The sequence below is a fragment of the Drosophila virilis genome, chromosome X (assembly GCF_030788295.1).
Source record: "Drosophila virilis strain 15010-1051.87 chromosome X, Dvir_AGI_RSII-ME, whole genome shotgun sequence".
Classification (NCBI taxonomy): domain Eukaryota; kingdom Metazoa; phylum Arthropoda; class Insecta; order Diptera; family Drosophilidae; genus Drosophila; species Drosophila virilis.
Genome location: NC_091543.1, coordinates 13,224,445 through 13,294,111, shown reverse-complemented (window position 1 = coordinate 13,294,111; position 69,667 = coordinate 13,224,445). Strand labels below are relative to the sequence as shown.

The 69,667-nt window shown below is 44.2% G+C and overlaps 7 protein-coding genes and 1 long non-coding RNA gene across 8 annotated transcripts; 5 read left to right on the top strand and 3 right to left on the bottom strand.

The window, feature by feature from the left end:
- The first annotated feature begins 8,736 nt into the window (after nt 1-8,736).
- On the top strand, nt 8,737-9,440 carry LOC116652182 (uncharacterized). Its single transcript, XR_004305182.2, has 2 exons — nt 8,737-8,929; nt 9,010-9,440. It is a non-coding gene; the product is annotated as an uncharacterized lncRNA (long non-coding RNA).
- A 6,663-nt stretch (nt 9,441-16,103) lies between these two features.
- On the top strand, nt 16,104-19,092 carry Karl (lipocalin/cytosolic fatty acid-binding protein Karl). Its single transcript, XM_002059509.4, has 5 exons — nt 16,104-16,402; nt 17,979-18,116; nt 18,489-18,612; nt 18,672-18,828; nt 18,887-19,092. Exons 1-5 carry the CDS (start codon nt 16,244-16,246, stop codon nt 19,047-19,049), a joined length of 741 nt encoding a protein of 246 aa, XP_002059545.1. The 5' UTR covers nt 16,104-16,243; the 3' UTR covers nt 19,050-19,092.
- A 267-nt stretch (nt 19,093-19,359) lies between these two features.
- Nucleotides 19,360-29,340, top strand: wapl (wings apart-like). Its single transcript, XM_002059508.4, has 8 exons — nt 19,360-20,019; nt 20,467-21,675; nt 23,079-25,895; nt 25,994-26,842; nt 26,936-27,108; nt 27,182-27,270; nt 27,742-27,932; nt 28,012-29,340. Exons 2-8 carry the CDS (start codon nt 20,614-20,616, stop codon nt 28,411-28,413), a joined length of 5,583 nt encoding a protein of 1,860 aa, XP_002059544.1. The 5' UTR covers nt 19,360-20,019; nt 20,467-20,613; the 3' UTR covers nt 28,414-29,340.
- Nucleotides 29,341-29,858: 518 nt separating this feature from the next.
- Nucleotides 29,859-59,062, top strand: LOC6636014 (centrosomal protein of 162 kDa). The gene is made up of 7 exons (XM_002059502.4): nt 29,859-30,998; nt 53,698-54,352; nt 54,416-54,629; nt 54,687-55,369; nt 56,523-56,749; nt 56,826-56,978; nt 57,038-59,062. The coding sequence occupies exons 1-7, from the start codon at nt 30,264-30,266 to the stop codon at nt 57,161-57,163; spliced, it is 2,793 nt and encodes a 930-aa protein (XP_002059538.2). The 5' UTR covers nt 29,859-30,263; the 3' UTR covers nt 57,164-59,062.
- On the bottom strand, nt 31,420-36,905 carry LOC6636018 (carboxypeptidase B). The gene is made up of 4 exons (XM_002059506.4): nt 36,473-36,905; nt 32,979-33,430; nt 32,755-32,914; nt 31,420-32,378 (listed from the first exon to the last, which is right to left on the bottom strand). Exons 2-4 carry the CDS (start codon nt 33,391-33,393, stop codon nt 31,616-31,618), a joined length of 1,338 nt encoding a protein of 445 aa, XP_002059542.2. The 5' UTR covers nt 33,394-33,430; nt 36,473-36,905; the 3' UTR covers nt 31,420-31,615.
- On the bottom strand, nt 40,096-44,025 carry LOC6636017 (carboxypeptidase B). The gene is made up of 3 exons (XM_070211273.1): nt 43,406-44,025; nt 41,577-41,937; nt 40,096-41,033 (listed from the first exon to the last, which is right to left on the bottom strand). Exons 1-3 carry the CDS (start codon nt 43,743-43,745, stop codon nt 40,265-40,267), a joined length of 1,470 nt encoding a protein of 489 aa, XP_070067374.1. The 5' UTR covers nt 43,746-44,025; the 3' UTR covers nt 40,096-40,264.
- LOC138911787 (uncharacterized) lies at nt 44,920-49,353 on the bottom strand. Its single transcript, XM_070211272.1, has 5 exons — nt 47,446-49,353; nt 47,185-47,373; nt 45,978-46,119; nt 45,383-45,908; nt 44,920-45,320 (listed from the first exon to the last, which is right to left on the bottom strand). The coding sequence occupies exons 1-5, from the start codon at nt 49,316-49,318 to the stop codon at nt 45,018-45,020; spliced, it is 3,033 nt and encodes a 1,010-aa protein (XP_070067373.1). The 5' UTR covers nt 49,319-49,353; the 3' UTR covers nt 44,920-45,017.
- Nucleotides 59,063-59,584: 522 nt separating the features above from the next.
- On the top strand, nt 59,585-61,491 carry LOC6636143 (meiosis-specific nuclear structural protein 1). Its single transcript, XM_002059501.4, has one exon. The coding sequence runs from the start codon at nt 59,802-59,804 to the stop codon at nt 61,317-61,319; it is 1,518 nt and encodes a 505-aa protein (XP_002059537.1). The 5' UTR covers nt 59,585-59,801; the 3' UTR covers nt 61,320-61,491.
- Nucleotides 61,492-69,667: the final 8,176 nt, after the last annotated feature.

The window sequence follows — 69,667 nt, the reverse complement described above, 5'->3', positions numbered from 1 at the left end:
CAGTTGTTGCTGTTGCTGTTGCTGCTGCTGCTGCCGCCTCATTGTTTTTGCTGTCGTGCCGCATCAATCAAGTGCGCCGCTTGTAGGTGCACCAAATGCCCTTCTGGGTGGGTTTTCGACATTCATATGTGGGTATTTATTGCTCTGTTGGTGCTTGGGCGGCACCGCTCGCTGCCCTAATAACAGCTGCCGCATCTGTGCGCTTGCTTTTCCATTCGTATTGTTGTTGTAATGCTTAATCGATTGTTCCACTTTTCCATAAAATATTTTCGCATTTGGTTCGGTTTTAGCTTTGGCCAGCACAGCGACAATGGCGATGACACTGTCGTCGCCACAACTCCGTCTCCATTCTCTCCATTCCCGTCGCCCAATGTTCTCTGTACTCTGCTGCAGTTGCTCTGGTTGCGTTACAGCCAGAGCAGGCGCATTCAAATATTGCACAGTGTAACCAAACGCATTGAATTGCAACGAAATTGTCATGCCAAAGATATATTAGCCTGCTGCATCTAAAACTCCCAAAGCCACAAGCCTATTCGTACCCAACATCTGCTTTTGCCCCTATCAAATATCTATATGTTTATGCCAGTCGCTAGTCGTGATTTCTTAGAGTCCAATACGGTATATCATTTCCGAATCTTTCCCGATTTACTCGAGTCATTAGCCTTAAGACTAAACATTTCGCAACAAAAAACATAGTCAGAATACATATTTCCCGAGATTTAAAAAAAAAACTTGATATTGGTTAATGCAAAACCGAAATCCTTTTTGGCATCAAAGATTTTTATTGAATGCCAATCGATTGTCGTTATCCGTAAAGGAGTCTATTTAAACGTAATAAAAAAGTAAATAATTATTTTTAATATTATTATTATTATTATTATCATTATAATTATTATTATTACTCATATTATTATTATTATTATTATTATTATTATTATTACTGATATTATTATTATTATTATTATTATTATTATTATTATTATTATTATTATTGATATAATTATTATTATTATTATTAATATTGCTGTGCTAATATTAACTAATAATATATTATCCTCGGCTCCAGTCCAAGTTTTAGATTCGAACCCGGAGCCTCGTTGACAGTTACTTAAACACTTGGTCAACTCATCCGAGGACGACAAGATCCATTATATTGCATGTGTATACACACATGTATGACGTATGTGTGTGTGTGTGTGTGTGTGTGTGTGTATCGCCTGAACCAGTGCGCTTGGGTGAGCAGCGATTTCATCGCCATTTCAAGTCGAGCTGGCAGCTTTAGGAACTGCGATGCTCGCAGCTCGCAGCTCGATTCCTGTTTGCTAAATATGACCAAAAATACTTGTCTCGAAATTGGAGTAATTTCATCGCAACCTGCTAGCTGCTAGCTGGTCAACTGGTCAACTGGCCAACTGGGGGGACGGCCAGAAGCCAGTTGGTTCCGCCTGAGATTGGCAATTGGAGCCAGTCGCCAGTTGCCAGTTGCGAGTTGCCAGTTGCGAGCATCTGCGTCGTCTTCGTCTATCGGGGCACATTAAGTAACACGCGGACGCGACTGTTGCCTGGGTGAGTCCCGCCACAAAGTCTGCCAAATGGTGGCTGCTCAATTATTATTTTGCTAGCTTTGCATGCGCCGGCGACAAGCTGCAATCGCTGAGGCCACAACACAACAAAATTTGTGGCTCATCATCAAAGCGGCTCTGCCGCCATTTGGGCCAGGGGCAAGGGGCAAGGGCTACGGGCTACATCTCTGGCTCTGGCCGAGGCCAAAGCCGAAGCTGAGGCTGAGGCAACTCTGGCTGTGGCAGGTTCCCATTGCCCGGTTGGCTGCCGCTTAATTGTTGGGCGCACGCCGCACGCATTTTAAGTAAACGCTGCCCGCTGCCCGCTGCCCGCTGCCCGCTTCCCCGCATTTGCCATCAACCCAACCCAATCTCCCCTTCCCCTTCCCTCCACACACACACACACTGCTCAGATGTCTTATTAAAAGTATCTTGTTACTTTCACCAGCCGCAGACTTGAATTGCGCTTCAATTTCACACACATTGACGCTGACTATGTCGGAAAGAAAGAAAGAAAGAGATGCCTGGCCAGCTTATGGGCCGCGGGATTGAAGTGGGGCGCGGGAGGGCATCTGGGGGGCCAGTCGGCCAGTTGACACTGACCAAATTTGGTGGCATGCTGCGCCAGCGAAGGTCTCCCCGTTTGTCCATCAGCCCCAACATCTTTCCGAAAGTAACAGGAAGTCTGGCCGGGATTACTTGGTCCGCCGCCCCCAGTGGCCATGAGTCTTAGCTCAAAATCTGTTGCATCTCTCATCTGAGATAAATGATGTGAAAGCATAAAGCAGCTGTAGGCTGACGACATTCTGTTGATGATCTCGCAGTGCTCATCTAGACCGAGATGAACATAGAGCGAAATCAATAGATCAACTTGAGACCATCAGAGTTTAATGATGTGAGAATGTGGATTTTAAGCATTATTAGTTAGCTATATTTGACACTGGCTTTTCAATTGCTGGGCTATGAGTGTTCTTTCATCAGCCTGTCAAATTTGGCATATGCCTTGAAGCTAACGAGATATGGATTTTAAGTTATATGTCAGTCAAATTTGACATTAGCTTTTAAGTCGTAAGTTTTCTGCCTATAAAATGTTACGCTCGCTTTTAAATTGTTGCGATATGGATGATCTTTCATCTGTCTGTCAAATTTAACACTAGCTTTTAATATGAAAGGATATAGACTTTCTCTCATCTGTCAGATTGGACATCAGCTTTGAAGCTCTAGGGATATGACAATGTTGCCTCTAGCTTTTAAATTGTAGGCATATGCATTTTCTCTGATCTGCCTGTCAAATTTGACACCAGCCTTTAAGCTGTATGGATATGGACTGTCAATTAGTTGTCGTTCATATTTGACATTAGCTTTTAAGCTTTAATTATCTGCTTGTCAAATTTTAATCTTTCTGTTATCTGACTCTCAACTTTCAATCGTTTGGAATTGGGCGTTTCCGTCATCTGCGTATCAAATTTGACACTAACTTTTACTAAACTGTAGGTATTTATATTTCTAGAATAGTTTTCTAGATACTTTACTTCGATTTATTAAAAATATATGTGAAAATAAGAAGTATTTCCAACTGTTCGAAATAGCGAATTGCTAAAACAAGTTTGACATTTTTTCGCTAAGTGTATAATTGGGTAAATTGTGACAAGCCCAGATTTGAATAAAACGCGAGCTCCAAATGCCATGATGCCATGAATGAATAACTTTGGTATGAAATACACATGAAACACATGCATATTTCTGTGCGTGTGTGTGTGTGTGTGTGTGTGTGTGTGTGTGCACCCACAACACAATAAACAATCTCTGGCGGATTTCCATGATAAACGTGATGTTAGTTTTTTTTTTTTTTTTGGTTTTTTTTTTCGTTTTTTTCTCATTTTTGTATTTGTGAAAATTTATGCGGTGGTCAGCGGCTTTCAGGTGGATTCATTTGCATAGCTCAATGTTTTTGGGCTCCCACAGTTGCACAGTTGCACAGTTTGAGCCCCCCCTACCCCCCTCCCCCACACACACTCCCTTGCCCCTTCCCAGCGGCCCTCTGTTGCAGTTAAGCCCATCAACGCCCAGTAAAATCCTCTTTGCCACGCCAGGTTTCTAGCCAGCTATTTGGGTCGCTCTCACAATTTATTAGTTTAGTTTTCATTGCATTGACACTTCATCATCGAGTGGCTGTCGTTTGTCATCTGCCGCATGCAGCTGCAAGTTGCAGTTGTTGTTGTTGTTGTTGTTGTTGTTGTTGCAAGCTATTGCAAGTTGTTGTTGCTGCTGTTGCAATAACCTTTGCGCTGGCTGCAATCGGTCGCATGTGTGTGTCCATTATTGCCGGGTTACAAGGTGGCAACTGCAACTGCAACTGCAACTGCAGCGTTGGCCAAAGTGAAAACGACACAAAACAACAACAACAACAACAACAACAGCTACAAAAAAGCCGAGAAACAGTAGCAACGGCTGCCATTAAGCAATGAGAAGACACTTTTTTACACCATTGCAGCTCGCCAGTTGAGAGTCTGGGTGTCGCCTCCGTCACCTGCCTCTCCTCCAACGTTGCAGTTGCAAGTCAAAGTCGCAGTCAAAGTCTCAGTCGCTGCGGCTGTGGCTGTGGCAGTTGCCGTCGCCAATTGGCCCTTTGGAGTAGTTCACTGGCAATGCGACGGAAATGCAGCCAAAGAATTGGGTTATTGCCGTTGCTAGTCGAGTTGCCACCATTGTTGTCATACCCTGTAATTGGCCAAGTGCTTGAAAAGGGGCATGCTCTGATATTATAGTAAGTAGAAAGCTTTCCTTGTATCAGGTTTTATCCCCCACTCCATATATATGTTAATCAATATAAAGCCTTGATTCTTGATCATTTATTCAAATATCTTTTGCATTTGCTACAACTTTTCTTAATATTACTTTATCAGTAAATATTGTTTTTGGAACTCTTGAAGTCAATGTTTATATATTATATATATTATTAAGAGATTTACAATGTTTTATTAATGTTAAGTTTCGACTGTTTCCGGTTGCCAAAATCGTTTTGAGGTAATGTTGTGCATAGCCTCAGAGCGAAGCGGCTGCGGCATTGCTTGCCAAATTACAGGGTATCTGACGCTGTGCGCATTTTTGCCCAGAGAATTCTTACAGCTTGTTGTTGTTGGTGTTGTTGTTGTTGTTGTTGTTGATATTTGCTCGTTTCGTTTCGTTTCGTTTCGCTTTTAAGTGTCGCCGGCATGCGTGGTAAAAGCTGAAGTTGCAACTCATGCAACTCATCCCAGCAGCCGCATCAGCGCAGCTAAGGCGGCTTAGAAAGCGGCTACTCTTCTTCAGCTTCTGCTGCTCCCTTCCATCTCCCCCCCGCCCCCTCCTAGCCACTACCTACTGCCCCTTTACCGCCCTCCTCTGCTGTTGCAACTTGTTCCTTGCGCCTTTGCCAGCTCCTTAGCATGCCCTGAAAAAAAATCGTTGCAACTCTTAAGTCACCAAAAAGACACTCAAAAGTCGAACAGCACTCTAGAGGCATGCAGCATGTGGCATGTGGCAAGCGGCAAGTGCCACTTGCCGTGCGATCAATTTCACTTTCTCAGTGCCAAAAAGCAGGTCCAAACATTGAAAGTCAATTAGCCGCTGTCCAAAAGATTCTTCTACCGCTCCACTGTCGCGAATGTCCAGAGCGGGCGATAGCGAGGCGAAGGGTGCACCGAAGCGGTCCACCCATCAATTATGGCTATTGTTATTGCTGTCATGCCTCAATTTTGAAATTTTGTTTTTTTTTGTATTTTTACTTTTAAACTTCTTTTATTTTGTTTGTCTCTTCTGCTGCTGCTGCTTTCTGGCAAATTGGGCGTGCGAACAGGCACTCAGAGACTCACGTGTACTCATGCTCATACACCCATACACTCATACGCTCAGCCGCATACTCAACCTCATGCTCACACTCATACAGATTCTCATATCGAGCATTTGAGTTGACCATTGAGCCATTGCCCAGAGGCGCCATTCTCTGTGGTGTTTAACTACACATGTACTACTTATGTTCAGCTCTTTTCTCTTGGTCACTTTTGTGGAACTGTAAATCGTATATGAAAGTTCCCAGCCAGTCGAGGCATATGCTACAGATACCCAAAACAGCGAAACACACTTAGATATCTATCCATCTATCTGTCTATCAATCCATCTATCTATCTATCCATCTATCTATCTATCTATCTATCTGTCTATCAATCCATCTATCTATCTATCTATCTAACTATCTATAGATCTAATCATGTAATTCATTGTGATCTATATGGTATTTAAAACCTCACATACAGAATTTGATTTCCTATTTTTATGATAAGGATCTAAAGTACATATTGCTTAGGCCATACAGTTCTTCAGTAATATCTACATATCAAATCATATAGCTCAATCCGCATTTCAATCTATATTATACACATTTTTCAAATATTCACTATTTGATCATATATTCCCACCACGAAATTATATCCGGAAGACAATTCTATATGTCCTATGGACAGTCTTACACATATAGATACATTTAAATATCTGAAGACCCAAACAGTTCATATCTATTAAGACATTCTATATCTAGAGATCTGATCACAAAGTTCCAACTTTAAACCATGAAATTATAGCCTAAGAGTAGTTCTACAGATCTTTTATACATTATCTCAAATATGTAGGTCTCTCGATTATAATATATAAAAATTATAATTACACTTCTATTAATCAAAGCATATAAATCTTGTTAAACACCAAAAGAGCTATCTACCTGTTCTCACATATCTATCAAAACAAACATGAACTTATAGACCGATTGCTTAAAATATTCAACACACATACTACACCCAAGTCATGGACTCTCAAGTGTTACTTTTTACAGAAAAAAGAAAAAACACACGCACTTTCCAAATGAAAACAAAATCATAGATCAGCAAATAGCATCACGAAGTGCGGCATTCGAAATGCTGTACCAGACCGGGACCAATCCCAGCCGAGACTATTCCATTCCAAGCCAGACGAGACGATGCTTGTGAAATATGCAAAGTGTTTGTGCCACGCATGCGCAAACAAATGAATGAAATCGACTCGTGTGCCGCTAGTTTGTGGCAAGATGGATGATGCAGCCGCAAGGGCACGCACAGGCATCTGTCTGCGCATAATTTAGGCAACCGCACAAAGCGTTGCAAGCCGAATGCATCGAATGGTTCCATAAACAAACTTTTTACTACAATCATTGATCAAAAACAATAATGAACTGACACAGTTCCACACACTTGACTCAAAGTATTGGCACACACACATGAGCAAGCCGCGTAAATAGAAGTGAGTAGACGAGCATTTCAGCTGTGATTTCATGTATGCTGCACTCGTACATCTAGATGTATGCTTGCTGAACTTATGCTCAAAGCAATTGCACATACCTGACAACAGTTTATTTTATGTAGAAACTGTTTCCACTACCTTTTATATATGCACATCTTGATGTATGGCTTTAAAAGTCTGTACACAAGCATGCATACATCTTGATGTATGGCTGTACAAAGACATGTACGCACTTATAAACAGCTTATTTTATGTCGGAACTGTTTCATCTACCTTTTATTCATGCACATCTTGATGTATGGCTTTAAAAGTCTATACACAAGTATGCATACATCTTGATGTATGCTCGGTACAGTTTCTACTAGCTTTTTTATGTGCACTTATTCATACATCTTGATGTAATCACAAGTGAAGCTTAAGAACTTGGTGCAGCTTGTCAGATAGCCTTCATTGGATTTTAGCTGTTCACTCGTTGTCGTACATCTGGATGTACGACCACTTTAAAAGTATATGTACAAATATAGATACTTTAAAATCAATTAAAGTTGTATCCATCAAGCCATGTTCAACCATCATTTGATCATATGGAAACGAATTGTCCGTAAGACCTTTAAGGTCAATCAACGCACTCAAAATTCGTATCTGGGTACTCGAATACCCCACACAGCTTAGTTATTTTCACTTTTTCAATATAGACATGCGCCTGCCCAGCAAATCGAGAAAACGAATTGCAACCACAATGATGATTATTCAAGTAACAATTGTTGTATGCATTGAGAAGCACTTCCAGTTTGGCATTCTTCATCGGTTCAATTGAGCCAAACAAAACTTAATGGGATATGGACAAAAACACACACACACACACACACACACACACACACACACACACACACGCACACACTTGCTGGCCATGTGCAGCTCCACGACATTTGGCTTTGCGTTTGCCTGCCAGCCAAAAGAAAAGAGCATCAATCAATTGCAAATAGAAAACAAAATCTTCCAATCAGACGAATTGATCATTGAATTGCGCTTGGGACTCTCCGCTGCTGTGGAGGGGAAGGCGAAGCGGGGCGTGCATGCAACATACAAAACTGCGCTTGCGGGTGGCCCCACCTGCCGGCCAGAGGCTGTAACTGTGTCTGTCTGCGTCTATCTGTGTGTGTGTGTGTGTGTGTGTGTGTGTGTGTGTGTTGTGTCTGTGGCTTGGGTACGGATTTTGTTTTGGGCTTGGTGTTAGGAACGTGGCCTGGCCAAGAGAAGAAAGTGTTAAGTCCAATTCCAAATATTCGCTGGTGAAATTTAAATCATTTTCAAATTTAATTACCGACAAATAAACGTTTGACATTCCAGACGAGACGCTGCCACCTGCCTTGTCACCTGTGGTTGCTGCTGCTGGGCGTGGCATTTCAGGCATTCAAGTGTAGCGTCTCAGCATCACCAGCATCACCAGCATCATCATCATCATCTGGCAGCAACATCATCATCATGAGCATTGGCTTATTCTACGAATACGCACAGCTTTTTCTCTTTTATTTGTGCAGTCTCTTGTCTTCGTCTTGTTGTTGTTGTTGTTGTAATTGCAGTCTTGGCATGTCCAAAAAATGTTAATGGCCAGCACGGTGCTTCATTGAGAAATCGGGAGCACAGCGCACAGTGGTCAACGGCACGCGGACATTGCATTCATTGAAATCAAATGCTTCGATTTACTATACTATATATAATTTAATTTAATTTCGTAGGACTTTCTCTATCAAATTGAGTTTATCAATTCACAAACATATGTACATATTTATATTTGGAGTGTCAGGCACATGATCGCTAGCTAGCTGTCAAAGTTCATGTTAGTTTGACAAGCAGTTAAATTGCAATTTCGTTTTCACTCTGCGCAATTTACATCGCGCCGAGTTGGCAGCACCGCATTGACAGCCTGGCAGGGCCATTGAAGGAAATTGTTTAATTCACAATTGAGTGTCAAGTGCTTGATGCTGCCAGATGTGCCTTGCCTAGCCAGGTGGCAACACTTGACAGCACAATAAATCCTAAGCGTTTCAACTAAAGTAAATACTTAGATAAGTGTGTATTCTTATTTTTTCTTATACTTAATGAACATTTGGCATTCACTGCAATTTTCGCGCAGTGCATTGCTCATTTGTTGACAAAATATATTCCACAGATTAAACACACAGTCTGCGAGTCTGCTAGCCACCCACTCCTTTGCCCCACCGTTGGCACTGGCACACTTCAGGCAATTGCAAAGTGCAACTGCAACAATGTTGCACGCATTGTGATTTGAGCCAGTGGCAGCTACCATTACGGGTCTCGATATGGGTTGGCTGGCTGGCCGTCTACGCCCTTTGGCGCATGCGCAAATTGCCAGTCATTATACCCTGTACCCCAAAACCATGGGGTAACATCTACCGTTGACAATGTTTGTCACAGACACAAGAGGCCAACATTCTTGTGCATATATTTTATTGATTAAATACTCTTATCACTTATTAATGAATGTGCGCTAGTAGCCCAGAGCTAAAAGAAAATAAAGATGAGAGAGTTCTCAGTTGAGAGTGATTGACGTGTTTTACTTGTGCTCCAAGATTTTTATATATTTTTGCGCTTTTATCTTGCTTTATATTTCAAAATTTTGCATTTTTCGGTGCTTTATTTAAAAAGCTTTTATAAACTGTGCAAAGTGTCATCTGTTGTGCAGCGTGTCTGTTAATTATTACATTTTATAAAACGCGGCGTCAGTTCCGTGTTTGTTGTTATTGGCTGTTTTAAGTCTTTTGCCTTTGTGCTCCCCTGTGCATACACTTGTTTGTGCGTGTGTTCGCTGCATACTTTCTGCTTGTGCATCGCGCTCTCACAAAATTCTTTCTATTGCTTTTCGCACCAAACAATTTGTTTGTGTACGAATAATTGTTTTTTGAGTGTTTACTTGTGCACCGTTTTCGTTTCGTTTTGCTCTGCGCTCTCGCAAGTTGCTTGTGCATTTAATAATTATGTCGTGCTGTAAGAAACCGTGCACGTTCAAGCAGGCTGACGATTCTGCACTGCCGCAATTTGTTAATTGCTGGCTGTGTGAGAATATGATGCATGCTAAATGTGCAGGTCTCACTGGGCGTGACTGCGACAAGATCGCTGCTATTGCCAAGAAGGGCTGCGGTGGCTTGCGTTGGTCGTGCCCAGAATGCATCGACAAGCAAATTGATTTCTCCAGAATGTATAATTCTGTGAGAAGTCAATTCTTAAAATTAAATAATGTGGCTAAGCAGCTCTCGAGTAATTTTGTCTCGAGTTTCGATTTGCTAGGCAAATATAAATTTGAGTCTCCAACCAATCGCCGGTTGGAGCCTCAACTTTTGCAATTGCCCTCTACGTCTGTTCAGACTCCTACGACTTTCTTGTCTTTTCCTAGCAACTTGGAGGTATCTCCAATGTTGTCTTTATCGCCTTCTCCAAGCGACTGTCCAATTACCCCGGCTTCAAGCCCTGTACTAGACCCAGTAGAGCCCGTACCTGATTCCGTCCCAATTAATCAAATAGCCTCAGCCCCGTCAGCTCCTGGCCGCAAAGGTAAACCTGCGCGCAATCTTGCGCAGATTGTTAAAAGCAATCATTGTGCCTCGTTAGCTCCTCCAACTCCTGTATTACCTACAGCCCCATCAGCGCCTACTTTAACGGTAGTTGCCCCTCGTAGGCAAGTTTTTGTGTCTCGACTTTCGTCGGACACCACTTCTGAGTCATTGGCAGCCTATATTGCTAGCAAATCTTCTGCTAGCGTGTCAATAACTAAATTTAATTTCTCCACCCCTCGTGAAATATCATCATTCAAAATAAATGTTTCACATGATATGTTCCCAATCATTTGTGATCCCAAATTTTGGCCACCACACATGATTGTTCATGAGTTCAAGCCTAAAAAGCGTAACCAGCCTGTCACCCTTCCAGTCCCTTCAATACAGGGTACCATTTCTGCCCCAAAAAACTAGCTTCAGCTTCTGACCAAATCTTTATTCATTATCAGAATGTCAGAGGTCTCACTTCAAAGCTAAAAAATCTTTTTATTGCCAGCACTTCCTTCGATTCGGACATAATAGCATTTTCAGAAACATGGTTAAACTCAACCATATCTGATTTTGAGATATTACCGAATAACTTTATTTTGTTTAGAAATGATCGGCCGACTCGAGGTGGTGGGGTGTTAATTGCCGTTAAAGCCACTCTCCAGTCTGAACTATTCTGTTTTAGTACGCCTACTGACGCTGAGATTGTCTCAGTTAAGGTGTCTTTTCCTACACGGAATATCTATGTAACATGCTCTTATGTCCCACCTTCTTCTGATATTCAAGTTTATATGAATCATATTACTTGTATTAAAGAAGTTTCTTCACACGTGCGGGATAATGACCTATTATTGGTGTTGGGTGATTTTAATTTGCCGAACATCTCTTGGTCATTATTCACTGCTGAAAATTATCTAGTGCCCTCAGCACAGCACGATTTTTTAGACTGCATGCTTGATCTTTCGTTGTTTCAAATCAATTCAATTTCTAATCATATGAATAGAACACTTGACCTTGTATTTGTTAACGACTACCTTATTTCTAATGTGTCTAGGTCACCTCCTTTATCTCTTCCTGAGGATGTCTATCATCCAACTTTAGAGATTGCAATGCTAAATTGTAATCCTTCCATTTCGTGCTCATCAGCCAATAAGCCCCGCTATTGCTTTCGCAAAGGAAATTATTCCTTGCTGAATCAGCTTATTTATTCAACCGATTGGTCTTTCTTATATGACTCAGTTGATATGAATACAGCTATTAATTCTTTTTATATCACCCTAAACTCCCTCTTAGATGTGTGTATTCCTAAGTCAATTCCTTCGACTACTTTTTCAAAACCACCCTGGTTTACTCCCAGATTATCACATCTAAAAAATGTAAAATCCAAATATTTTAAAAAGTTTAAAAAGTCTGGTTCGTGTACAGACTTGGCTAAATATTCCATAGCCAAGTCGAACTTTTTTCTTCTTAATTCTCAATGCTATGAGAATTATCTAATTCGTTGTAAAAGGCAATTCGCCCGAAATCCGAGACAGTTTTATAATTTTGTAAACTTGAAGCGTAAGTCTTCAACTTTGCCATCTTCTTTTTTTCTTGGGATGGATAAAGCTAGCAATGACATTGATTCTGCTAACCTCTTTGCTAATTTTTTCCAATCAACTTACTCTTCAGTCTGTCCTAATACTAATTCTTACCCTTATACTATTTCCTCCGCTAGTTCTATACCTCCCCCCATTATTTCACACTCCTCTCTCCTATTAGCTATAAACTCTCTAAAATCTTCTTACTCTCCTGGGCCGGACAATATTCATAGTTGTCTACTCAAGGAGTGCAGTTCTTCCCTTTTCTATCCATTGCTAAAGCTTTTTAATCTATCCCTTGAAACTTCTGTCTTTCCATCTCTTTGGAAAGAATCTTATATCATTCCTCTTCACAAGAAAGGTGGGAAGTCTGATATACAAAATTACAGGGGCATTGCAAAACTGTCTGCTATTCCTAAATTATTTGAAAAAATAATCACTTCGAATTTGCAGCATTTCTGCAAATCAGTTGTTTCCCCTGTTCAACATGGATTCGTAAAGAATCGGTCAACTACGACCAATCTGCTTGAGTTTACTTCCTTGGTAAATGATGCTTTCCTTTCGAAAATGCAAACTGATGTCATTTACACTGACTTCAGTAAGGCGTTTGACTCTGTGCACCATGACATCTTACTTTTTAAACTTGACCGAATAGGTTTCCCTCTGTCCCTTTTACTTTGGATTAATTCTTATTTAAAAGGTAGGACCCAAAGAGTAATACTGAGGTTGACTACCTCTAAAAGGGTTCACGTTACTTCTGGTGTTCCTCAAGGTAGTCATCTTGGACCTTTACTCTTTACACTTTTTATAAATGATCTTCCTTCTGTTATATCACATGCCCGTGTACTCATGTATGCGGACGATGTCAAACTTTTTCTATCATACACTAACCCCCTACATCATTCTCGTCTACAAGACGATTTGAACGCTATGCAACTTTGGTGTTCGGCCAATCAATTGCATCTAAATTGTTCAAAGTGTATGTTTATGACTTTTAATCGTACTACACCTTATCTTGTTAGTTATACAATCGACAATATCCCTTTGCAACGTATACTAACAGTTAAGGATCTTGGCGTTATTTTTGATTCTAAACTCTGTTTCAATCTTCATATAGATACCATTGTTAATGAGGCAAAAGGTGTACTTGGATTCATTAAACGATGGTCTAAAGAGTTTAACGATCCTTTTATAACAAAACTTCTGTACATCTCTCTTGTTCGCCCTATCCTTGAATACTGCTCTTGCATCTGGTCTCCACAGTATATCAACAGCCAGGATCGTATTGAATCTGTTCAGAAGCAATTTCTGCTTTTTGCCTTACGAGGTTTAAATTGGGACCCTAATCTTCGGTTGCCGTCCTACTCCAGCAGACTGCTTCTTCTCAACCTTCCGTCGTTAATCAACCGTAGGACAATTCTCGGTGTTGTCCTTCTACATAAGTTGATTATTGGCGACATTGATTCTCCTTTTCTGCTAGGGCGTCTTCAATTCTCTGTTCCGGCTAGACCAACCAGAAATTATCGCCCCTTATTACTATCTACGTGCACAACTGATTACGCTATGCACAATTCTTTTCGCGTGCTATGTAAAAATTATAATAGTTTGCATCACGTTTTCTCTACCGAACTGTCTCTACCCCTAATAAAATCGTTGCTTTCAGGATACCTTCGGGAAGTCGCTGACCATTCCCAGCTATGAGCAGGGGCATAGCTAGCCGGACAGGCTGAAAAATTTTCCCCCACCGTGTCGGTGATTTCCCAATACTTTTCTCTTTGTCCTATCCACTTAACACTCTTTATCTAACTTACATTGCTTTACTTTATTAACAATTTTCTTACTTTCTTTTTTCCTATTTATTGTATTTTCTTTATTAATTTAGCAAATTAAGATTATTTTTAATTTCACTTGAGATCACTTTTTTCCTACTTACAACCTTCTGCTTAGATGTAGGCTCTAATAGCGTCACTGACAAAATTAGCTGTGAAAAGGGGCACAGCTGGCCGGACTGGCAAATAAAACACCTCCATCGGTCGGTGATGCTATTTAGAAAATTGTATCCTTTAACTAGGCTTTTAGAATATACTTATATTGTACAACCTTTTGAATAATGAGGAAGACACTCGTTTTGTCGACCATTAATAAATAAATAAATAAAATAAAAAAAAATAAAATAAAATTGTTATTTTCTGAGCATACAGGGCATTCGCCAGTCGAGCACTCTCGACTGCAGCATTCATTTGACTTGTTTTCATTCATCTTCAGCGCACAGACATATGTAAGTACGCACGCGTGTGTGTCTGTGTGTGTGTGTGTGTGTGTGTGTGTGTGTGTGTGCGAGATCAGGAGACATTTCTCGTTGGTCGTTTTCTCGCCTTTTTCGCGCTGGCCGCTCTTTTCTTTTCTTTTTTCTTTCTTTCTTTTTGGCGCACATAAAAAAAAAAAAAAAAAAACGGCTTTTCGTTTAAGTGCGTCGCGCCTGGATGAGACGTCTGTCCGTTTGGCCGCCGACTGCGTCTCCGTCTGCGTCTGCGTCTGCAGAGAGATGACCGCTAAAGCCGGAACTGGCCATGGCCATGGCCAAGCGATGCAGTCGCCGTCGCGCCGCAGCGGCAGCACGTCGAAAGTTGCGCCGTTTTTGGGCTGGCCAACTGCCCGACAGACTGCCCGACAGACTGACAGACTGACTGACTGACCAACTGAGCAAACCAGACAGAGACGCGGACGCAAGCGCTGGCGGAAGAAGGAAAGTGAAGACGCTGCGCGCAGACGATGCGCAGTCAGCGTCGACGTTCGCGTTGACGCCCCACCTGCAGGCAGAACCCGAACGCGCTGAGGATGTCAACTGTGGATCGGGCTGTGGATGCTGAATGTGTATATGGATGTGGATGTGGATGTGGATGCTGTAGATGTGGATGTCGAATGTCGCGATGGCTGCGTGAAAATGCCGCCCAACGAGTTTCGCAATAAAGAGAAAGTGTCCAAAGGCTGTTCTCGCGATCGTAAAGAATAAATTTGTGTTTCCTGTTTGCTGCATACCTTTTTAACAAAAAACAAAAAAAACACTATAACCGATTTCATCTTTATCATCGACTACCACCACTTCCCCCCTAAGCCACTCCACGCATTAACTCGCGAGGGCCAACAAGTGCCGCGAGAAAGTTATTTATGCAGCCTGTTGCCAGGGTCTTGAGAAAACGTCAAAGGGAACGGACTGAGATCAATGCGCTCCGGCGACAACCTCAAGTGAAAACCGCATAAATTGCCAAAAGGCAACAACAACAATAACAACAACAAAAAAATGTGCTTAAGACGCAACTCGCCAAAACTCCAAATGCAGCCAAAAATACGCGTTCCTGCCTGTGGCAGCCAAAGGGCACAGTGGCACAGTGGCACAGTGGGGCCAGCGCCATGGAAAACGGCACAAATATTAATTGCTCAACACACAGATGGGCAGGCACATAGCTTGCCTATGTTAATGTATGTGTGCATGTGTGGGCGACTGGAAATGATAAGATTGAGAGCGACGGCATTTGCTGGATGCTTACACGCATTCCAATATCAATATTCCATTCAAAAAATATGACGCATTGCCACACTACGACACACACACACGCACGCACACGCATGCACATGCGAGTGTTTCCAACTGATTCGCAATGTACCGCTAGATCACCAAATCAGTGCAGAGCCAGTGCTTGGCTATAGCCAATGTAGCTAGCCAAAAACAAGCTGCATGTTAGGCAAAATGCATGCATTTCAAGCTAAATCAACAACAAACGTTGATTAAGCGAGCTAAGCGCGAGTGCTGGCAATTGCGGCCGCTGAAGCTAGCTAGAAAATGGCTAAACTGCCAACACTAGCCGATGTTGGCATGTGTGTATGTGTGCGCGTTTTATTTTCAGCTACGATAATGAACAAGCCGCAGCGACAAAAACAACGCGCAACATTTTTATATGAAATCTACATGAATACTGTGTAATACGCATGCATACACATATTGTATGTAACTGTATTTATATACTTACTTAGTATATGGCGTCTTATCCGCCAAGAATGGAACCGCTGCGCGGCATCCGTTCGAAACGGCAGCACAGTGCCAGCCACAACGCAGCGGACAGCGCTCGAGTCCAAGCTCCAACGCTAAATTTGCGGATAAGCAACAAGTAAAACCAAATTTATCCTTTATCCCAGTTCCAATTGGCATCGCAACGTTATCCGCTGCAGCATGTTGCTCACGCAGAGGGCAGCGCAGGTGCTGCCGCTGCTACTGCTGCGGCTGCTGCTCGAACTGACGGAGCTGCCCAGCGCCACGGCCTGGCTGAAGTTCAACAGTTACACGGCGCTCGGCCGGAAGCGCACGGATCTGCGCAAGAAGTGTCCAAATGTGAGTGAGAGTTAACTGTATAGGCCTTAGCTCGGATAGCTCGGATAAGCTGGCTGAATTGCTTGGCGGATAATGTAATTGGAAATCTGTTGACATTTTTACAGTGCAAGGGAAACAACAAAATTCCTTTTATCGTACAGTGAAAGTTCTTTTGGGAAGACATCTACGACATTATCCAGTACACTGACAAAAATAATTGACAATTTTTGTAGAAATTCTCTAAGCCATATAGAAATTTAAATCAACAAAGTTATCGATTGTTAACACTTGCTTAAGCTTTGATGCAAGTAGAGTATAGCAAAATTTGTCTCAGTGTACACGAAACATTTGCATGCCAGTGTGTGTGTGTGCGTGTGTGTGTGCTCTCTCATCAATATGCGAGTCAGTCAGGCTCTCATTCAGAATGTGTCTGGGGGCAAAGAAATGGGCGCACACTGATGCCAAAATCAATCACACTTTCTAAGTGCCCGACGTCCGCGTGTCGCTGCCGCTGTCGCCGTCGCAGTCGCTGCTTCCAGCGGCGTCGGCGTCGGTGTCGCCATCGGCATGGCCACAACGTTGACAGGCGCTCAAGTGCAGCGGATTTTGTTGTATATACCCTGTACCTGTGGCTAAATAGATAAAACAGGGTATACTCCAGCTGTGCAAGCGTATGTAACAGCCAGTAGCCATTGTATATATAGATATAGATATAGAGCTAGGTCGAGCGGAATTCCACCCGCCAGCGTGGAAAATTGGTGAATATTTTCTTCTCAAATGTAGACTCACAATACGCTTCGCCTGGCTGGAAATTGAAGGTCGAAGGCCATTTGCACCATCAAATCAATCAAAAGATTTCGAATTTACAATTTAATTTTCTGTTCCCTAAAATCGATAAATATCGATTTGCAAGCGCCGCACTTTGGGCATATCTCCAGATACCGAAAAACTGAAGATATCAAAAGCTGGGCGTAGATTCTTGTACTCTTAATATCTATCCAACTAAATATTAATATATGTATACATAAATCCGTTTTGCACTCAAAATGAAGAGGAGTCTTGATTATGCGGAGCTTTGATAAGAATCGGCACCGAATCCTTTTTTTCTGATAGGAATCGGGAAATGGAAATTGGAGAAATTGATTGCAAATTGATGTTACGGCAACTCGTAGCTGTGCATAGGGTATGTGGCCGTCGAACAGACCCGACTGTGGCACGCTTACACTTGTTTCTGTGCTTGTTGTTTGTTTTTCCTCATCTTTTTTTTTTCTATTTTTTTTTAAAATTTTTTTTTGTGGCAGTTGCAAGACGCACAGCCAAAAGCGAGAAACAAATTGAACAAATGCACAAACTGACATGCAACTAGATTTTTGTACGTGTGTGCGTGTGTGTGTGTGTGTGTGTGCGTGTGTGTGTGTGTGGTTTAATTTCAGCTGGCACGCACATTTGCCTCAATGAAAACTTTTCTGTTGTTATTCTGATTTTTATTTATGTGCTAACTTTCTATAAGAGACCATTCTACCAACTACAACCCCACCCCCCCCCCCCCCTCCCTTACATCACCATTCCCGTCCCCTCTTTACCACCCTCACAACAGGTGCGCGCCATACGCAACTTTGATCTGGAGCTAATGATGGGCAATTGGCATGTGGTCCAATATTATGCCTCCACGGAGGAGCTGCCCGAATATGCGTGCATGCGCAGCAATTTTGCCTTTTCCAGTGAGGATCAGCATGTAAGTACATCATAATCTCATGATTGACTGACTGACTGATTGACTGACTGAATGATTGACGGATTGGTTATGAAGCGCTCAAGCCGTGTGGGACTAGACTTGCCCTTGGCCTATTCGAACACTTTGGCAAATTCCACTCGCAAGTGTGGAAAATGAGTGAAAAAGTTTATTTTTGATCCGATTGGCTTCAAACTCATTTCTAAACACATGTGATGCGAATCTTTGTCGAAAAGTCATCTTCGGGCTTCAAAGCTTATGAAGTTTGAATTTTTTCACGTGGAAAAGTGGAAACACGACAGCACTTGTGCCGGGCAATGCCGGTCAATGCCTGCTATTCTGCTAGTACACACATGTTTTCTATATCCACCTCAGATAACCATGAACTTTAGCTACATCTTTGCCGAAGATCCGCTGCGCGAGAAGCTGCAAGGCAACATCACGTGGCTGATACCGGACTTTGGCACGCCCGGCCACTGGATGCACACCGAGGACATATGTAAGCCCAGGCCTGTCTTGAGTATTGGGCATATATTATTAAATTTTACACAATCACAGACGAGGGCATTTACAACACCTATGTGCTGGACACGGATTATAGGAACTGGGGTCTGATCATGCACTGTGCCGAGAAGAAGAAACATCCGCGATATTTGTCCGCATTGCTGCTGTCGCGGCAGCCCACGCTGGGCGATAATGTGATTACATTTTTGAGGTGAGTCGCACAATAACTCGCACGCATATGGCAAACGTTAATTTGAGCGTTTTATTAGAGAGAAATTGCCACGCTATGATATTGACTTGTCGTTCATGTTTGCCATAAATCAAACATTGTGCGAGCATCTGATGGAGTCGAGCAAAGATGATCCGCTGGCGTATATTGTGAATGGACAGCAGAGCATTACAGATAGCTTTAAGCTGATTAATAAACCATAATTGAATAATAATAATAATAATAAACGCATGCAATTCAAATCTAGCTTTAAATTGAGCGCTCACTTGAAGTTGGCTGCGATTAAACTCAATTTGACAAACGCTTAAAGTTGGCTGTGCGCAAAATGCGCACTAACCTTAAGTGAGCTGCGCGCAAAATTGCGTTCACTTTAAGTTGGCAGCACAACGTACGCCAAATGTGTAGCGTGAACGCAAATTGAGCAGTGTGTAACGCAAAAATGCGCAACGTATAATGAAAAAACACAACACTGAGCGTTCGTGGCGAATGCCAAGCTGAACAACGCAAACAAAATTTGGTCACTCTAAAACGTAGTTGCGAAGAAAAAATTAAATATTTTTGTGTGTTTTTAAAGAGTTTCAAGTGCATTGACAAAACACGGCAAACCAGCATTTTTGAACGTATTCGAATTAGTGTGTTCACAATGTGCAATATTTTCAATATACGCACAAACAGTGATTTGTATGTATATAATCTGTAGCTGTTGTTGTACCTGATTCGTTGCGATTTTCGTATGCTGCTGCGTTAAAAGTGGTGGAAAATGTGTGCAACAAAAAACATGCAATTGCCACTAACTATGCACATTGGGCAGCCAGCGGCAACAGTGCGTTAGCTATTGTTATTAATTTGGTGTGGTGCGGGTGCGTTAAACGTGAAAAGTAGCTGAGAAAATTCGCGCGTGCAACACAAAATTGCGCCAATAAGCGAACGACGAAGACGACGACGACGACGTTTCTGTCTGTTTCTGTTTTATTGCATTCCTGCTCGCACACATACATACATACATACAGAGCAACAGAGATTTTCAAGCATACATATGCATATGTATGCTTGCATGTATATGCATACACATATACATAAACACATGCATTCACGCAATAAACGCAACGCAACCAACAACAACAACAACAAACAACAATCAACATTGGCCGCAACACAAATGTTTTGTTTCAGGTGAGCATGCAGCAAACATGAATACAGTTTGTACAGTTTACGAAACGTGTATACTTTCAATATAAATAGAACAACTCAAAGTGCAACAAATATGTTGATGTGCATTGATTTGTTTCTCTTGTGTTTTTCGTTTTTTGTTTGTAACATTTCTGTTTCTTTTTGTTTTTGGCAACAATTAAAATGGTAAATCGTTTGCGCTCACACACTGTGCGCGCAATTGACAATAGTGTGCGCTCGCTCGCACGCACGCAACGCTTACGGCAACTCGTTTGTTGTGTTTTGTTGTTGTTGCTTCTTGACATTTGCTGCGGGAAGCTCCGCTTGAGAGTGTGTTTTTTTTTTTTTTTTTTTTGTTATAATTTGAATATACATAAGTGTATATATATTTTGAATATTGCAGTAGTTAGTTTTGATAATAATGCTAATGTTTACCGTTTCCACTTGCAGTGTAATTGTTGCAATCGCCATCAACTGGCCACGCGCGCCAACTATCGCATAAACGAATTGTAAACAACAGAAAAATAATCGCAATAAAAGGCGAAACTTGCAGGGAAGGCAGTATTCGCAAAATCAAGTGGAACTCCGCCCGTCAAGATGTCGCGCTGGGGCAAGAACATTGTTGTGCCGCTGGACTCGCTCTGCAAGGAGAAGGAGAACACCAATCGGCCGACGGTGGCTCGCTCGGTCGGCACGGTGGGCAAATGGGGCAAGATGGGCTTCACCTCGACGCGCACCTATACACTATCCGCGCTGCATCCGATGGCCGCTGCGGCGGCTGCTGCTGCGGCCGCCGCCAGTCCCGCCCAGAGTCCGGCCTCCACGCACGATCACGATCCGAACGATATGTCCGTGTCGGTGCCGGAGCCGCCCAAGCCCAAGAAGTTCTTCAAGTCGCGCAACGCGGCGCCGCCCGAGGTGATAGCCCAGATAATACAACAGTTGCCGCACTGTGTTGCCGCTACGTCACCCATGCGGGATCAGGCGGCCATGACGCCCACACGGGAACCCATCAAGCTCAAGCTGGCCAAAGGCAACTCCGCTGAGCGGAAGCGTAAGTCGCCCAAGAAGAAGGCAACGGCGACGACGGCGGCGGCGGCAGCGGCAACGACGGCTGCCTTAACGCCAGGTGCGTTTGGCGCCGCCGAACTAAGCGATGGCCTGGCCCTGGATGCAGCCGATCAAATGGATCTGGGTACGGGCGCATCGCCAACGGCTGAGCCCAAGGGCAAGAAAAAGAAGATCAAGGAGGAGAAGAAACTGAAGCCCGAGGCGCCGCCATCACGTATTCTGGGACGAGCCCGCAAAGCGGTCAACTACTGCGAAGTGGACGAGGACGAACGCTATCCCACGCCCATCAAGGATCTGGTGATGCCCAAAACGCGTGCGCCCGAAACAACAACAGCCGCATCCCAGGATGCTGCCACACCAGCAGCCCCAGACCCAGCCACAGCCACAGCCGCAATCCCTGCAGCAGCAGCAGCAACAGATAGCAATCCAGCGCTTCCTCCGCCAACGACGGCGCCCAGTTCAGCAGCCGTTGGCATCACAGCCGGCTCAGCTTCCACAATGGCCGCATCTTCTGTGCCATCTGCATCCGCCTCATCCAGTGCTTCCCGCACGCCCGAACATCCGCCAATTGTTCTGCGCATTTCCAAAGTGAGTGTTTCGAGCTGACGAGATCACATCTCATCCGGTGCTAAGGCCACAGGGCGTACGACTTCGGGATGCCGAAGATTATATGGCCAGAGGCAGATTAATAACAGACCAGCTGGCATTTTCCGGTCCTGACCGAGTTCCGTCATAGATAGCAATCTTCACATCTCGATCTATATTTAGTTAAGAACCAAAAGTTGTCCCTTCTTGTGAAGCTTTTAGCTGAAGGTAAACTTTTGCATGTACAACCTTTGACCTACATTTTCCATCCAAGAGGGGGTGGATTGTGCAGAGAGTTTAAAACATTTTAAAGTCGCGTTTGTAGTCAATCGCATGGCCTGCAAAATATTTGCCGTATTTCGCCAATTTTCCACAGTTGCGCGTGAAATTACCAAAACGCGCGTTTCTTAATATCCCTGAAGAAAGTTATATGTATATAGTTGATTAGAAATCTATATGGAAATGAGGTTTCTCTATATCCCAGCGATTTGTCCAATTGGATCTTATTGGTAAAATAGCCTGAGCATGATGTGTTAAGAGCATTTGCTTGGTGCTGTTAATATCTCTTTAAGAACAAAAGAAGTTGATTTTATAAAGGAACTCAATTCCCGGCATATCGCACGCATAGTGCTGCGATTTGGAAAACTTATTTTCTGGAAGTTCCAAAATAAGCTGACTATTCTATATAGAAATAATTGCCCTGATATTATTATAATTTCCAAACGAGATCTGCGCAAAAATTTAAGAATTTAAAGTCTAGCGTGTTTTTATCAATATAAATTGATTACAATTTTTTTTTTTCATAAATTAAGAATTATGTTAACTTTTGCAAGAAAAGCAACAGAAAAAAATTGTCCGAATTGCATTTGTGCACAGTTGACATATTTTCATCGTCTGCTTAACCACTGTGCGCACGAGTGACGCGCTCGGCGAGCGACGATCCCTGCCTGCCTCTCGCTCGCTCTCGTACACAAACACATACAGACACACACATATGTTCACGCACCCCATAACATGTCGGCTTGAAGCGCTCTTTAAGCGCTGTGTGGGAAAGAGAAAGCGACAACAATAACAACAAGCAGCAAGCAGCGCGCAGCGCCAGTGTTAAATTACGCGCGCTTTTACATTAAACGGAGTTTTTTTTTTCTTCTTTTTTTTTTGTTCGCCCATTTCTTTGCTTGAGTTTCTGTTTCTGTTTTTTTTTTTTTTTTCAACAACGTTTTCATTTGACTGCCGCCGCCGCTTAGGCCCAGTTGTTGTTTGTGTCTGTTGCGCGACAGTTGTCGCTGCCGTTAGCGGAAAGTGTTAATTACGGCTGAGAAAATACAACGTACCACACAAGTGCACACAGTTAGATCGAATAATGTGCTATAAACAATGGAATCATTTGGCGTTTTCAATTGCAGGGCACCTCACGTTTAGTCAGCACGGACAGCGAGGAGCCGCCAAATAGTTCGCCTGCACAGCAGCAGCAGCCATACGAGACGCCAAGCCAAGATGCGCTGCCCGATCATATAGAAGCCATAGTTCCTGCAAGTACGCCAAAAATAACTGTTAAACCGCTGCGACCGCCGACAGCGGCAGAAGCACAGGACGCAGCCGCAGCCGCAGCTGCAGCAGCTGGCAGTGAAACGTTAACGCAGGCAGCGACGCACGAGAAAATCAACAACGACGACGACGAGGAAGAAGAAGAAGAAGCGGTGGAGGAGGAGGAGGAGGAGGAAGAAGAAGACGACGAAGAGGAAGAGGAAGAACCGCCCGAAATCAATTATTGCACAGTGAAAATCTCACCAGATAAACCGCCCAAGGAGCGCCTGAAGCTGATCATCAAAACGGACGTCATACGGAACGCGATTGCCAAAGCAGCCGCCGCCGCTGCAGCAAAAGCCGCCGGCGAGGAGTCGCGCAGCGAAAAGAAATCCAAAAGTAAAAAGCACAAACATTTAAAGCACGCTCAGCTAGTCGAGCAACTGCAGCCCAGTCTACCAGCAGCAGGAGCAGGAGCAGTTGCAGTTGCTGCTGCCCCTGCCCCTGCCCCAACTGCATCGGTTGCCGAATTGGCAAATACGGAGTTTAAGACACCCTCGCCGCATCTGGCGCTGAGCGAGCCGCAGCAGCAGCAGCAGCAGCAGCCGCATCCGACGCATATACAGCCTTTGCGGGGTTCGGTTATATCGCCAACGACACGCTCCGATCACGACTTCGATTCGCAGTCGTCGGTGCTGGGCAGCATCTCGTCCAAGGGCAACAGCACGCCGCAGCTGCTGGCGCAGGCGGTGCAGGAGGAGAGCTGTGTGATACGCAGCCGGGGGTCCAGTGTCATAACCAGCGATCTAGAGACCAGCCAACACTCCTCACTGGTGGCGCCGCCCTCGGACATTGAGTCGCGACTGGAGTCCATGATGATGACCATCGATGGCAACAATACGGGTGCAGCTGCAGCAACAGCAGCCGGCACAGTTGCTGGCTCAGCAACCGATCTGCATAGTCGTGTGGAGCAGCCGCTGCAGCAGGACATACTCTCTGTGCTGCGCGGCGATGTGGTGCCACGTCTGAATGGCGTCGACGAGCCGGCCGCGGAGTCCAAACAGCCAAAGCGGGCGACGCGCGGACGTGCGCGCAAGTCCAATAGCAATAGCAATAGCAATGCGGAGCCGGCGCCAACGCCTACGGAGACGCGCACCAGAGCGCGCGCCAAGCCAGTGGAGGCATCATCGCCCACGTCCACGTCCACGTCCGTGCCCGCGGTCACGAAGCGTGCCACACGCACGCGCGGCAGCAAGAGAACGGAAACGGAAATGGAGCTGGTCGAGTCGCCCGAAAAGTGCTTGGAGGCAGCTGAGGCGCCGCCGCGACGCGGACGTGCCGCTGCGCGCGCCAACAACAACAATTTGGCCAACAGCAATAATAACAACAACAACAACAATAACAACATCAACAAAATTGCCGCCAACTTGTCCGCCAAAGCGGAAGCCAGTCGCACCACAGACTATGGCGCAGGCAGCACAGCCGCCGGAGCCGGAACACGTAGCTATGGACGCAAGCGGAAAAATCAGCAGGTGACGCAGCTGCTGCCACAGGGCGAAACGGATGCCGCGACGGCGGAGCAACTAAAGCTGAAGCTTCTGGAGCAGCAGCAGCAGCAGGAAGCGCAGCTGAACGATGATAGCCAGCCAACGCCGGCCAAGATGCCGCACACGGAGCTGGATGTGGACCTGGACGCGGAGCCTGATCCGGGCATGGATGAGCTGTCGAATACATCGAACAGCTCCTCGTTACAGCACGATGGCTCCTCATCGTCGCCGCCGCCGCGTGATTACAAATTTAAGGATAAGTTCAAGCGCACGCTCACCCTGGATACGCAGGTGGCGGGCGCTGGAGCTGCTGCTGCAGCCGCCGCCGCTGCCGCTGCGGAGGCAGCAGCAACCAGCAGTGCCGCCAACACTGGCAGCGAGGAGACACAGCGCGGCGCCGTCAAGCTGGTCATCTCCAAGAAGAAGGGCAGCATCTTCAAGAGCCGGGCGCTGGTGCCCTCCGATCAGGCCGAGCAGGCGTCGGTGGCCAAGCGACATCTGTACAAGCACAGCTGGGATGCGGCACTGGAGGCCAACGGCGGCGGCACTGGCAGCGATGCCAGCAATGCCTCCGCCTCGACGACAGCGGGCGGCGGCGCCAAGGCGGACAGCCTGCTTGCCAGCAAAGTGGCCACCATCGATGCCATCTACGGGGACTTTGGTGACAGCAACTCCAACAACAATACCTGCAGCAGTTCCGCGCTGCGCGGCGAAAGTCCCGCCCTGGGCAAACTGACGCGCCAGTCCAAGCCGCAGCACAGTGGACAATCCTCGGCGGCGGCGTCAAGCGATGCCTTCGACCTTGAACTGGAACCGAGTCCAGATGAAGCTGGTTCCGGCGGCGGCGGCACGGCTGGAGCTGCAGCTGGCGCTAGTGCTGGTGCTGGTGAGCGGACGGGTCTGCGCGTGGATCGCAAAACCAAGGAATACTATACGGTGGTGCGGAATGTGAAGACGGCGCATCAAATACAGGAGATTGGCGAGTACCAGGAGATGTATGACGATGTCGAGTACATACTGGATGCACTGCAGCCGCACAATCCACCGCCGACACGCTGCCTATCCGCCTTGCAGCTGGCCACCAAATGTATGACGCCCGCCTTTCGTATGCATGTGCGCGCCCATGGCGTTGTCACCAAGTTCTTTAAGGTGAGTGGACAGGGACGGAGACGGAGACGGAAACGGGGACGGGGTGTGCTTCATCTTCTTAAATATATAATCGAATTATCTGCTATCCAATTGCGTAGGCGCTATCGGATGCCAACAAGGATCTGAGCCTGGGCCTGTGCACCTCGGCCATTATGTATATACTCTCGCAGGAGGGCCTCAACATGGATCTCGATCGGGATTCGCTCGAGCTGATGATCAATTTGCTGGAAGCCGAAGGCGTGGGCGTCGCTGCGCACACAGACCGTCCCAATTATGAGAGGAACAAGCAAAAGGTGCGCGAACTATGCGAGGAGATCAAGGCCCAGGGCAAGGGCACCCATCTGAATGTCGAGTCGATAACGGTGGGCACTTTAGCAATGGAAACGCTGCTCTCGTTAACCTCAAAGCGTGCGGGCGAATGGTTCAAAGAGGATCTACGCAAACTTGGCGGCCTGGAGCATATTATCAAGACAATATCTGATTTCTGTCAGCCGGTAATTGCCACAGCTGCCACGGACATGGCCCTGGTCGCCTGGGAGCCAGCTCTGCTCGATAATATGCAAACGGTGGCGCGCTGTTTGCGCGTCCTCGAGAATGTTACCCAGCACAATGAGGCGAATCAGCGGTATATGCTCACCTATGCCAAGGGACGGGCCGTGGATACGCTGTGCTTCCTTTACCGCCTGTGTGATCGCCAGCTGCTGCTGCATCCCTCGACAGCCGAACAGAATAGCAGCAAAGAGCATCCGGGCGTGGCGATGCGCGAACTCCTCATACCCGTCATGAAGGTGCTCATCAATCTGACGCACACGTTCAACGAGGCTCAGCCCTCGCTGGGCGCCGAGCTGCTCGGCAAGCGCAGCGATGTCATCGAGACATCATTCCATCTGCTGTTGCTTGCGTCCAACTACATTCCGGATCGCTGTGTCTTCGAGCTGAGCATTCTGGTGAGTTGATCGAATTTACTAATGGACATGGCACGTTTCCAATGTGTTATATTGATGATATTTAACGAACATGTTTTGTGCTGACTCCGCCAGGTGCTGACCCTGCTCATCAATCTGTGCATGCACACGCCGCCCAATCGTGCCACACTGATGCAGGCCCATGCGCCGGCCGAATATGTGGCGGACAATCCAACGCCCGGTGATCAGGCGGTCAGTGCGGTTCAGGCGCTGCTCGAGTACTTCTACAAGTGCGAGGAGCTGGCCAGGTGTGTTACTTTCACAGCTTCAATTCTCAGTTCACCAAAAATTAAAACTCTCATTTCATATTTGTGTGTGCAGACTTGTGGAGAAGAACACGGACGCCTTCCTCGAGAGCAACGAGAAGAGCAAAAAGAAGCAGGAGGAGGTCGAGGAGACAGTCAACAATCGTAAGTTATAACAGATCAGGGATTGGGCACGTCCGAAAGTGGTTACCCACTTGGCTAATTGACATTCGTTAATGCTGGCAACAAATATAAATAGCGCGCAAATCGATTCCAAAGAAACGCCAGCCATACGCAACGAAATTCGAGTAACTTTCGCACATTCCATGACGGCGGCCGGGAAAAGGGGGTGATTGTCTGGCAATGAGAGGCAAGCTGAAAAGTTTATTTACAAAGAACTCGCCAATAGACTTTGAATATTTACATTAGAAAAAATGCAATGCAATGGACATATTGATTTTAAATCGATTAAAAGGCATCAGGAGAAGCGACATTTGATATAACTAATGTGAATTTGCATTTAAAACCGGCTGCAAGGCAAATCTTTGCTGGACAAGCTATAAACTGTTGAATATAATTATAAATATAGTATAATATTAATATATATTTACGTATATGGTATTTGAACAATTGCAGTTGTGCAACGCGCCAGCCATCACATGGAGCACACGCTGAAAGGCAGCTATGCGGCGATATTAATTGGTAACCTGATAACCGACAACGACCAGTATGAGACAATCGTGCGGCGGCAGCTGCGTGGCAATAGCTTTAAGGAGATCGTTGGTGTGCTGGAGAAATATCACACCTTTATGAACCTGACTTCCAGTGTGCGTAAACAATTGCTTTATATAAATTGTTTGTTCTATTGAATATCGTATGGTAACATATATTTGTTTGTTGCAACAGTTGGAGGCAGCATTTGTGGCGCACATGAAGTCCACCAAGAAGATAATTGACAACTTCAAGAAGCGTGATTATATCTATGAGCATGCGGATGAGGATCATACGATGCCGATGCCCCTCAATCTAGAGACGACGACGCATCATCATCATCATCATCATCATCATCTTCATCATCATCATCATCATGAGCCAAATGATGCAGCGGCGCACACGCTAGATGCGAATGCTTCCAGCAGCAACACAAGCATTGCAACCAGCAGCAGCAACAACAACGCTAGCAACAGCAGCAGCAGCAACACAACCACCACCACCAACACCGCCAGCAGCAGCAGTGGCAGTGGCAGTGGCAGTGTCAGTGGCAGCAGCATGCCACGTGTCTTTAAGACCTACAGCAGTCATAGATAATCAATGCCGGACGAGCAGTAAGCCAGATCTGTGGAAGACAGACGTCGCCGTTGCCGCCGCCGCCGCCAGTCACTGAAAGCCTGCCACCAAAATAATAATTATTTATGTTGTTTGTAATTGCTGACAATTGCAGCCTATATACATAATTATTTATTTCCTATTACGTATATGTGAACACACACACACACACACACCCAACACACTTTGATATATATATATATGTGTATATTTTATAATATTTCGCTGTGCTCTGCTTGGCTCTGCCTTGGGTTTTCAGCTTAGCTTCGCAATATTTAATTGTATTGTATTTAAAACAAAAAAAGTGATAGCAAATGAGCATGGTCAGCGTTTTAACTACAAACACACCCACACACACATCCGCATACACACAACAACCACAACCACACCCACACAGACACACACTCAAAGATCCAAATTAAATACTGATAATGTGTACGTTATATAGTCATAAGCAATATTAGCAACTATTATTATATATTTACACACAACACACACACACACACACGCGCACACACACAGATAATCGATTGTACATATTGTTTATTCAACGATTTTATTCAATGCTATCTAGATTTTATTTAATGTTTCTATGCTCTATTACTATTTTAATTATTATTACAAATTCTTTTTTTTTTTTTTTTAACTATATATATATATATATGTATTTATAAGCACACACACACATACTTGTACATGTATAAAGTAGAAGATGTAATGTTTTGCAAACAAAAACAAACCAGAAAAAATATAGTTATTTTAAGCAGGAAAGAACTCTATCCATAATTAAAAATGTATGTATGTGTATGTTTAAATGAAAAATGTCATATTTAGGCTTACAACTGAGATATAAACCAGAGAGAGATATAAAAAAAAAAAAGAAAACTCAATTTCGGGAACAAAATATATGTATTTATTTTTTTGTTTTAAAATTGTCGATAATGTGAAAAAAAAAACAACAACTATATATAAGGAAACCCTACACACTACATATAATTATTGTTCTTGCAGAAAACAAAAAAAAAAAAAAAAAAAACAAAACAATATATAAAATAAAATTCAAAAGAAATGAATTTATGTTGTATTTCCATAAGACACTATTTGGCAAGCTAAAAAATGTTCAAATTACATCTTTTGCAGAAAAAAAAAAAAAATAGAATGTTATGTTAATGTTTTAACAGCCAACAATATTTGCTCTCGGCGCCAAAAAACAAAAAAAAATATTACAAAATTTGATCGTAAATCACAAGCAAACATGAAAACAATTGAGAAACAAATAAAAATGTTGCCTAATAAAATAGTTTTCCATGGAATTGAAATAAATAAAATGCCGCTAAATTGTTCCCAGCCGTCAGCTCTGTTAAGTGTGGAGCAGCGCTGTTAGCTGTGGAGCCGTAACGTGTACACGTGAATGACAAAATGAACAGTAGTCGTAATTTATGGCAATTGTACAAACAAGACGGAAAAATGATGCGAGATTAAAAAGCAACAAAAATAAATATATATATGTATATATATATTCTTTTTTTTTGCTTTTTTTTTATAACGCATTGCTGTAAAGACTAAATTAAGTGAGACGGCGGCAACGTCGGCAGTCGGGTGCAAAATTTTCGTCCAAACTGTAAATTGAAAAAAAAAAAAAATAACCAAAATCAAAAGAACAACAAATAAACAAAACGCAGCGCAGCGCAGGTGTGCGTGTGTGTGTGTGTGTGTGTGTGTGTGTGTGTGTGTGTGGGCGCCAGGCGTAGCCAACAACACGCAGAGCAATAGGGATTATAAGAAGCAGTTGGACCGGGGTGAAATCCGCAGGCAGCAGCTGCAATTGGGACATGTCCAAGGTGCAGCCAATGGCGTCGGCGTCGGCGCGCCAATTGGGCGGCGAGAGTGTGACCATAGCACATGCAGAGGCAAGCGGAGATGCGGCCAGCGTGGATCTGAACGCATTGGACTACACAAGCAGCAGCTCGATCATTGAGTTCCTGGCCAAGGAGCAGGACTGCAACATCGAGCCAGCCGATCCGGATAGCATATTCCAGGAAGTCAATCGGCTCGCGGACAGCACAGATCTGCGCTCCGTGGATGAGCTGCTGTTGGAAGCGGAGCGTCTCATTCAGCAACAGCTGCGCTTGGGTGACGGCGACGGCGGCGGCGACGGCGACGGCGACATCGATGCCAATGGCCAGCTGAAGACGCCCTCAACCACGTCACCGCAGTCGCTGTCATCGTCACAGAACAGCATTAAGCTGAACACGCGCTTCACGCGTCGCATCGAGCATGTTACCACCGTCACCACGAGCACCACCAGGACCACCAGTCCAAGCCATGCCAAAGCCAATTACAACAACAACAACAACAACAAATTCAAATCTGTGGCCAACTCCTCGACGTCAACGCCAGCCGAGCCGCTGGGCAACTTTGTGGCATTTGTTGAGAACCTGCCCTCAGAATCGGTCATCTCCGAGGAGTCCACACCCAAGGATCTGCACAATCATACGCACAACGGCGACGCCTTCGCTCAGCTGCAGCTGGAACAGCTCGACAACACCGATGACGACGAGGATACGGTAAGTCTATCGATTCGCAAGCTTCTCCACAGCATTCTCCAATCAGAGACTTTTGCATTGTGCCCATGTTCAGTTGGTCTGATTGGATTTACTTTAGCAACCTTTGCTGTTGTCCCTTATCGTTAGTTCCGTTCACGGTTCAGCGTTAGATTCGGTTCGTGGAACTGGTTCTCTATACTTACTTTACTTTACTTTACTCTTTGATTTGAACCTTCTTTGGGGTTATTTTTTTCTAAATTAACTAGAAATCGCTGGAGGTCAACTTTATATACATTAAAATTATTAATGTATTAATTAAAAGACTTTAGTTGTTTGGCTGTGATAAGAACTGGAACTGAACGTAAACTGGTTCGGCTGCGAACCATTTTGCAGCCCTGGTTTTTGTTCCGAACCCAGCGAAATAAAAAGAACATGTCTGAAATATGATTTATAGATACAAGTATATATATATATATATTTATTTGTTTATTATTCATTTGTTTTATTTTTTTGTTTTTTTTTTGTTGTTATTTGTTTTTACATATGTACAATGTACATGCATACATAAATAGGCATTCACACATAGAAGCGCGAAGCTGCGCTCACACACTTACACCTAGTTAGATACAGTTACGGGATCAGCCGATGGATTGGGCAACTGTCTCGGCAACGGTCCAGCCCTCGAGGGCGGTGTCCTTGATGAATTTGGGCGGCAGGACAAAGCCGTAGGTGCCGCGATCGCGCAACTCAATGGTGTACACGTATTTAACGCCGAGTGCGGCACGGCTCCAATCGTCGGAGCCGCCGCCGGCAATGCCGAGCACCTCGTGGGTGACGGCCGCCGTATAGCTGCTGCCCGTCTTTTGGGCAATGCGATCGACGGCGGTGCTGGCGACGCGCTGCAGCACGCTCGAATCCTTGACCTTGACGGCCTTGTAGGCCCACGGATAGACGACCATCTGGCCGTAGCTGTGATAGGTTAGATACGCCTCCAGATTGTATTTGCGCTTGGCCAGAAAATCGGAGACGGCCTTCGTTTCCAGCTCGGAGGCGGCTGCGCTGCCGCGATAGACATCGCTGCAGGGATCCTTTGAGGAACCGAATCCGGTCCAGCCAATATCGAAATTGCGATTCAGATCGACGCCAAAGCAATTGGTTCGTCGCGATGCCGAGCGATTCTTACGCCACAGTCGATTCGTCGTGCGGCTGTACTCGTAGCCATCCGGATTCATTACGGGCATTATGTACCAGGTGAGGCCGCGTATATGCGCCGGCTGATTCTCCCAGTTGTGCATTAGCTGGTACAGTATAAACGTAACTGTTGCCGGGCTGATCCACTCACGTGCATGGATGCCGCCGTCGATCCAAACTTTTTTGAATTCGCGCGGATTTTCCGAGATGCTGCAAGGGTGACAACAAAAATACACAGCATAGCTTAAGGCGGTGCTTGGAACTTTGTGGGCTGCTTAACAGTTGCCAAAATGTAGCATACTAAGCAGCGCCCAGAATGTTAGCTTAACATTTAATACAAGCTTATCTAGCTGTAGGCTCTGTTAAGTTAACAGCTGCAAGTGAATTGCACTTGCAGCTAACAGAATGCGGCATATTCTTGGGCGGTGCCAGAAAAACAGCTTGCAGAAGAACTTGGCTATGGAATATGTGACAAACTGAAGCACCGACATCTTCGAAATCGGACCAACTATATCTTGAATGTTTTGCTAGGAAGGATATTCAATCTTCGGTACTCCGAAGACATTCGCATTTTCGCTTAACATACCGCAAGACTTTCAAATCGCGTTTCTCGGCCGTCTGTCCTATGGTATAGAGGCGACATATATTCGGATACTTGGCGCGTATTTCGCGCATAAACGCATAGATGGTCTCCAGATCGTGATAGTCCTTCCAGTGCATGCCGCTGCCGCTGCGTGAGGCCTTCTCTGTTGGGGGAGGGAGACATTCAATTCGATTTGTTTAAAGATTCGAATTCGATTCTCTACTCACTTGAGCGTGCGCCTGGCTGGGCTTGTGTGGCCTGGATGCCTTCCAACAGCTCCTGATCGATCAGGGACTGGACATTGTCCGACAGCACCTCGGCATCGAGACGGTGGGCTTGCAGAAAACTGCGCGCCGCCTTCACGTGCTCCTTGCCAATGGAGACGTCCAGAAACTTGGAGTTCTCCTTCCAAATGTTACCACCAAACTTCTCCTCCAGCACCTGGCCAACGGGTATGCTCTGCAGCATGGCATCGCTCATGTTGTGAACGCGCCACAACTGCGTCTCGTCAAAGCGCTCCGGTATCCCGTTTAGATACTCATTACCCTGAAAAGCCAGCGAGCTGTTTGTCGCACTCGCCATGGCCAGGAGCATCCCGAGCAGCATCAGCTGACCTAGTCGTTGACTCATCTCTCCTTCCATCAGTTGTCAGTTGTCAGTTGTCAGCTATCTGCGATATCTGTGTGGAATGATAACTTATCAGCTTCCGACGAGCTGCAGCCAGCGTCTAAGTAATTAACAAACCCAATTAACCCAACACCTTGTCCCGCCCCGCCACGCCCCCGTTACGCTTAGTTGAGTTTCTGGGTCGCAGACTCTATTCAATTGAATACAAATGGCACTCGCCAGTTAGTTTGTTAATCGAGTCACCTTTTTTCCCTTAATCCATATTCGAAAAAAAATAGCTCATGAACACAGTTTAGAGCGCACACACGAGTTGTTAAAAGTTCTATATTTACGATATGCTAAACTAATGAGGGTTTATTTTATGATCTTCTACAAATTTCCCAATTTTAATGAATGTTAAATGATAAAAGGAAACTAAACACGTTCATAAAACTAGACTTGTTTATATGGAGCGTAATTGTAATTACACGAAATTGACATTCACGTATATCGTATATTGGCATGGAATTGTATTGTAGAACTGTGCATTTACGATATTGGGAAACTAATGTGATTGGTTTTGTTTTGTGATTTTGTGAAAGTATCCAATGTATAAAATTGACAGTTGTTTGAACATATCTAGAGTAGGCCATTTTGAGATCCAGATAAATGGGATATTAACCAAATTTACGTTTACGATATGGGAAATCGGAATGGAACTTTGAAAACTTTTCAACTATAATTATTGATTTTCACAATTAAATTAATGCTCACCTCTCAAATGCAAAATCGTTTAACTCAATGCTATAAATCTTAATCTATATAATAATATATGATCATAACGGATAAATCTTATAACAGAATAGTTGTAAATTCGCGCAAATATAATTTGTACGTCAGCGAAAACTAATTGCAAACCGCCAGTGTTGTAAATCGTAAAAATGTTAATTTATGATATGAAAAACGAACGGAAATGAAGCTCTTTTTTGTATACATTGCGATGACCTAATTGTTTTTTTTATTTTTTATAGATTTTATATAATAATATGTGCAATTATTGAAAATTTTAAAGCTTGAGCCAAATGACGGATTGATTGATAACTTTTGGAAAATCACACTTTAATAGTGGAAGAAACGGGTGAAAATCGTTTGTGTGAAACTTGTTTAGTTTTCTAAACTTCTTGGCAAGACCTTCACAATGTCCCCAATTCTCGGAAGTATTATTTTCAAAGCCTCAGCTCTGATATGTAGCTCATGTATATAGAGACAACATGGGAAAACTGATTGACAGTAGGTTTCCACAGATCACAGGTTATCTCTTTGCAATTTTCCCACTTTCAACAACAATTCCGAGAGGCTCTGTTATGCTGCTAAGTAACCTTATCGATAGAGGAAATATTCTAATCCCCAATCTGACAAATTGTCATTGGCGCGGTTCACAGTTCGAATCTTTTAGGAATCTGGGTTTTTATACATTTAATTTTTTAGTTATTTAAGTTTGTTTAGTTTTACCTACCCTTGCTTAACCAGAGTCTTCCTAAATCAAAGTACTCGATCCGCTTTTAAACAAAACCAGTTCAAATTATTCCCATTAATTTTTTATGGTAAATCGAGTCTTAAATCTGGACGTTTGTCCGAATAGCTTTTCAAAAACCAAACCTTCAAACCAAAACCTAGGTTCGAGAAGTTGAATATCGGGTCTTTCGATAGAAACCCAAAGGCTTTACGGTTTGAACCAGCGACTTCCCTTCTCGTTTGCAGCCCTGTATGAAATGACAGGACAGAGTCTAACAAAATGTTGCATTTACATTTTTAAATATATGAAATGATGGTAAATAGACAATTGGTTAAGCTCCAGCAATAGAAATATAGTATTTAGTTGATTTTGGAGAAATTTCCGCCCTGCCCAACGGCTTCCTGTGGCCGTGTGTGTCTTGGCCTTGGCCAAGTTCAATGTTATCGGCAATTGGACATGCTGTGATTTCTATAGCTTGGCTGCAATTGGTTTTATTTTCATTTATTTTTTGTGTCAGTCCATCAACTGTCGACGATCAATTCGAGACGCGCATTTGGGCTTTATGCCAAGCGCGGGAAGTGGGTGGGCTTGGATTGCGGGCTATTATGCGATACGACGATACGACGATTCGAAACGCATTCGGAATGAATCCATTTGTATGCGAAAGACACTTGCGTAATCTCGAGGCAACTGAATATTATTTTTGGCCTCTTTTTTTTTTCGGTTTATATATGCTTTTGAGATTGAATTCTAATTGCGAGCGCATTCCATCAGAATCCAAATCCGAAACGGAATCCAAATCCGAAACGGAATCCAAATCGGAATCGGAATCTTAGTTTCAGTTGCGAAACTGTTGTCGCTTTTGGTTAGCACGCAATTGTGCTAATTTTCTCCCGACGACCTGTTTGGATTATCGTCTATTTGATTTATTTAGTTTTTGTTTTTTTTTTTTTGTATTTTAGTGCAGAAAGCGGCCCAGAGAACTGGTTCTAAGCAAACATTTAGGTTGTTGTGCGCAGCGATGGAATCTTGTGAATAGCCCGACCTTCGTTTCGATCACGTGTCCCAGATGTTATCGCCAGTTCGTGCTGTGCTCCAAAACTGGAGCGACTGCACATTTCCCTTGACGAGTCATCAATAAGTAAGAGTGCCCGACTGCGAAATACCCTGTGCACAGAATTGTCAAGCCGTAATACGCAATAGTCGTTTACGCTCTTACAATCCTTGATATTTATCGATTTATCGATAGGCGGAAAGAAGTTTTCCTGCAAATTTGTTAACCCTTATTCTTTTCACACCAAGAAATGATGACCCAATCGGGTATCGCTCATCTTCTGCCCGTTACATACATTTGCACAACAGCATTATACCCATTTTCGTTAGTCCATTTTCACAGCATACAGGGTATAGAAACTTGTCGCAGCCCGTTGCAGTTAAAAGTTTAAGCGCAATGTTAATGTTAATGTTAATGTTAATTTACATGCAAATGTTAAACATGGATGACCTCTCTCATTCAGAAACGCATCCGCATTAACGCTCTTGCATTCTCGCTCGCACGCACACACGCACAATTCAATTCAATTCATTTATTTAGCTTACGTTTTACGTTTCGCTGTGTTTGTTGTTGTTGCTGCTGCTGCGCTTCTTGGATGCTGCAGTTGCCGGTCAGTTGCTGCTGCTGTGTGTGTGTGTGTGTGTGTGTTTGACTGTAACACTTGGCAGCTCACTGACGAATCCAGACTAAATGCTGCCTTTGTGTCGCTTCAATTTTTATATAAAACCCAGCCAGGCAACTGTGCCGAGGGCCGTTTCCCGATAAAAAAAAATGCAAAAATAAACCAAAATAAAACCAAACGGAAAAAAATAATACACGCACACACACTAAATCAGAAAAAGAGACCGAAGAAAAAAATTAATAAAAAAAAAAAAACAAACGTTAAACAGAATTACAACAGAAAGTGAAAAAAAAGCAATTTTGGGGAAAAAAATTGCGCTGCTGCCTGACGACCGATCTTGGAGCGATCGGCGCGTACTGAATGAATTGACAACAACAGTAGTCGCAGCAGCACTAGCAGTAACAGCAGCAGCAGCAGCAGCAGCGGCGGCGGCGCAGCAGTCAGCAGGCAGCAGCAGCGACGCGCTTACAGGCAGCGCGAGAGAGTCACGCATCAAAAAAGAAAATAAAAAAAAAAAAAAACATGAACCAACAACAACAATAAATTTGTGAAGCCTGTGCATGTGTGCGCATGTGTGCGTGTGTGCTGCTGCCAGAGTAATTTTGTTGTTGTTGCTGCGCCTACACTCTTCCCATCTCACCGCTATGCAATGCAAGTCAGCGACATTGACTCTCTTTTGCGTCGTGCTGTAATGTGATGCGTCGCTGCGCCCGCTGCTGTTGCTGCTGCTGCTTATGAATTTTGCTACTGTTGTTGCATTTCGTGTGCTTTATCAAAAGTCAATCTATTACTCACACACACAGACACACACAGCCACATGCATAGGCATAGTGAGTCGTGCAGTTGGCGTCCGTTTTGCACTTTGCACTTGTACAGGCAACAGTTTGACAGTCACATCGCAACTGTTAATGGTTTTTTTTTTATTTAGCTTTTAATGTGTATCTCCAGCTTTGCATTGAAAGCCACTCGCTCGCAGCGCACAGCGTAACAGCACGGAATAGTCCATTCGAAATTAACACCTCTATTTCGGGCACGAACGCCAGCTCTGGCTTGATTTGAGCACAGTGCATTTCATAAGTATTCATACATGTATGCATGCATATCCAATACTAATTTTATATGCATATGTGTCTGTATGCACTTCCACTATTTATCATTCTTGTCATTCTTGCTTGGTTCATTTACTCGCCTCAACAACTTGTGCAATTCATCATTTCAGTTTGAATATTGACTACCTTTTTAAGTGAGAAAAGTAAAAAAAATAAAGTAAACAAACTGCCTTCAAAGATATAATTTGTACACTCTGTGCACACATTGTAAAGCGATAACATGCCACCTTTAGATATATATATATATACCATATATGTACACTCACCAGTTTAAAGCTAGAGCTGCTGATGTCTGAAATACCTTACAATAATATTCCTTCATAAACAGCACAGATACAAACAGAAAGTTTAATGACTTTAAAGAACAGTCATCATTATTGGAATGAATTTACCAAATGAGTCATTACAGGATGATACTTTTTATACTGCAAATAACATAACACAACAATGTTAATGTATAACATAATGTCAAGCCATAAACAATCTGTTGCTAAGCCGAACTTTTACGAACCGACAAATCTAGGGAAAACCCATATTAAGGCTAGCTAGAATTTTGTTAAGAAAATCGCATACACACATAAAAACCTATATAGACAGCTATAATTATTGAAATATTAAGCATAATCTTTTGATCATTGGTTTTACCTGCTGATCTCAGAGCTGGGAAATGCATGCATGACTTATCTGCGGGAGAGTGCAAGAGGCAGCAGCGATACATGCAAGCTTATTGAGATGCATGCATGCGTATATATTTGAGAGGCATTGTGCTCTGTTGTACATTTGATTCAATTGCTGCACACGCATGTCAAACTGTGCACATGTATGTACATATGTATGCGCGTGCGTGTGTGCGTGCGTGCGTGATTATGTGTTTTTCAATATGTCATTTTGTATACACATACATACATATGTATGCATATGACTTAGTGTGCGTGTGTGTGTGTGTGTGCGTATGACGGCGCAATTTTTGACCCACTTGCCATGTTTTTACTTTCTTTCGCCTTTAATAATGATCAACATGGCTCCCCCACCAATTAAGTTGGTTTTTTCTCTTCTTTGTAGTTTATAATTTGTGCTTCTTCTGCTGCTGCTAGCTGGCTTTTTGTATTTTGCGTATTTGTTATTGTTGTTGTGCTCAATTTTTTTCCTCTTCTGTATACGATTTTCACTTTTGTGTAAGCTACCCTTTTGGGAACTGCAGCAGCAGCTTTTTGTTGTTCATTTAATTTCGAACAATCGCCAGTCGAGAGCTTCATTCAAAACTCGCTTCATGCTTGACCAAGAGAACGCACAGACACACACACACACACACACATGCATACGGGCAGACATGTGCACACACACACACACACACACACACAGACGCACACTTGAACAATAATCTGTACGAATTGTTTGCTTTTTTGCCTTATTGTCTGCGAATCTAGGGTATTTTGTTGGCCATGCATTTCTGTTTGCCTCTGGCCGTTCTTCAGCAGGTTTTTGTTTTGTTTTTTGTTTTGTTTTCCAGCGCTTAAATCACTTTCTTTGCGCGCTTTGAGCTTTGGCAGGCCTTTCGCCTGATCCGCATAATTTCTATATATGCATGTTAAGTAAATAAATAAATGAATAACATCTTGGTGCCCGTCGCGCCATTTGTCGTTACATTTTTTTTCCCCCATTTTTTCTTTACTGGTTTTCAAAACGCGATTGAAAGTGAAAGTTCCACCCAGTTCAACTAGCTCTGTCCGGCCAACGCTCGCGCTCGCGTTCGCGTTCGACTTCGCGCTCGCTCTAGCATCAGCTCTTCTGCTCTGCTTGCTCTCTCGCGCTCTTTTACAGTTTTTTTTCTTCACTGCTTTCTATTTTGGGTTTATGTTTAACATTTTTTTTTTTTTGTCAGCATTCTTACATTTTTTGGTCGTAATACAATCGCGTTTAGTTGGACCTCAGAAGTCTTCGAAGTTTTCCATTTGCTGTGCACACGAAACGCTTGTGCACTTGCTGTATATTTATTTATTTATCAAGATTTAAGTGTACTTGCTTTTTTGGCTATACTCTGTTTACTTGGCTGTTGAGTTTCGGTTTAAGTGCATCGCCTAAAAGCATGCCATAGTTTTTGGCCTCCGAGCAAGCAGTTCAAACGACTCGTGTTTTTGTTGAGATTGTAGATAATTAAATTAAACGAAATTTTAATTATTATGCAAGACTATGCAAATAGTCAGTAAAGCTGAGGAACTCTTGGATTAGTTCATAAGAAACCACAAGCGCTGAAAAGCAGATTTTGAAAACAACAAAGACGAAATAATGTCAGATATCAAATAAAATTTATTGTCATATTAAAAATTATTTGTTAGCATCAAGTTTTCATAAACAAGTTTCTAGGTTTAAAGAAGCAGCTCTCTTTAATTAGGAGTCGGGTTGTAAACGCGGATAATGTTTAGTCAGATATAAAATATTATGTGGCCTTTATTGAAGAAAATAGAAACAAGTGCTCGTACAATATTCGAATGAAAAATTAAGTGATATATAAATAAATAAGTTAAATAAATAAGTGAAAAATATAAAAAATAATCCATAATCAAAGTAAAAAAAAAAATTAGTCGCTAAAAATAGTTTTCGTGTTGTCAGTTCAGCTGTTGAGCTATGGTCTTCAGAAATTCGTAGGCCTCCTCCCCGGACTCGAGTATGTAGTGCGGCGGCATCAGGTAGCCATAGCGACCCTGATCTTTAAGGAACACATTGTACACATATTGCGGCTCGATGTGCTGTTGGACCCAGTCGGCCGCATTGCCCGATCGCGCCAGCTTCTGGCGATAGCTGCTGCCCATGCTGTACTCGGCATGGTTGAGCCGGCGAAAGTTGAGGATCGCCTGGCGGGCCGTGTGGCGCAGCTCTCGCTGATTGCTGGTCACATAGTCAGCATCGCCCCAGGGATAGGTGATCGCCTGGCCGTAGCCACCGAAGGACACATACGCGCCCAAATAGTCGCGCATGCCGAGCAAAAAGTTACGTATGGCACGCGTCTCCGGCTCGGAGAAGCTTTTCGCGCCGTGGTACAGGTTCTTGCACGGATTCGATGTGGAGCCCGCCTGGCCCCAGCCATAGTCAAAGTTGCGATCCAAGTTGACGCCATAGCAGCCGCTGGCGCTGTCGTAATTGCGATTCTTGGTCCACAGACGGTCGGTGAGTCGAGAGTACTGATAGCCATCGGGATTAGCCAATGGCAGAAAGTACCAATCGATGTGACGCATTGCTTTATCCGCCTCACCCTGCTCCCATAGCCAGCTCAACTTCGAGATGGCATAGGTCAGCGCTGCAGGGCTGAGCCAGTCGCGCGCCTGCATTCCGGCATCCACAAAAACGGCCCAATTATTCGAATTGCCATTCGAGATTCTGCGGATAAAACTTCTATTATTGACAGTATAATTATAAGATTAACAGTGACTGTTAATGTTAGAGTTACAGTAGTTGTTACAGTATCGACTTAACAGTGACTGTTAATGTTAGAGTTACAGTAGTTGTTACAGTATCGATTTAACAGAGACCTCAATTTTGTCCATAAATTGTAGCAGTTGCAGCGACAATAATATTAACAGAGACCTTAACAGTACTCAGTTTAAACTTTGTCATGAGTCACATTAACATGAACATAACATTGAGTGTTTACTGAGCTGAGCCCCTCGACAAAAAACGTAAAAACTTAAACAGTCGAAACTGTGGCAGTTACAGTAATATTAACATGAACAGTACTCTTAACAGTGCTCATAACATTAAGCGTGGAACATTAACAGTACCCATAACAATAAGTCGAAATTGTTACAGAAGAAGTCACAATAACATTACCATAGACCTTAACAGTGCCTATGACATTAACAGACAAAACTGTATTAGTAACAGTGACAATAACATGAACCTTAACATTGAGTGTTTACAGACCTGAGCACCTCCAGTGGGCGCTTGTTGCGTGTGAGACCAATTTGCACGATCTCTGCCAGCTCGGAATGCGTTTCCAATATATTCTGAAGAAACTGCTGCATATCGCCCTGATCGTGGTACCTTCGCCAGGTGAGCAGTGCACCCTCTCGGTTTAGCCAGGGCAGCGAGTAGTTAGCCAGCGTGTTATCGGTATCCGCCTCGTTGACCTCCGTGTAGGTCTCATCGATGGCCGTCTCGATGTCATCGATCATGATATTATAGCTGAAGGCAGTCTGCTCCATGTACTGCTGTGCGGCCGCCACATTCTTGTGCTCGATGATTATATCGATGCCATCCTGATTGATGTTCCACACCTCGCTGCCTGTAAGATAGACATTTTGAGCTGAACGATCGTATAACATGTTTGTGGGTCTTGGCACTACCAAAGCGCCGCAAAAATGCCCGCAGCTTCGGCTGGCCGAGACGCGTCTCATGCAGCTTCCACAGCTGATGGCCGTAGTAGCGACGCACGGATGCATCATTGCGATAGCGTCGATTGATCTGATACGTTGAGCCCGGCGAGAGGAAATCGAAGCGTCTCAGATCGGTTGGCGACAGCCACTGCAGACTCTCAAACGTCGCCTCGTACAGCTCGCTGCTGTTCAGCGTCCACAGCTCGGGCAGGGCCGCGAGAGCCGGCATCGGGACGCTGCGCCACACTAATAACTGGGCACTGCCACGACTGCCGGCAGGGAACATCAACATCAAGAGTAACATCAACATCAACATCATGCTGATTGTGCCACACAAACAGAACTAATTCTCCACACTCTCGCATTTGCTGGCAGAAGGTCGAGATTCGCTGAATTTCTTGCTCTTTGATTAATGTCAATTTTATGCGTGAACAACACCTGTTTCCCGACCCCGACCCGGCGACTAGCTTACTGACTCACTGCCTAATTGACTGACTGACTGACTGACTGACTGACCGAGAGACTTGTGGCTTAGTTTACTCACAGCCAGCGGCTGGGCGTTTGATACTATTTGACATGTTCTATTCTATTCATTCGGTAAAGAGGTCAACAGCCCACCTCTGATCCCCAGTCTGTGTGTGTATTTTGGCTCAGCTACAGTTAAGCGAATTTCTTGCTTTGCATATCTGACTGGTCGTTGGGGTTTTATGTTCGTCGAAACTATTATTACCTTCTGACTTTATAATAAGCTAGGCTTTTGATCAGGAAGAAATATCAACAACAACTCACAGGTAGAATTTTTTTTTTTTTTAAAAGGTTTTTAAGAATATTATTCATTTCTCTAGTAAAAAAAATACAGCTTTGTAGCTTTCACGGTGTGAGCTTTGCATTGATCAACAGTCAATCAATCAGTCAATCAGTCACCAAATCAATCAACTTCTTGGTTTTCAATCAGAAAACAGTCAGTATGTCACTATCTTGTCCAGCTGCTTGATCATCAAACAATCAATCAATCAATCAGTCAGTCATCAAATAGTATAACATATATATTAAGCTATAATAGATGACAGAAGGTATGCCAATGTCTTGTCCAGCTGCTTAATCATCAATCAGTCAGTCAGTCAATCATTCTTCAAACCGTATAACATATTTATTTCTATATAATTGATGCCATAAGGGCATACACTCTTCGGCATTTTGAAGCGCAACTTTCTTGGCTTCCAATCGGCAAACAGGAAGTACGCGAATCTCTTGACTCTCGCCCTAATTAGAATGTCTGTCAAAGCGATTGATGGTTTTTTAAGTGTCTGCAGCTGGTCTGATTGAAATTGAGAACCCTCAGGGGGTCTTTCTCCCGCTGCCAATTTCGCTACTCACCAAAGTCTTCCACGAATTGATTGAACTGGGCATCCGGTGAGCTATCGCCGCGTTTGCGTGTGCCATTGAAGTTGAGCTTCCAGAGTTGAGCGCCCCGATAGCTCACGTAGTTCTCGTCCAGCGCCATGCGCAGCGCCGAGCGGCGTTCAATGCCGCCCGCCAGCTCCATGGGGCGCAGGTAGCGCAGCAGCTGGGCGACGCCGCCGCCAAAGAAGGGCAAACGCACCAGATTGTCGCCGGTGCGCGCAAAGAAATCGTAACGTGATGAGGATGATGATGCTGCTGCCAACAGCTGTGGCATGCATAATGCAACGGCCCACAGTGCGTATGCGTAATGCATTCTATTTTTTTTTTGGCTCTTGCAAGCGTCCAATGTGCCGAATGTTGCCCGTGCGGCCGTTCGATTCGGTTTGATCAAATAACGGCTACTTTTCGCTGTTTTGCGTCTGTTCTCAATTCTCCATCACACTAGCACACACACACACACACACACACACACGCGTAGAATGGGCCACCAATTTGCATAGCTCAACTTTTACTTTGCTCGATATGTTATAAATAACTGTTATACTGTTATACAAGCCAAGCTATTTATACTTAGTTATACGATTCACCGCAAAAGTTGTTGCAATTCTCAGTCCCTCTCTCTCTCTCTCTCTCTCTCTCACTCTCTCTTAATACCCTGTACCTATTCGTAACTGTCCCTTCATATATATTATTTTGATCAGCTTCAAGACCTTAACTTCCACTTGAAGTTTCTCGTATGCGATGCATAGTTCAGGCTTCTTTTCAAAGCTCGAAGCTTACCCAAATCAAATTTAGCATGAAGATTCTTTTCTTTTGGGATATATCTATTTTATGTCTGAATGCCTTCTTAAAAGCTTGCCTACTTTGTTGTCAAAGTTGAGTCGGGCCTTAAATTGTGATCGTGTTGTCGGCGCCCTTTTGGTTAGTCACCTTTCGTGACCTTTGCACATTCCCAGCTAGGGTATTTACGTTTGGGAATGCGGTCTTAAGATGTTTTCAGAGATCGTGCCGATAATTGTGTTCGTCGTGGTATTTATTAACGCTTGACCCGAAATTCATGTTCTGTTTTTTTGGAAATCGATTAATTGCGTTCATTCATTTAAATTCCAATGTGATCTAAGCTGAAATAAATAAATGAGTTGAAACTTTCTCACGGTCGCTAATTTGTTGAATCTTTGGAATTTATAGCTGAGATCCAAGAGATGCCAGAGCAAGAACCCAGCTTGAAATATATATTCTATATAATAGATAGATATTTAGTTTTGAGCGGCATTCCATTTCTTTGCTCGGGAAGATTCTGGTTATGAACAGAAAAAGTAAATGACTCAGTTTTTCAGCTTTTACCTCTGATATACCAAAATTCGATGAGCTCGTAACGCCCAAGTTATATCTAGTTCTCCAGAAATATGGTCTGTTTTTTTTTTTTTCAATAAACATGTCTCAGTCTATTTTCAAATGTTCAATTTGTCTAGTTACACATAAATAAATAAATAAATAGTTTCGTATAAATAACATTAAAAAAAAAAAAAATAATGATTGGACGCAAAAAAAAAAGCCATATTAAACTAAGTCTAAGTTCAGGCAACTAGCGAGTGCGGCGGCGACGGCTGCTGCTGGAGCTGGAGCTGCTTCTGGCATCCGTGGAGCGTCCCAGAGCAACAGCACGGGCGACCGTATCGGCGAAGGTGTAGCCATCCTTGCCGTTGTACTGAATGAACTGGGCGGGCAGGACGAAGCCGTAGCGACCCGTGTCGCCCATCTCGATGGTGTAGGCATACTTGATGCCCGCAATGCCCTTGGCCCAATCGTCCGAGCCGCCGGCGGCCGGATATAGCGTTGTGGCCGAAGATCCTACCGTATACTTAACGCCCGACGATTTGGTGATGATCTGTTTGAGATGAAAAAATCGTAAGAGTTCAAGCGTTGGGATTAGCTGAAGCAGTTGCTTACCGAGCCGGCTTGGCGTGCCACACGATCGAGATCGGCGCGATCCTTGGTTAGATGATAGTCATAGCCCCAGGGATAGAGTATATACTGGCCATAGCTGTGGAACGACAGATACGCCTGGAAGGTGTCGCGCGGGAAGCCGCTTATGAATTTCGATATGTAGAATGTCTCTGGCTCCGAGAAGGCCTTGCTGCCGCGATATGTCTGCGAGCAGGGACTCGCCGAAGTGCCCTTGCCGCCCCACTTGTAGCCAAAGTTACGATTGAGATCGACGCCCGGACATTGGCGTCCATGGGCGCGCATATTCTTGCGCCACAAACGGTCCGTGGTGTGGGAGTATTCATAGCCGTCGGGATTGGCCACCGGATGGATGTACCAGTTAATGTTGCGCATATGCTCGGGCAGATCCTCCCAGCCCTCGACCAGCTGATTGGCTATATAGGTGACCGTTGCGGGACTGATCCATTCGCGTGCATGCATACCGCCATCGATCCAGATGCCGGGATTGCGTGCATTCCCATTGGAGATTCTGCAAGGAATAGCGAACATTTTAGACCTGATCGTCGTAGCAGCAGCTCCTCGTGGTCGGTGAACTTACTTGAGTATCTTGAGCGGACGCTTCTCCACGGAGTGGCCGATGGTTTCGGTGGAGCAAATGTCCGGATACGTTTTGGCCATGTAATCGATAAAGCCGTGAATATCCTCCAGGCGATGATAGGCCTGCCAGGTCAGGCGATGTCCTGCGGAATATAAACAGAATATTGCCAGACTGAGCGAGCGTATGCTAACTAAGTATGGCGGCAACCCCAGCCGGGCAGTTCATTCAACCTGACCTCGCCCCATTCCTTGAACCCCGTAGAGCAAGTGTCAAGTGCCTGAATATAGCTTGGCGACCGGCAGAAATGGCTCAATTCCTGCACCGACTCAAGGAAATTGCGTGTCCTGCCATTTATTGATTAAACAAGTGTCTTGCAAGTTCCTATCCCTGCCCCTGCCCCTGCCCATTCCCATTTCAGTCAAGGCGTCGCGGTGCGTTCTAAGTTCATGGCTAGCTTCAAGTGCAACCAAAAGAGGGCGGCTTATGGGCGTGGCGGGGCATATCAAAACTGTCAGAAGTGTTCCGCCGTCACTCAGTTAACTGTCGCGATGTCTCATTTCCTTTTGCAACCCCTTTTGCCACGTTTTGCTTTACCTTCCACCACCTTCACACTCTGTTCGGTTTTTATACCCCTTCAAAGTTGGTCGACAAAAAGAGGGTATCATTAAGTCCATAGTCGCAGAGAGTTCCATAAAGAAGAAGACTTTAAAGCCCAAAACCTGTTAGCTCTTATTTCGATAATTCTTATAATATACGCTAAAGTTGAAAAATATCGATTTGTGGAGTCTACTTTTTATCGATAGTTAGCCCCCTTCACTCTCGATAATTATCGATGTCTGATTTGTAAATTATATGCAGAACCAGTTACAGCTTTTCTTGCGATAATCCCTTAAGACATTGAAAACGAAAGTTATCGATTCATTTTCGATAAATATCGCTTTCTAACTGCGGCTAAGTTGAGCACACAGTAAAAAATCTGTGCTTTTAGTGTGTGTACAGGGTAGCGTTTGGTCGGTCTGCTTGCTGCCTTCGTCTGTGTCTTGCTTCTTGATTTCGTGTCACTTTTCGCTTTATGACTTTTCACACGCCCCAACCGTTGGCTGCATTAAAAGCTCATTTATGGCGACACCTGAGCTGAAGGCGACCGTAAAAACAAAAAAAAAACACTTGCGACAAAATCCCCTCATTCCCTCAACTGTGCACTCACCCTTGCGATTCTGGAGCTCGGCAATTTTGTCGGCGGGCGGATTCTCGACTTCGATAACCTGCTGCAGATTATCGATCAGCACGATGCGCGACAAGTTGGCGGCGCGGATGTGCCGCTCGGCAGCGGCGAGCACCTGCGGCTTGAGCAGGTAATCGACCTCCTGCTTGACTTCCTTCCACAGTTGTCCGTCTGAGAGAGATAGAGAGTGGGTTATCCAATTGCCTGGCATGTGGCATGTGGCATGTGGCATGTGGCACTTACCATATTTCGACTGCAGCTCATCGGCCAGCTTCTTATCCTTGTCCGTTTGGACCACAATGCGCCAGAGTTGGGCGCCATCGTAGCGTCGCAGTTGGGCACTGAATGCGCTCTCTGTGGCCGTCTCCTGCTCCAGATCCTGTTCGGGCATCTGATCCTGCTGCTGCTGTGGCACAAACGAGGCATTCACATAGTTCAACACGCTGTCCACGACCTGAATGGGTTCCGGTTCCGGCTCTTGGATCAGCATTGGCAACTGCGGCGGCATTGCGACTGGTATGATGGTCGTCAGGATCGATGGCTCGGACTCGGCTTGGGGCTCAGCTTGGGACTCAGCTGCCTTATCAGCTTGAGGCTCGACTTGGGCTTCGGGCTGAGCTTCAGCTTGTGGCTCTGCCGGAGCTGCATCAACTGGTGCAACTGCATCGGGCATTTCGTCAGCTAGAATGGATGGTGGCTGGCTTTCTAGCGGCTCCACAGCTGGCGCCGTTTCCTTGGGCATCTCGGGCTCAGCTTCAGCGGCCGGATTGCTAGCTTCCACCTCGTTTTGAGCGGGCACACTTAGGATTTCCATGGGTTGCGGCTCCTGTTCGGCAGCTGCAATTGGCTTTAGCTCGGCGTCAACTGAAGCTCCTTCCTCTGGTACTGGCTGCTCGGCATTTGGCTGCTCTGCGGCATCATCAGACGCTGGCACGGATTCCTGCTCGAACTGTTCAGTTGCCGATTCCACGATGTGCTCGGGTGCTGCAGTTTGTGCCTCCAGCTCGACTGATGGCTCCTCGGCTGGATGGTCATCCAGTTGGGTTTCGGACACGTTCGGCTCCTCGGGCAGTAGCTCGCTCGTGGCTGCGTTAAGGCCTTCCTCAATGCCCGCTGCCACGCTTTCCAGCACGGTTGATGACTCGGTGGTGTCCACTTCGTTCTCAGCAATTGCTTCTGTTTCGGACTTGATCTCTTCCGGAGCCAGCTGCTCCTGCTCGGGTTGAACCTGTGCCATCTCCGATTCCGACTCTAACTCCGGCTCCGGTTCCGACTCTTGTTGCTCTACGGGCTGACTAGCTTCTGCAGCTTCCTGATCTATGGCAGCTGGCGTGGTATATTCCTCCTCGGTCGCAGCGGGCACCACTTCATCATCCGCTTGTGTCTCCTCATTGGCCGGCACTGCCTCGGTGGTTGCATCTGCCATAGCCTCAGCATTCTCCAGCTGCGCCTCTTGGCTGCTTGACTGTGACTGTGACTGTGACTGTGATTGTGCCTGTTGCTGCACTTGCTCCACTGACTGCTCCACTGGCTGCTCTACGACATGCTCCTCAATCAGCTCCGGCGATGCAATTTCTGCTACCACCGGCTCTGCTGCTGCTGCCGCCTCCAGCTCCAGTTCGGTTTGTGCTGTCTCTGTCTGTGTCTCGGTCTTTAGCTCCGCCACGGTAATATCGCTGGGCAGCTCCACAAGCTGCATAGCCGGCGTATCATCGCTCTCCAGCATCAGCATATCGGCGCTCTCGCCAACGGCGGCATTCTCTGCCTCAGCCTCGGCATCGGCATCGGCATCGGATTCGATGGTATTACGATGCACATGCTCCGTATCGTCCAGCTGGCTGGCCACAGATTCCGGCACCAGCATATACATATCCGTAGCGCCATGAGCCGGCAGCGCGGCCATCTTCATATCATCCACAACAACTGTGCTGTGCTGCACTTCAGCAGCAGCTGGGGGCAGCTCGTTCCTTTCCAGAGCCAAACGATCCAGAGACATGGATGTCGCCTGGTTGACCGCCAACAGCAGCAACAGCAGAGCTCTTGTTGCCATTGTTGTTGTTGTTGTTGTTGTTGTTGTTGCTTGAAATGCTGCTCTTGTTGATCTCCCGTCGTACATCTTAGCGAGATCTAACAGTAAACCGTAATGAGACATGTCCCATTGGTCGAGTGGCGCTTTTATACCAACGCTGGGAAAGTATTGCCATTTCATTTTCGATATTTCTCTCGGCGGCGCAGTCAGCAGCGACGTCTGTGTATGTGTGTGTGTGTGTGTGTGTGTGTGTGTGGCAATCGTGTTATGTATGTAAATTGCGGTGCTGCCGTCGCTCACTGCTTGGATAGGCGTCCAGCTTGCTGTTAACGCCAGCTGCGACGCGGGCAGCGACTGCGACGCAAGCAGCGACGCGTCTCTTCCTTGTGAGCCGGCGTTGCCACAGCGTCGCCCGCTTTTATCGGTTGCATGAATCTCTTCATAAATGCGACGACCGTTGTTTATTGTTGTTGTTGTTGCTGCTGCTGCTGTTGTTGTTGTTGTCCGATCTTCTATGTTAATTTTGAGATCGGATCGCAGACAAATGTCGCCAACGCCAACGCCAACGTCAACGGCAATGCCGCCCGCTCTCGCTTTCTTTCGGGGGTTGATTATAATAATTATATTTTTCCACAGCTTCTTCTTCATTTTATACCTATTCATTTGATAATACTTATTGGCCAAACGCAAAGCTTGTGCTTAGAATCTGTACCTTCCTTTTGTTCAATAACATTTATAGTTATCGTTATGTTATCTCAAGGGGAATCCCCATCGTATGTAAGCATACATTTGTTGCATGTTGATTTAATATATGCATTTACAATTTAAATACATATATTTTGGGAAATTTCTCTGAAATTCCGAATCCCAGAAAATCATATAAATCTATATCGATATACGGAGACTCATATGTATTTATTCATTAAGGAAAATAGGACATTGGTTATAATCAGTTTGTTTTGAAATTTGCTGAGGCTGTCAAATTAATAAATCGTTACGTTTAAATTTCTCATTAGCTCTCTTCTCATAAGTTGTTTATATATATATATATATCTGAGAGTTGCAAATTAATTGAATCAACAGTATTTATCGTTGTTAGCATTTATAGCTGGTTTAAGTATATATGAATATATTTTTTAATCACCTGTTTCATTATCATTATGATAATTTTTACTCGACTTTCTATGTGCACAATCAATGCCCACCCTCCCAGCTGCTATCGAGATCTTTAATCGATCGAGCTCGTTATCGATAACAAATCGATTTCAATTTGCAATTTACGCTGAACGAGATGTGTTAATGAAGCCGCGTTCCAATTGATTTCTGGTTTATTGTTATTGTTTTTTCCATTGTTAATCAGCTTGTGGACTGCTCGCGGTTAAAGTGGGTTGCTGAACGGGGTGGGGGGGGCAGAAGAGTTCGCACCTACAACACATGAAATACACATGAAATTGTCTCAGCTACTCAAATTGATTGATTGTTAATCTCGCCCATCTGTGAGTACTGAAAAGTTCGCAAGCTTTAAAGATTTCCAATTTGTACGCATTGACATGATTTCTGAACGAGCCAAGCACACACACACACACACATTTACACACATCCAATCAGCAGAAGTAGCAGTTGTTATTGCCATTACCCACGCAGTGCTCTGCTCTGATCTACTCTCGCTCTCCAATCAATCGCAGCTCTAATGCCGCTCCTTTCACTTTATATGACCACACACACACTCACACACACACACACACACACACACACACATATGTATGACATGTTGGTGTAGCTTATCAATTGTCAATTGAGGAAGAGCGAAGAGAGTTCAAGTAATTGCAAATAATCAACAGTTGACTGAAGTAACCAATGCGAACAGCTGTCAAGTAGTGAAATTGTCCTTAATACTCATAAATACTCATTGATGTGCTCATATGCGTACACAAGTATATCTACTTAACATTATGAGTATTTACAAGTAATTGCAAATGAGGCAAAGATTCATGTGCTTCGATTGCCGTTCGATCGTTCGAGATAAGATTCACTAAAAGATTCACTTTCTGAATTGACCGAGAATCAACTATATATATTAAAAAAAGTAATATGTGTGCATATATTTTGTATGCCACACTGTGTATGTCTTTTCAAAACAAAATTTTAAAAATATATATGTTTTTGCTTTAGGCAGAAGCTATAAAATTGCGAATCTTGCAAAATTTTCTATCGATTATCGATAGTATCATCGACTAGTCGCTTCATTAGCTTTCATTTACAGCAACAAACCTAACGAAAATACTATCGATAGAAAGGAAATCAGCTCCTATCAACCTGGATTAAACCCGAATGTGCCTTAAACATTGAAGAGAGTTTTCATACTCGCTGTTAATTTTAAAAGGTTTTTCTTATTTTACACTTAAGCAACAATGTTATCGAAATACTATCGATAAAACCGAATTAACAAGATCAAAAACCTTTTACAGATCGCGTTCAATATTTTCTTAGGCGTTTAACGATCTTCAGTGAGTTTCTTGTCAAACTGAAAATGGTTTCCCGTCTACATATATCTAAAGAGTAATATTTTCCATGCAGTTCTCAAGTTTCTCATCAAATTCTGAGCTATTTCCAATTGTAGCATACTTTTGGCATAATCATTTCGTAAATTTTAAGCAGGGTATCTGTTATTCCATTTAAAATCACAGCTACTTGTCCAAATAACACAATATTCGATATAAAATATTTGATAGTAAATAAGAGTATAAGGATTTTTGAGAGTCCATAGCTAGAAGCTTGAAGATAAGCTATATTTTTTTCTAATCCTTTAGTCGAATATGTCTCGAGCGCCGTTCACAAAATACTCTCTGAAAGAAAAGACTTGTTGAACTTATGCATAACTTTTGGACATATTTTAGTTTTTTTGTTTTTCGTTTTTGAGCGGCTTTTAAATGAAATGGAAAGTGGGGATTAGCTAGAAATATTGAAAGAAAAAATAAAACTAATATGATGCACGTACACATAAACATCATTAACATATGAGAAACAAAGCCAAGACGAAGAAAAAATAAATAAAAAGGCCAAAATATGGGTTAGCTGGCGAGCTGGCGGAATGCAGCTACCAATTTGGGTCTTTGACAGATGCCTTCCAGATAGAATCTATCAGCCAAATGAGCTAAGCGATGAAAGCAAGAGTGTTGCCAGAGTGCTTCAAGTGGAGCGAATGGGCAAGCATGGTAAAAAACAAACCTTGTAATGAGGCTTGAAAAAGCGCTGCACACACAGAGACACAGGCACAGCTCGGACAATGTGCGCTGATGGAGCTGGGAGCGTGGGTGGGGACACGGTTGCGGACACAAGAGACACACACAACTTTCTTCTTCCAATATTTCCGCTGCTTCATTCAGTGTATTGTATTATTATTGTTATTTTAACAGCAATTGTTGTCGTTGTTGTCGTTGTTGTTGTTGCCGCACACCCACATCATTGTAATTATGCTCGTTGTAGTCTAAATCGTCATCGCTTACCCTTGTTAAATACATATTTACACTCACTCACACAACACACACACATACACACACACACACGCACGTAAGCGAGCGTAAGCGAGGGCACGAACCGACGCACAGTGGTTCAAAATGCATTCAAATCCCTGCTCTGGTTTCTACTATAAATGCAGTTGTATTGTATCTACTGTAAAATAACAGTTCTGGTCACTGTTAAATTGCATCTGCCGTGAAACAACATTTCTAGTCACTGTCATCTGCATCTATTAAAATCTCTACTGTAACAATTGTAGGCACTGTTAAATAGCCTCTACTGCACAATAACAGCTGTAGCCGCTGTTAAATTGCATCTGTTCCTTTTTTATGACAAAGTCTTATAACCATGCTTGATTATAATTAATTAATATGATTATAATATTTTGTAAATTTATGCATTTTGTATATATTCATATTTTTTATTATATTTATTGTTTATTTAATTTATTATTATTTATTTATTCATATCAAATTTTTGACAATGTTTTGCCCTGATTTGGCATCACTGTGCGGGCTGGTTGCGTAGCTGTTGCCGTTGTTGTTTCGACTGGTTTTCAGTTGTTGTTTTTGATTTGTTGTTATTTTATTTTTTTTTTGTTTTTCGCCCGCCACTCCAGAGAGAGGGCGGGCGTAAGGGGGAGGTGCTCTGGGGTCTGGCTTGGAGGAGGCGCGTAGAAACTACGCGCGCGCCGCTGTTGCTCATTGTTTGCCGGTGTTGCGGGCTGTTGCTGTTGTTGCTGTTGTTGTATTTGTTATTGTTGCTATTTTGGCGGCATTGACTGTTGCCGTTAGCACACGGCGCACTTGACACACCCAGAGGCGCCCCGGCACTTGGCAGGCGCACTTTCACGAATGCCGCAGCAACTGTTCGACTAATTCGCAAAAATTGAACAAAATAAAAATAAATAAAAAAAATTAAAAAAAAAAAAAATTGTCATTTCGCAGATGGAGGAGCTAACCGAAGCGGAGGACTGTGCCGCGGCAGTGTTGGCCGCCGGCTCGCGGCGCAGCTCCGGGCAGGGCAATCCCGTCCAGCCGGTCCAGCCGGCCAATCGCGGCGGGCAGCAGAAGCCCATCGCTCCGATGGCCAGCTACAGCGAGAAGGCGGTGGGCAGCTCGCCCAAGCATCTGGTCAGCACATTGAGCTCGCCCATTGAGCAGATCGCGTGCAGCGTGTCGCGGGAGCATGCGCTCAAGAACGAGATCGATCAGCTGCAGGAGCAGCTGAAGGATACCGAGGAGCGCCTGGCCTCGGTCCGGCTGCAGAGCGAATCGCTCTCGCAGACACAGCGCGCGCTGCGCGAGCACAACGGCCGGCTGCAGGAGGAGTCCGAAATGCTCAAGCTGGACGTGCAGCACCTGCACGAATGCGCCGGCGTTTTGCGCAGCGAACTGCAGTCGGCGCGCCGGGATCGCGACGAGGCCATCCAGCTGGAGCGTTCACTGCGCGCCGAACTAGAGGAGGCGCAACAGGATCGCCGGCACGCAGCCGATGGCAAGGAGAAGGACGCACGCATCATACAGGATCTGCAGCGGCAGTGCCGCGAAATGGAGCGCATACTCATGCGCAAGCATCCCGACTCCGTCTCGGCGCTGATAGGTAAGTCCACAACAGGGCCAATCACCGCCAGCTACTCTATGTGTGTGAATTATTTTGCTGCAGTTGCCTCGAAGAGCACGGGCATCTGCTCGCTGAACGACCAGGAGAACGTGAACAGCCGCAAGCTGCTGGAGCAGCGAATTGCCCAGCTGGAATCGGATGCCAAAGAGCAGGATCGCAAGGCACAGCAGATACTGGCCAATGTGCAGGCGCGCTTCAATTCTGTGCAGGCCAAATACGAGACGCACATTGCCGACCTGGAGACGCAGGTGCTCAGGTGAGTTACTGTCTCTGTCTCTCCGCCACACACTTACCCAAACCCTCCGCCCTACAGCCTGCAGGAGATCAACACAAAGCTGAACGAACAAATTGAATCCCAGGTGCGCACCCTGGATCGCTTCATGCAGAAGCGCGCCGACAGATACTACAACAACTGCACCCAAACGGACGCAGTCGGCGCCCAGACGGATCCAAAGCCTCTCGGCCACAACAAGGCCATCCACACGGGCACCCAGACGCAGGCGAGCGGTGCCATGCGGGATCACAGCACCAACACCATTGGTTGCCCCTCGCCCAGCATCAGCTGCCAGCAGCATCTGCAACAGCAGCTCCAGCAGCAGCAGCAGCAGCAGCAGCAACTGCACTCGGCCGGGAGCAGCAGCACCAGCAGCACAGCCAACTCGACGCCGAACACGTCGCGTCCCAATTCAAAACAGAGCGGCGCACAGCGACGCAATCCGGCGATTGCCAACTCCAAGCTGCCCATTTCCCAGTCCGAGTCCACATTGTCGCTGCTCAGCCATGGCCATGGCCATTTGCAGCCAGCCGGCCACAAGGAGGACACACAGCTGCTCAGCTCGGTGCGCAGCATGCGCATCGACTTGGCGCTCAAGAACAAGGCCATGCAGCGCCTGACACGTGAGCTGGACGATTGCAAGAAGACCATCAGGAAGCTGCAGCGGGAACGGGAACGGGAACGGGAGCATGCGGGAGCAGCTGCTGCTGTTGCTAGTCCAGGTAAAGCTGCCTGGCTGTATGCACAGCGAGAGACGTGTGTCTGTGTGTGTGTGTCTGTGTGTGTGTGTGTCACTCGGTCGTCGTCATTGTTGTTGTTGTTGTTGTTGTTGTTGTTTTGTAATTTATGGACTTTCTCTGCTCGTCAGCACGTACAAGACTTTAACTCGAGAGACACGCAAATAAATTGCTGGAATAAATCATTGCATGCCTGTCCAGCGTTGGCAGCCACACTCCCCACACACCCCACCCCCCTGCCCACCTGCCCACCTGGCGGCCTTTTGACCGCAACAGCTTTTTGTATTTGTTTTTTTTGTTTTTTTTTTGCACTCATTTCAAATGGGCAACCTCCAAGCTACACGCTCCACGCTCCACGCTGCAAGCTCGCTAGCCACAAAAACTAAACACGTTAACAACTTGCCTAGCTGCCTCCCTGCCCCCTTCCATACTCTCAGGCCGCTGGCCAGTTGGTTATGTCACCTGCATGTGCGGGGCGCGGATGGGGGAGGGCAACTCGTTTTTTATTTACATTTCATCGATTTGAATTTTTTTGCTTAGTTTAGTTTTATTTTGTGAAGAGAAAGAGAAAAAGAAAATTCGAAAGCGAAAGTCAAAGTCAAAGACGTTGTCTGCGTGGCGGGCCGGTTCAAGTGGCGAGACAGGGCCAGGTGGCAGGGGGCAGGGGGCGTGGCTAGCGCGTTGTCGTTTGCGCGTGCGCGCAGCGTTTTATAATTTCATGTCTTGTTAGTTGCTGCTGCTGCTGCTGCTTCTTTAATGTTGTTACATTTGCTGCTTGTTTATTTATTTTTCAACAGTGCTAATAATAGCCCAGCAACAACAACAACAACAACAACAACAACAGCAACAACAACAACAACAACAGCAACAACTTTATTTTAATTTTCAACGCGTGTTCAAATTTAAATTTTGTTGGTTATGCAATCAGCCTCAGACTCTTATTTAATTATTAATGTTGTTATCGTTGTTGTTGCTGTTGTTTCTTTAAAGTTATTTATTTTGTTGAAATTTTCGCTTTGAAATACATTTTTGGGGCAGTGCATTGAACCCGCAGCTCCGTCTACAAGATAGTTTTTCAACAAGCATTTATGCAATTCAATTTACATTTATTTTCAATATTTTTTTTATCCCCTTGCAGGTTCGCGTCTGGAGAACAAACTTCATGGCGGCGCTGGCGGCGGCGGCGGCGGCATGTCGGCCAGCGGAGGTGCCGCCCAGCGACGTGGACATGATCATCATTATCATCAGCATTATCCGGATCATGTGCCAGCGACCACGGAGAATCAGGCGCTGAAAGAGGCACAGAACAAGTTTCATCTGCTGGAGGCGGACTACAAAACGCTGCACGATAAGCGGCTGCAGGATGTGAGTGCCACTTGTTGCAGATGCAAAGGGAGCGACGCTCAACTCTATCCCTCTCTCTGTTTGTCTTTCTCCATAGCTAAAGACCCTGCAGAGCGCACATGAGCGTGAGTTGGCCTCCTGCAATGAGACGGTGCGCATATTGCAGCAGCGTTTGAATGAGCGCGAGGAGGCGTTTGCCACACAGAAGCGCCGCAAGGTGCCCGTCGACTACTATGCGCTGAAGGCCAAGGTGGTGGACAGCAGTGCCCTAGTCGATAGTCTTGAACTGATGTATTGTTGTCATTTCAGGTCTCGCTGCTTGAGCGGCGCCATTCAGAGCGGGAGGAGCGGCTGCATATGCTCGTGGAGGCGCTCAGCAAAGGTCGACTCAATGGGGCTCTCGAGGATCTGTTGCAGGAGAACAACAACAAGTAGATTATTGGGCATAGTTGTAGTTGTTTGGCACAAGGATATTGTGACTGAACAGAAAGCGAAAACTCGCAATTTAACGAGTTATCGATATCGTTGCGTTATCGTTATCGGCTCGTTATCGTGCATGCAGAAAGCGAATCAATTGTCTGATTCGAAATGAAAAAGAAAAACAAGCAAATCAAAATTCACAAAGTATTCGTGTTGTTATGCTTTCAACAAATTACATTTATGTTAAATAATAATTAATTTTTATTTACATTGATTAAGATTTATCGATAAGTCGATAACAGTTGCAACACATGCGCAATTCCAGCCAAATTGTATGTTTATTTATATGTTTTTTTTTAGATCTTTAATAGATTCTCGAATAGATCTGAGCGTAGCATAAAGTTAAGATATAAACTAAATAGATCTCACTACAAAAGTCAAGTTGGTATAAAAGAGAACTTGTTAGCCACAGCAGCTCCATCTTAATTGGGAGAGTTACCTATAAATATATGTAGCTATTTATATATATATATGCTAATATTTGGCATTATTCGAATGAATTATAGTTAGGTTTTTGCAGAATTGAGTACACATTCAGTCAATTTCGGCATAGTTTCCAGTTTTTACCAAAACAGTTTGTATATATTATATTGAATGTGTTTGCAAATTGTTGCGTCGGGCATACAATTTTGAGATTTTAAGTACAGTACGTGAAAGCCCTCCGCTCACTGCCGCACGTGCAGCAAAGGTCAACTTTTAAACATGAGGTTACAACAAATAATTACAATAAAACTAAAGGTTATGCTAGTTCTTAAACAAATGTAGGGCATAATTTAAAAAACATAAGTGTTTAAATTACAAATTTGACAAGTTACAAAAAACAAATGAATTCCGAGTTTACACGATTGTGAAAGAGACAGGAAACAGGGCAAAAAATGAGACAAAACGCGAACGAGCGAGCGAGCTATACGCATAGATTGTGTATGTCGACACGAGTTGAGAATTATAAACTACAAATATATTATACACAATTTTGGATTACTAACAAGTTAAACGAGAGGGGCGGGGAGGGTTTTCCAAATTCTGCCAGTGAAAGTTGTTGCCGTCAGAAATGCTGCAAAGCAATTGATATTATATGGTCCATCCAGAAATATCGAGTATTTAACTTAAGAGCCATATGTTGTCTTGAGCAAAGCAAATGAACAAAATCTTTTCAATTATAATTAAAAGTATTATGTATTTAGCAGTTGGTATCATTTGTAAACCTAATTCTAGCATATACTATGAGTATAGAACATATAGGAGTCCCAATTAAACTATTACCTAAAATATATGTCCGTAACAAATCTGGAGTCCAGCAATTTAATGTGTTGCCACCCATTGAAAGGTTATTCCAATACTCTATAATAATATAGCATACCCATCTGTATTTCATCTAGTGAATTTAAGAGTTCTTTCGCACAGTCTGGCTTAGTGCTCAGTACAGTACTCAGTACAGGGTGTGGTCATAGTCGTGCAGTGGCCGACTATAGTGTTTCTTCCTAGTCTTAAATGTGTGTGTGCGAGTACTAAGTATGCTTTGCTACATCATTCTAATTGTAAACACTTTGAAAAAGTTATTTAAACAAAACATTCCAAAATCCTAGCCGAACCAAAACATGCATGTTTAAACTTCAAGTCAAATGTCAAATTGCGAAATGTTGTACAACAAAAATTGAATTATAAATTTGAAAATACAAGAAGTTACAAATAAAAAGATTATTATCTAAGTGTATACAAAATAATAGATATGAAACTCTTTTTATTTAATCTCGTCTCGTGTTATCTGGGGGCTGGCGTCATCAAGTGCCTGGTAAAGTTAGCAGCCACTTTAACATGCGGCATATATGTACATACAATACATGTGAGGATATTTGAATGCTAGCGTTGCCACCCTATCGCAATTTCAGAGAATCTTTCAAATCTAATAATAAAAACAAAATAAATAAACTGTTGAACAACTTTGGTTTATTTTTAGGAAAAATTTGCAGTTGGAAAACGGTTTGAGAAAGCGAAATTATATTTGCTTGAGATAAAATTATGTATATGGAAAGTACCACACTCTTCTTCCTGCATGTGATTCCAGCTCTAGTCGAGAACAGCAGGATCGGCCCACATATATGCAGGACTGATGAAAAATCTAGGTATGTATGTATCTAATTCGCATCGATTATCTATATATATAATATGGATAATTGGGTTTTTGAATAAAATATATATGTAGCTGGTAAAGTCTGGTAAAGCATAACATGATAGTATATAGCTGTGATGGGAAACGACATCAAGCGTAGGCCCCTTAACAGATTTGAGGGGTTCCATTTTGTGGCAGATGGAGAACAGGTTTACCCGTTCGTCAGCTGTCAGTCCATGGGAGTGAGTGGGCCTTGGCCGTGCGAGAAACAGTTCAACAGCACGTTTCGTTCAGTTTCGATCACACACCTAGGAGTTAGTTCGGATGATTCGAGAGTAAGAGCTTCCAAAAAAAAAAAAAAAAAAAAAAACACACAAAAAATAGGTATAAGAAAACACAATACGGAAGGAATTGATAAACCAGACAGCAAACCGTAAACTCAAACTTCTCGTTTCGATTGGCTGTCAGCGTTGAGCGGAGGCCATGGCTGAGAATATGCGCAGAGGCAGACGCCGCCGCATCGAGCCGTCGCGCATACAGTACGGCGCCTGGGATGATCCGCGCGTGTCGTTGTTCGCGACCGTGCCGCAGGAGCCGGTGGGTGATATGTTGGGGCGCCTAAAGCGCCTGCCGCCAGGCAATCGGGATCGGGCCAAGGAGGTTGATGCCTGCCCGTTGGTATTGGCCGCGTCTACATCAACGAATCGGCTCTACCGGGAGGTTAAATACCAGGTGCAGCAGATAGCCGATGATCGCAACAAGAACTATCATCCGATACAGGAACGGGAGCGCCAGTCGGCGCTCATCGCACGCATGATGGCCGAGCACAATAGGCGGGAGTGCGCGGAGGCGATGCGTCGCAAGCAGCTGCACGATAACTCGCAGAGGCTGCGCGATCTTAAGATTGAAATCGATCGGGCCAAGACGACGCTGAGCGTGGTGAAGAAGCGCAACGAAAACATACGCCAGCACGGCGCCGAGCGGGCCGATGAGCGCAAGGAGGCGCTCGAGCACAGGGAGCAGGTGCGCGAAGAGAAGCTGGCTGAGCAGCGGGCGCTGCAGGAGAAGGCGCACAACTACAGCGAACAGCTGGTCGCCCAGATACGCAAACTGCAGGCGGAACGGGCGCAACAGCAGCTGACCGACCTGGAGGAGGGCCGTCAGAAGCGTCACAACGACGAGATGGCGCATGCCAACGATCTGCAGCAGGCGGTCGAGGAGCGTCACAAAAAGCGAATTGAGCTCAAGCAGATGCTGGACGAGTTCTCGGCGCTGCAGCGCAGCATACGGGAGGCGAATCCCGACAAGCCGGACAAGCTGGACGTGATTGTGATGGAGGCACTGGGCCCCGTAACCGGCAGCTTTATCAAAAAGGAGCTGCAGCGTCGCTTGGACGATATTGAGCGCCGTCGCCTGATCAGTGACGGGCTTGGGCAGGAGCTGAGCGAGATTCGTGGCAAAAAGGATGCGCGCGACAATATGCTGGCCGACATTTTGATATGCGAGCGGCAGGCGCGCGAAAAGAAGCGCGCCCATCAGGACATACAGAAGCGTCACAACCAGAAGCTACAGGTGGCCAAGGATCTGATCAATCAGCGCAAGGAGCAGCAATTCTATCGCGAAAAAGACGAGGCACTCGCCAAGACAATCAAAACGGACGCGACTAGCTTCATGCAGCGCCAATACCAACAGGCCAGCGAAAAGGAGGCCGCCAGCCATGCCATCAGCGCGAAGACCTACGACGGCATCGCTGCCGACATTGTGAACAATGCGCGCGTCCGTGCCGCTGCCGTTGAGGAGGAGCGCATGATCAAGCAGGCCCTCCACGACATGGAACTGGACATGGAGCGTCGCATCGATGAGGAGCGCATGCGTGTCCTTCACGCGCAGACCCGTGACATCATCGACGAGGTGCGACCCTGCAAGCTCAACCACGTGGAGCGCCTCACCTTCAATTTGCCCGCATGCGGCATAAACAGTGAGGATACCCACACCCACTAAACGGTCTAACTAACTAACCAACTAACTAAACTGGACTAGGCTAGGTAGCTTATCAATTGGTTCAACTGGTTCCGTGTATACACTAACTATTCCACACAGAACTATAAATTATTCAGGCAGTTATTGCTGGCTCCCAACCCTCATTAAATACATAAATATATATTTGTTGTACGTGCAATTAACTTTTGTTTCTCACTCGCCTAGTCGGGCACTAATAATTAGAGCAGGCCTCAAATTTAAATTTGTGCTAAAAATATTGTGGCATACTTTTAGGCTCCGGCAGAACTTTTTTACTGGATATTTGGTTATATATCATTGGCTAAGTCAATATCGCATGAATTCAAAAAGGTATAACATTTCAAAATCAGACAATATTTACCCGAGATATTCAAAAAAAATCATCGAAAAAGTTTCGATTTTTGCAAAAAAACGTGGTGATTTGGAAGGTCATATCTCCGCGGGGAGTTATGTCGTTTTGGAACGTCATATCTCCGCGCGGAGTTATGTCGTTTTGGAACGTCATATCTCCGCGCGGAGTTATGTCGTTTTGGAACGTCATATCTCCGCGCGGAGTTATGTCGTTTTGGAACGTCATATCTCCGCGCGGAGTTATGTCGTTTTGGAACGTCATATCTCCGCGCGGAGTTATGTCGTTTTGGAACGTCATATCTCCGCATGGAGTTATGTCGTTTTGGAACGTCATATCTCCGCATGGAGTTATGTCGTTTTGGAACGTCATATCTCCGCATGGAGTTATGTCGTTTTGGAACGTCATATCTCCGCGGGGAGTTATGTCGTTTTGGAACGTCATATCTCCGCGGGAAGTTATGTCGTTTTGGAACGTCATATCTCCGCATGGAGTTATGTCGTTTTGGAACGTCATATCTCCGCGCGGAGTTATGTCGTTTTGAAACGTCATATCTCCGCGCGGAGTTATGTCGTTTTGGAACGTCATATCTCCGCATGGAGCAATGTCGTTTTGGAACGTCATATCTCCGCGCGGAGTTATGTCGTTTTGGAACGTCATATCTCCGCGCGGAGTTATGTCGTTTTGGAACGTCATATCTCCGCATGGAGCAATGTCGTTTTGGAACGTCATATCTCCGCGCGGAGTTATGTCGTTTTGGAACGTCATATCTCCGCGCGGAGTTATGTCGTTTTGGAACGTCATATCTTCGCATGGAGTTATGTCGTTTTGGAACGTCATATCTCCGCGCGGAGTTATGTCGTTTTGAAACGTCATATCTCCGCGCGGAGTTATGTCGTTTTGGAACGTCATATCTCCGCATGGAGCAATGTCGTTTTGGAACGTCATATCTCCGCGCGGAGTTATGTCGTTTTGGAACGTCATATCTCCGCATGGAGTTATGTCGTTTTGGAACGTCATATCTCCGCGGGGAGTTATGTCGTTTTGGAACGTCATATCTCCGCGGGAAGTTATGTCGTTTTGGAACGTCATATCTCCGCATGGAGCTATGTCGTTTTGGAACGTCATATCTCCGCGCGGAGTTATGTCGTTTTGGAACGTCATATCTCCGCGGGAAGTTATGTCGTTTTGGAACGTCATATCTCCGCATGGAGTTATGTCGTTTTGGAACGTCATATCTCCGCGCGGAGTTATGTCGTTTTTGTCCGCGCGGAATTATGTCGTTTTGGAACGTCATATCTCCGCTCGGAGCTATTACCCGAGATATTAAAACAAAAAAATCATCGAAAAAGTTTTGATTTCCGCACCGATCTCCATCTTGTCGATTTGGGTCAAAATTTTGGATTTCTTTTTTTTGATGCCAATCGAGAGAACTGATCCTTACGAGTCACAAATGGTATAAAATTCCTAAATCGGACATTTTTTGACGGAGATATTCCAAAATATCATCAAAGTGGTTGACTTTACGAACTAATGGTTTTTTTGTCTTTAACATTTTTGAACCCATCGATGTTCAATTTGTTTGACCGCTAATTGATGGTAGGGATCCGTACGCATTCAAAAAGGTATAACATTTTAAAATCAGACATTATTTACCCGAGATATTTAAAAAAAATCATCGAAAAATGTTCGATTTTCGCAAAAAAAAACGTGGTGATTTGGAAGGTCATATCTCCGCGGGAGTTATGTCGTTTTGGAACGTCATATCTCCGCGCGGAGCTATTACCCGAGATATTACAAAAAAAAATCAACGAAGAGGTTTCGATTTTCGCACCGATCTCCATTTTGTCGATTTGGGTCAAAATTTTGGATTTCTTTTTTTTTTTGATGCCAATCGATAGAACTGATCTTTACGAGCCCAAAATGGTATAAAATTCCTAAATCGGACATTATTATCATTAAATCTCATTAAATACATAAATATATATTTGTTGTACGTGCAATTACCTTTTGTTTCTCTCTCACTCTTGCTCTCTCTCTCTCTCTCTGCATACTCTGTGCCCACTTAAATTGCCCGGCGCTAATTACAGGGCATCGCCTAGTCGGGCACTAATAATTAGAGCAGGCCTCAAATTTAAATTTGTGCTAAAAATATTGTGGCATACTTTTAGGCAGCGGCAGAACTTTTTTACTGGATATTTGGTTATGTATCATTGGCTAAGTCAGCCAATATTAGGTAGAAGCATTTAATATCGCATGAATTCAAAAAGGTATAACATTTCAAAATCAGACAATATTTACCCGATATATTCAAAAAAAATCATCGAAAAAGTTTCGATTTTTGCAAAATAACGTGGTGATTTGGAAGGTCATATCTCCGCGGGGAGTTATGTCGTTTTGGAACGTCATATCTCCGCGCGGAGTTATGTCGTTTTGGAACGTCATATCTCCGCGGGGAGTTATGTCGTTTTGGAACGTCATATCTCCGCATGGAGTTATGTCGTTTTGGAACGTCATATCTCCGCGCGGAGTTATGTCGTTTTGGAACGTCATATCTCCGCGAGGAGTTATGTCGTTTTGGAACGTCATATCTCCGCGCGGAGCTATGTCGTTTTGGAACGTCATATCTCCGCGGGGAGTAATGTCGTTTTGGAACGTCATATCTCCGCATGGAGTTATGTCGTTTTGGAACGTCATATCTCCGCGCGGAATTATGTCGTTTTGGAACGTCCTATATCCGCGCGGAGTTATGTCGTTTTGGAACGTCATATCTCCGCGGGGAGTTATGTCGTTTTGGAACGTCATATCTCCGCGGGGAGTTATGTCGTTTTGGAACGTCATATCTCCCCATTGAGTTATGTCGTTTTGGAACGTCATATCTCCGCGCGGAGTTATGTTGTTTTGGAACGTCATATCTCCGCATGGAGTTATGTCGTTTTGGAACGTCATATCTCCGCGGGGAGTTATGTCGTTTTGGAACGTCATATCTCCGCGCGGAGTTATGTCGTTTTGGAACGTCATATCTCCGCATGGAGTTATGTCGTTTTGGAACGTCATATCTCCGCATGGAGTTATGTCGTTTTGGAACGTCATATCTCCGCGCGGAGTTATGTCGTTTTGGAACGTCATATCTCCCCATTGAGTTATGTCGTTTTGGAACGTCATATCTCCGCATGGAGTTATGTCGTTTCGGAACGTCATATCTCCGCATGGAGTTATGTCGTTTTGAAACGTCATATCTCCGCATGGAGTTATGTCGTTTTGGAACGTCATATCTCCGCATGGAGTTATGTCGTTTTGGAACGTCATATCTCCGCGGGGAGTTATGTCGTTTTGGAACGTCATATCTCCGCGCGGAGTTATGTCGTTTTGGAACGTCATATCTCCGCGCGGAGTTATGTCGTTTTGGAACGTCATATCTCCGCATGGAGTTATGTCGTTTTGGAACGTCATATCTCCGCGCGGAGTTATGTCGTTTTGGAACGTCATATCTCCGCATGGAGTTATGTCGTTTTGGAACGTCATATCTCCGCATGGAGTTATGTCGTTTTGGAACGTCATATCTGCGCGCGGTGTTACTTCGTTTTGAAACGTCATATCTCCGCGCGGAGTTATGTCGTTTTGGAACGTCATATCTCCGCGCGGAGCTATGTCGTTTTGGAACGTCATATCTCCGCGCGGAGTTATGTCGTTTTTGTCCGCGCGGAATTATGTCATTTTGGAACGTCATATCTCCGCGTGGAGCTTTTACCCGAGATATTAAAACAAAAAAATCATCGAAAAAGTTTTGATTTTCGCGCCGATCTCCATCTTGTCGATTTGGGTCAAAATTTTGGATTTCTTTTTTTTTTTGATGCCAATCGATAGAACTGAACCTTACGAGTCACAAATGGTATAAAATTCCTAAATCGGACATTTTTTGACGGAGATATTCCAAAATATCATCAAAGAGGTTGACTTTACGAACTAATGGTTTTTTTGTCTTTAACATTTTTGAACCCATCGATGTTCAATTTGTTTGAACGCTTATTGATGGTAGGGATCCGTACGCATTCAAAAAGGTATAACATTTTAAAATTAGACATTATTTACCCGAGATATTAAAAAAAAATTTTCGAAGGAGTTTCGATTTTCGCAAAAAAACGTGGTGATTTGGAAGATCATATATCCGCGGGAGTTATGTCGTTTTGGAACGTCATATCTCCGCGCGGAGTTATGTCGTTTTGGAACGCCATATCTCCGCATGGAGTTATGTCGTTTTGGAACGTCATATCTCCGCATGGAGTTATGTCGTTTTGGAACGTCATATCTCTGCGCGGAGTTATGTCGTTTTGGAACGTCATATCTCCGCATGGAGTTATGTCGTTTTGGAACGTCATATCTCCGCATGGAGTTATGTCGTTTTGGAACGTCATATCTCCGCATGGAGTTATGTCGTTTTGGAACGTCATATCTCCGCATGGAGTTATGTCGTTTTGGAACGTCATATCTCCGCGGGGAGTTATGTCGTTTTGGAACGTCATATCTCCGCATGGAGTTATGTCGTTTTGGAACGTCATATCTCCGCGGGGAGTTATGTCGTTTTGGAACGTCATATCTCCGCGCGGAGTTATGTCGTTTTGGAACGTCATATCTCCGCATGGAGTTATGTCGTTTTGGAACGTCATATCTCCGCATGGAGTTATGTCGTTTTGGAACGTCATTTCTCCGCATGGAGTTATGTCGTTTTGGAACGTCATATCTCCGCGGGAAGTTATGTCGTTTTGGAACGTCATATCTCCGCGGGAAGTTATGTCGTTTTGGAACGTCATATCTCCGCATGGAGTTATGTCGTTTTGGAACGTCATATCTCCGCATGGAGTTATGTCGTTTTGGAACGTCATATCTCCGCGGGGAGTTATGTCGTTTTGGAACGTCATATCTCCGCATGGTGTTATGTCGTTTTGGAACGTCATATCTCCGCATGGAGTTATGTCGTTGTGGAACGTCATATCTCCGCGGGAGTTATGTCGTTTTGGAACGTCATATCTCCGCGCGGAGCTATTACCCGAGATATTACAAAAAAAAATCAACGAAAAGGTTTCGATTTTCGCACCGATCTCCATTTTGTCGATTTGGGTCAAAATTTTGGATTTCTTTTTTTTTTTGATGCCAATCGATAGAATTGATCCTTACGAGTCAAAAATGGTATACAATTTCTATTACCCGAGATACTACAAAAAAAATCATCGAAAAAGTTTCGATTTTCGCACCGATTTCCATTTTGTCGATTTGGGTCAAAATTTTGGATTTTCTTTTTTTTGATGCCAATCGACAGAACTGATCCTTACGAGTCAAAAATGGTATAAAATTCCTAAATCGGACATTATTTGACGGAAATATTCCAAAATATCATCAAAAAGGTTGACTTTACGATCTAATGGGTTTTTTGTCAACAACATTTTTGAACCCATCGATGAATAATTTCTTTGAATGCCAATTCATGGTAGGCATCCGTACGCATTCAAAAAGGCATAACATTTTAAAATCAGACATTATTTACCCGAGATATTTAAAAATAAAGCATCGAAAAAGTTTCGATTTTCGCAAAAAAACGTGGTGATTTGGAAGATCATATATCCGCGGGAGTTATGTCGTTTTGGAACGTCATATCTCCGCGAGGAGTTATGTCGTTTTGGAACGTCATATCTCCGCGCGGAGTTATGTCGTTTTTGTCCGCGCGGAGTTATGTCGTTTTGGAACGTCATATCTCCGCGGGAGCTATGTCGTTTTGGAACGTCATATCTCCGCGCGGAGTTATGTCGTTTTTGTCCGCGCGGAGTTATGTCGTTTTGGAACGTCATATCTCCGCGGGAGCTATGTCGTTTTGGAACGTCATATCTCCGCGCGGAGTTATGTCGTTTTTGTCCGCGCGGAGTTATGTCGTTTTGGAACGTTATATCTCCTCGCGGAGTTATGTCGTTTTGGAACGTCATATCTCCGCGAGGAGTTATGTCGTTTTGGAACGTCATATCTCCGCGCGGAGTTATGTCGTTTTTGTCCGCGCGGAGTTATGTCGTTTTGGAACGTCATATCTCCGCGGGAGCTATGTCGTTTTGGAACGTCATATCTCCACGCGGAGCTATTACCCGAGATATTACAAAAAAAAATCGTCGAAAAAGTTTCGATTTTCGCACCGATCTCCATCTTGTCGATTTGGGTCAAAAATTTGGATTTCTTTTTTTTTGATGCCAATCGATAGAACTGATCCTTACGAGTCACAAATGGTATAAAATTCCTAAATCGGACATTTTTTGACGGAGATATTCCAAAATATCATCAAAGAGGCTGACTTTACGAACTAATGGTTTTTTTGTCTTTAACATTTTTGAACCCATCGATGTTCAATTTGTTTGAACGCTAATTGATGGTAGGGATCCGTACGCATTCAAAAAGGTATAACATTTTAAAATTAGACATTATTTACCCGAGATATTCAAAAAAAATTATCGAAAAAGTTTCGATTTTCTCAAAAAAACGTGGTGATTTGGAAGATCATATATCCGCGGGAGTTATGTCGTTTTGGAACGTCATATCTCCGCGCAGAGTTATGTCGTTTTGGAACGTCATATCTCCGCGCGGAGCTATTACCCGAGATATTAAAACAAAAAAATCATCGAAAAAGTTTTGATTTTCGGACCGACCTCGATTTTGAAAAAAAACGTGACGTAACCCCTTGCCATTTTGTAGATTTGGGTCAAAATTTTGGATTTCCTTTTTTTTGATGCCAATCGATAGAACTGATCCTTACGAGTCAAAAATGGTATAAAATTCCTAAATCGGACATTATTTGACGGAAATATTCCAAAATTTCATCAAAAAGGTTGACTTTAGATCTAATGGGTTTTTTGTCAACAACATTTTTGAGCCCATCGATGGATAATTTCTTTGAATGCCAATTCATGGTAGCCATCCGTACGCATTCAAAAAGGTATAACATTTTAAAATCAGACATTATTTACCCGTGATATTAAAAAATAAAGCATCGAAAAAGTTTCGATTTTCGCAAAAAAACGTGGTGATTTGGAAGATCATATATCCGCGGGAGTTATGTCGTTTTGGAACGTCATATCTCCGCGCGGAGCTATTACCCGAGATATTACATAAAAAAATCGTCGAGAAAGTTTCGATTTTCGCACCGATCTCCATTTTGTCGTTTTGGGTCAAAATTTTGGATTTCCTATTTCTTGATGCCAATTGATAGAACTGATCCTTACGAGTCAAAAATGGTATAAAATTCCTAAATCGGACATTATTTGACGGAAATATTCCAAAATATCATCAAAAAGGTTGACTTTACGATCTAATGGGTTTTTTGTCAACAACATTTTTGAACCCATCGATGAATAATTTCTTTGAATGCCAATTCATGGTAGGCATCCGTACGCATTCAAAAAGGCATAACATTTTAAAATCAGACATTATTTACCCGAGATATTTAAAAATAAAGCATCGAAAAAGTTTCGATATTCGCAAAAAAACGTGGTGATTTGGAAGATCATATATCCGCGGGAGTTATGTCGTTTTGGAACGTCCTATCTCCACGCGGAGCTATTACCCGAAATATTACAAAAAAAAATCGTCGAAAAAGTTTCGATTTTCGCACCGATCTCCATTTTGTCGATTTGGGTCAAAATTTTGGATTTCCTTTTTTTTGATGCCAATCGATAGAATTGATCCTTACGAGTCAAAAATGGTATACAATTTCTATTACCCGAGATACTACAAAAAAAATCATCGAAAAAGTTTCGATTTTCGCACCGATTTCCATTTTGTCGATTTGGGTCAAAATTTTGGATTTTCTTTTTTTTGATGCCAATCGACAGAACTGATCCTTACGAGTCAAAAATGGTATAAAATTCCTAAATCGGACATTATTTGACGGAAATATTCCAAAATATCATCAAAAAGGTTGACTTTACGATCTAATGGGTTTTTTGTC

Coding starts and splice junctions, on each gene's coding strand:
- Karl (XM_002059509.4), top strand. CDS start 16,244: ATGTTGCTCACGCAGAGGGCAGCGCAGGTGCTGCCGCTGCTACTGCTG. Junction 18,117..18,488: donor TTTCCAGTGAGGATCAGCAT/GTAAGTACATCA, acceptor TATCCACCTCAG/ATAACCATGAACTTTAGCTA. Junction 18,613..18,671: donor GATGCACACCGAGGACATAT/GTAAGCCCAGGC, acceptor ACACAATCACAG/ACGAGGGCATTTACAACACC.
- wapl (XM_002059508.4), top strand. CDS start 20,614: ATGTCGCGCTGGGGCAAGAACATTGTTGTGCCGCTGGACTCGCTCTGC. Junction 26,843..26,935: donor TCTTCGAGCTGAGCATTCTG/GTGAGTTGATCG, acceptor TGACTCCGCCAG/GTGCTGACCCTGCTCATCAA. Junction 27,109..27,181: donor AAGTGCGAGGAGCTGGCCAG/GTGTGTTACTTT, acceptor TTGTGTGTGCAG/ACTTGTGGAGAAGAACACGG.
- LOC6636014 (XM_002059502.4), top strand. CDS start 30,264: ATGTCCAAGGTGCAGCCAATGGCGTCGGCGTCGGCGCGCCAATTGGGC. Junction 30,999..53,697: donor CCGATGACGACGAGGATACG/GTAAGTCTATCG, acceptor GTCATTTCGCAG/ATGGAGGAGCTAACCGAAGC. Junction 54,630..54,686: donor CTGGAGACGCAGGTGCTCAG/GTGAGTTACTGT, acceptor TCCGCCCTACAG/CCTGCAGGAGATCAACACAA.
- LOC6636018 (XM_002059506.4), bottom strand. CDS start 33,393: ATGGAAGGAGAGATGAGTCAACGACTAGGTCAGCTGATGCTGCTCGGG. Junction 32,915..32,978: donor CCAGCCAGGCGCACGCTCAA/GTGAGTAGAGAA, acceptor CTCCCCCAACAG/AGAAGGCCTCACGCAGCGGC. Junction 32,379..32,754: donor CGCGATTTGAAAGTCTTGCG/GTATGTTAAGCG, acceptor TCACCCTTGCAG/CATCTCGGAAAATCCGCGCG.
- LOC6636017 (XM_070211273.1), bottom strand. CDS start 43,745: ATGCATTACGCATACGCACTGTGGGCCGTTGCATTATGCATGCCACAG. Junction 41,938..43,405: donor TCAATTCGTGGAAGACTTTG/GTGAGTAGCGAA, acceptor TCTATCTTACAG/GCAGCGAGGTGTGGAACATC. Junction 41,034..41,576: donor CGCCCACTGGAGGTGCTCAG/GTCTGTAAACAC, acceptor TTTTATCCGCAG/AATCTCGAATGGCAATTCGA.
- LOC138911787 (XM_070211272.1), bottom strand. CDS start 49,318: ATGTACGACGGGAGATCAACAAGAGCAGCATTTCAAGCAACAACAACA. Junction 47,374..47,445: donor TGAGCTGCAGTCGAAATATG/GTAAGTGCCACA, acceptor TATCTCTCTCAG/ACGGACAACTGTGGAAGGAA. Junction 45,909..45,977: donor CGTCCGCTCAAGATACTCAA/GTAAGTTCACCG, acceptor TATTCCTTGCAG/AATCTCCAATGGGAATGCAC.
- LOC6636143 (XM_002059501.4), top strand. CDS start 59,802: ATGGCTGAGAATATGCGCAGAGGCAGACGCCGCCGCATCGAGCCGTCG.